The following is a 71,570-nucleotide window of genomic DNA, read 5'->3' on the forward strand; positions in this document are numbered from 1 at the left end:
GGATTGAGGTAGATCTATTCCAAATATCTAATCTAGAAGTAACTTTTTTCTTGTAGAATTTTAAACTCTTATTCTTGAAAAGAAAATGATATCATCTTCTTTTAGGATTTTTTCTTCGAAGATAATCTTTAAAAGAGAGAGAGACACACACACAAATAATTATAAGTATTTTTGTTTATTTCCAAAATATTACAAGTATTGTTGAAACTATCATATAGTGTTGACACTTACAATGTGTTTGGATTGAGAGAAGTGGAGAGAAGAGAAACCCATCAAAAAAAGAGAAGAGAAATTCAATCTCTCCACCATGTTTGGATTTCTAGGAGGGAAATTGGGATAGTTTTGGAATTTGAAAATGTCTTAAAAGGAATCTGGGGGTAGAGTTGGAATTATAAATTTATTTAAAAGGGTTTCTCTCCACTTTTAGAGAGAAAGAAAACTCACATTCTTTCCTTTTTCTTCTTTCCAATTTTTTTTCTTTTCTCTCACCCACTTATAACAATCCAAACAAGAGAAATGGAGAGAAATTCATTTATGTTCTCTTCTCTTAATTTCTCTCAATCTAAGCACAATATTAGAGAATGGTTTGTCAACACACTATGTGATAGTAATCCTGAGGGGTTGGCTCAAAGGAAATTTCAGATCGATAAGGGGTTAATGCTCGTAAGTCATGATTCGTGAGTTTGATACCCAACATGAGCATTGATTCCTCAGGGGCCACCGGCGAGGGCACACCCTCACTTACCTAGTACGTGTGATATGTGGGTGTTGCATGTGCCCTAGGACTAGTCCTTGACCAAGACCATGGTTTATGAATTGAGCAAAGCTAATATAGGTCGATCTATTGTCTATTGGGATACTTGATTATATATATATCTATATATATATATATATATATATATATATATATATGGGTCCCGTTCAGCACCCTAAGCTTTACCACACACTTTAACAAACGTGTTTTGTCTTACATGGGTTAGAAGTTTTGGAATTGGCTGATTTTTGGTGAGGATGATCTCTATGGTGAGGAGATCATCCTCACCAAAAATCAGCTCATTCCAAAACTTCTAACCCCATCAAAAATGGTTTACAAAAAATGGACGGTCCACGATTTTTCAACGTGTAAACATGGGGTTAAACATTTCGGAATTGGCTGATTTTTGGGGAGGATGATCTTCTAATCATAGAGATCATCCTCACCAAAAATCAGCCCATTCCAAAACTTCTAACCCATGTAAGACAAAAAAACGTTTGTTAAAGTGTGTGGTAAAACTTAGGGTGCTGAACATTTCCCTATATATATATATATATATAGCGTTCAATGGCTAACAGTTTGGCAAACATTTTGGCAAACACATTTTTCAAAACATGGGTTAGAGGTCTTGGAATGGGCTGATTTTTGGTGAGGATGATCTCTACAGTGAGGAGATCATCATCACCAAAAATCAGCCCATTCCAAAACTTCTAACCCCATCAAAAATGGTTTACAAAAAATGGACGGTTCACGATTTTTTCAACTTGTAAACTGGGGCTAGAAGTTTTGGAATGAGCTGATTTTTGGTGAGGATGATCTCCTCACCGTAGAGATCATCCTCACAAAAAATCAGCCCATTCCAAGACCTCTAACCCATGTTTTGAAAAAGTGTTTGCCAAAATATTTGCCAAACTGTTGGCCATTGAACGGGACCCATATATATATATATAGGGTCCCGTTCGCCACCCTTAGTTTTACCACACACTTTAACAAACGCGTTTTGTCTTACATGGGTTAGAAGTTTCGGAATGAGCTGATTTTTGGTGAGGATGATCTCTATGGTGAGAAGATCATCCTCACCAAAAATCAGCTCATTCCAAAACTTATAACCCCATCAAAATTGATTTACAAAAAATGGACGGTCCACGATTTTTCAACGTGTAAACATGGGGCTAAACATTTCGGAATGGGCTGATTTTTGGGGAGGATGATCTTCTAATCATAGAGATCATCCTCACCAAAAATCAGCTCATTCCAAAACTTCTAACCCATGTAGGACAAAAAACGTTTGTTAAAGTGTGTGGTAAAACTTAGGGTGCTGAACATTTCCCATATATATATATATATATATAATATATATATATATATATATATATAATTTTGTCATTGCATGCAATATTTTTGATAGTAATAAAAATTTCAATAATTATTTAGAAAAGAATAATGCTAAAGTGACTCAGGTTGGAATCTCATATCCCACTTCTTGACGTGAAAGTGTATGGGAACCATAAATATTATTCATCGAGATAGATACAAGTAAAAAACAACTATACTTACTATCCACTTTCACGTCAAGAAGCGCCTCCAGTTTGAGGTCACTCCAACATGACTCGAAAAGAAAATTTCACTTATTTATTTTTATTTAATATATATTATATTATATTATATTATATTAATTTGATTAATTAGTATTTGACTTAAAAGTTGGTGCGGCAATAGAGATTGCTGGAAAAGAAAAAAAAGGCACAGATCTAAGTGGACAGTTTTACAAGTGAGAGCTGATGCAGCTGGCTCTTGTCCAATGTCCTCGAAATCAGTAGTCCATTTAATGTCGCCACGTGTAATAATCTGAAGACAGCTTCTTCCCATGATGCAGGTGTTGAAGAGAGAAGGCGCAAAGGCCTTTATTGCTTGAAGCTGGATCCTGGCCGAGATCTCGCTGGCTGTCGGTTTTAACTTTAATTTTTCTTTTTAAACTTTATTATTTATTAATTTATTTACTAACCTCAGAAAATACCCCTGTTTTTCTATTAAAATTACGAAAATGCCCCACCGGGACTAATGGAATAATAATTCTCAAAAGTATATAAGGAGATAATAGGAGTCATCACTCAGTCAAACGAAATACTGAAGAACAAGGACTTCTCCTTACCAATTATTGAAGAATTTTCGTTTTCATAATAAAAGCTTAATAAAATAAGGGTACTATAGGCTAGGAGTGCAACTTGATTCGGTTTGATTTGGTTTGAGGTCAAATTGGATCCGAACCAACATAGGTCGATTCCACTAAATAAGAATCAAAATCCATTGGAATCAAACCAACCCAAACTGAACTAAAGTTGGTTTGATTCGATTCGATTCTATAGATTGTCAATATTCTATAAATTGTAAGTATAATATTTTTTAATGAAAAAACAAACAAATAATAAACATAAAATTTCATGCAATAATCACTAATCTTTTCATAAAAAGAATTTATCCATAAAAATCACTAATATATATCCTAATCCCTAAAATAATTCATAAATATATATATATATATTGTATAGGGGTTTGGTTCTATACAAGTTTGATCTAAGAACCAAATCAAATTGAACGGTTCTTCATTTTCATAACCGGAACATAACCGCAACTTATTCTAAATTGAATCAAACCAGTTCAAAACTATCAGTTTGGTTTGATTCTCGATTTTAACCAGACCAAGTTGCACCCTTACTATAGGCTAATGTTGTTTTAGATTTTTTATTAATAAAAACTAGGGTAATTAAGATATAACTTGAATACCGATGACATAGTCCTTGATCAAGATTAATGATTAGTAATTAGTAATTAGTAGGTGAAGATAGGTGTTGACATGATACTCCACAATTAACTATAAATTCTTTCCTCGAGATACACATGAAGAGATATATGGTTCTTTATGCACCACCACATCAAGTCGGTGTTGAACATGGTGTCCAACGAATATAGTTCAACATTTTCCCCTTATACTTTTTTTTTTCTTTTTTAATTGTTAGTATACGTATCAATACTCATAGACTATGGTAAGTTTTAATCTTTAATTTTTTCCCCTAAAATTCTCTAGATTATTTTTCCAAAAATATTTGATTTTCAACTTTGGATTACCATGAAAAGACCACCACTTGTTCTTCACACAAGTTGGTGAAATATTCAATTCATTCTAGACACAAAAGAAGTAAATAATTGAACGTGATTGAGAATGAGAATAATAATAATAGATACAAACACCCTTTCAACAATAGGATGACTCTAAGAAAAATATGAATAAGGGATTGACATTAATCGTTTAGTTGACCACAAATCTTTGAAATAAGACTTTGGGATTGACGAGGATGAACTGATGATTTTCTTTTCTTCATCTTGAAATAATGAGTGGAAAATAAATAAAATTTTAACCTTAGATGACTTTGCCAAATATATCAAGTACAGAGGATGATTGATATTTTAAATAAAATTAAGGGGGGGGGGGGGGGGGGGGTATTTCGGTCATTTTAACTGATACTAATAGAAGACTATGGTCAAAGACTTACCCCAAGGGGTTCTTTAACATTTGTGTCCCACAACAAAAGTAAAAGACACCGAAAGGTAAAGATGAAGGGAGAGGATGCAAGCAAGGCAAAGTAAAACCCAAATAAGAAGAAAATAAAGTAAACGCTTTGACACGTGTTCAAATATTATGGACTATGAGTATCCATAGTAGTCAACTCTCTTCGTGGGTTTTTTTATTTTATTTTTGTTAAAAACGTATCTTCCCCATTTGGTCCTTCTCTCTTGTCTGGAGAGACAGAGAGCTCCATCTCTCCCTTTTTCTCTCCATATATTTCAGTTATGGGGAGAGAAGAGAGAGAGAAAGAGAGAGATTCTAACTTCTAACCATATACTTTGATCTTTCACTTAATCAAATTCTTTATTTATTTCAATTTTTTTTAATACAAAACTGGGTATTGATCAAAATTCTGAAATTTTCACTGTAAGAGAGAGAGAGAGAGAGAGAGAGAGAGAGAGAGAGTTGTGATCGATATTCGTCGGCAAAAGTGGAAAAATGTTTGTAAGTTCTTGTATTTCTTGCTCTCTGAATTATTCAAAGTAGTTATACATATTTGTTTCTCATTGTGTGGTTTTGTGGGTATTAATAATAGGTTCTTAATCTCTCTTTATCTAATTACAATAAGAAAAATTGGTTCTTTTTTTAATTTCTTTTTTACTTCAAGTTGAGATTTTAGTTAGAAGTTATAAGTTAGAACACAACCCTTTTGCATACAGTTTGTTGACTTCTTTTTATCTTGTTTAATTTCCTTGTTCAATGTCAAAGTAGATTTTTTTTTTTTCAAAATTTCAAAAATTTCTCCATTTTATGCTTGATTGGATCAATTCAAGTGACCACATTTTTCCTATTTAATCTGTAGACTTGAAATTCTTAGTGAGAAAAAGTTCCAATTGAATCAACTAATGTTTTTGTTCATCTTTTAGCAGAATGTTTTTTTAGTGATTTGGTAATTTGGGTATCAATTATCTAAATTTTTTGATAAATGGGGAAATTTTAATTTTAAATTTGAAAAAAAAAAAAAAAAAAAAAGATAAAAGGAATTTGGAAATTCAAAAGAAAACCCGAGGAGAATCTCTTTTTGTAGTTATAGATATGCCTTGATCACATGTTTGACCTGCACTTTTGATCCAAAAGGAGAAGTAGCTTCTTCAACTTGATAGTATATTTTTTTTTCACATGGTTCCTGAGATAAAAGTGTTATTGAGATATTTAAGCTCTTGTGGCTGAGAACTTGAAATGGTGATCTATGCCCTGATATTTATGAATCTGTGGCCTTCTTTTATTGCAGATCAAAGCCACTAATTGAAACCGCAGTGGGTGCAATGGCTTATGATAATTCAAGATCTGTAAGGTCCGGATTTCTATTTTTTCCGTAATATTCCATAGATTTCAATGAAATTTACGATTAATCTTGAGTTCAATTGATTTTCATCTATATAATCTTGGTTAATCTGAACTTAAAGTAATTAGTACTAAATGGGTAGTCTTTTTCTTTTTTTTTTTTTTTGGTGGGAGGGGATTAGATTATATTTATAACCAAATATGGCCTTAAGGTCTAGGACAATAATCTGTTTTTGAATCTATGTTTTGCATAAATTTTCAGGTTTGAAGAGGATCTTGAAGTTGAGAAGTTCACAACAAATAAAGGAGATAATGTTATTAAACTCTTGTACAAGATCGATGGTACAAAGATGCCAGAGTCAGGCTCCAAGAAGTCCGGGAACAAGAGACCCAGTCAAGTAGGCAGGTCCTTGAAAGCTAAAGTACTATCAAGAGTGTTTTCTGAGGACTATGAGAGAGTAAAGAAGAAGATATTGGATCCTCGAGGACCTATCTTACGACGATGGAACAAAATTTTCTTAGTTGCATGTTTAATTTCTCTTTTTGTGGATCCTCTTTTTTTTTACTTGCCGGAAGTTCAGGATGAGGCATGTATAGATTTGGGGATACCCCTTGAAGTAGCCCTCACAAGTATACGGTCAATAGCCGATGTGTTTTATGTGATTCAGATTTTCGTTCGGTTCCAAACTGCTTACGTTGCTCCCTCCTCTCGTGTGTTTGGGAGAGGAGAGCTTGTTATAGACCCTTCGAAGATTGCCTCAAGGTACCTTAGAAAGGGATTTTGGATCGACTTCGTAGCTGCACTACCCATTCCACAGGTATAATACTAACATTTCCTTTATGTTCATAGTATCTTTGTTTCAATTCTAATACCTATTTTTAATTGAGTTGTAAACTTGATTTTTTATCCTAGTTACCATAGCTAATTTTGGGTTTCGAGAATGTATCGATTTCCATCCAATTAAAACTTCAAGAGTTTTTATTTTTATTTATTCTTTACATATTGCAGATGTTAATTTGGGCTGTAATCCCAAATCTAACGGGTTTCACAATGACCAATACTAAAAACGTACTTCGGTTCAGCATCATTTTCCAATACCTCCCAAGGCTATTTCTTATCTTTCCACTCTCATCGCAAATTGTCAAGGCCACGGGGGTCGTGACAGAGACAGCATGGGCCGGGGCTGCTTATAACCTCATGCTCTATATGTTGGCAAGCCATGTAAGTACCAATTTCTTCTCTCTTCGATTATCTTTTATATATCTACATGTTGGCTTAGGAAGCCTTATACCCATTCAACAACTTTAATATATACATGTATTTTTCGAGTAATTGGTAGTTTCAGCTTACATTAAATCTGATTTTGAACCGTCTCTGAGCACATATATATGAGCAAAATTGTAAGATATATGTGTATTTCTCGTATCTCATCTTCTCATTTCTCCGAAATACCCATTGGTATTATGTGGATTTGTTGGTAGTTGATGGTTGTGTTGTGAGATGTTTAGTATTCTTATTGGGCTTGGACTTCAAGAGGCAAAACAGTATCAAGAGGGGATTTTTTTTGGGTATATATGTATTTTCGTGGCAGGGTTTTTAATGTTTTTGGTATTATGTGGGTTTTTAACAGTATCAGAGAGTGTAATATTTATCGTCGATAGTGGATTTTTCTCCTTCTCCACCTTGGACGTAGGCAATATGCTGAACCACGTAAATTTGTGTTCTATGTGTGATCGTTTCATCTTTATTTTTTTTTTCTCTTGTTATGCTTCTGCTCAACAAGTTGGATATGAAAAATAGTATTTTGATGAAATACTCAGCTTAGATTTTTTTTCCCCACTTTTTTTATAACCTATTTGCTTCTGTTTTCTATTAAATCTGAAACATAACCAACAACCCATTCACTTTGCTTTGTAATAAGGTATTAGGGGCCTGTTGGTATCTCTTATCGATTGAGCGACAAGAATCATGTTGGAGAAAGGTCTGTAGTTTGGAAAGTGCATCTTGCAATTATGGATTCTTCGATTGCCGTAAGAAGAGTGACTCTGGCCGAGATGTCTGGTTCAAATCAAGCAATGTTACACAACTTTGTGATCCAAATAAGAGCTTCTTTACATTCGGTATATATGCTGATGCATTGACTTCCAAAGTTACATCTTCGATGTTCTTCAACAAGTACTTCTACTGTCTTTGGTGGGGCCTAAAGAACTTGAGGTAAATATTATGTAACCCCAAGTTTATACTCCTTAACGAATACCACACACCTGTTATAAGCTTTTAATTCAATGGTGTACCTCTGCAGTTGTTTAGGACAAAATCTATTGACAAGCACTTATGTCGGGGAAATAAGCTTTGCTATCATCATTGCCATTCTTGGGTTGGTCCTTTTTGCACTTCTCATTGGGAATATGCAAGTAAGTCTATCCGTTTTTACCGTCTTTTGGCTCAAAACCAAGTTTTGAACTGTAACGGGTTCAATTCTGATCTTAAATATTCTAATTACTTTTCTTAATATTTCATTAACAGACGTATCTCCAATCTACAACAGTACGCTTGGAAGAGTGGAGGATCAAGAGAACTGACACCGAACAATGGATGCACCACAGGCAACTACCGCAGGAATTGAAGCAATGTGTAAGAAGATATGATCAATATAAGTGGCTTGCAACCCGAGGAGTGGATGAAGAAACTCTTCTCAAGGCCTACCAATGGACTTACGTAGAGACATCAAACGCCACCTATGTCTTGATCTAGTTCGACGAGTAAGCTCTGTCTCTTGTCTTCTAATTATTATTCTTATTTCATATAGAATGGGACTCGATAAAGGGACGCCACAATTGTTCAGTAAATTACTTGCAGTAATTATATACAAGAACTACAAATGAAAATTGTCGAAATTAAGATTGACTCTTGAGTCAGAATGTGATGCATACATGGGAATTATGCATTCTAAAGAAAGGAAAATTGCCACACAAAAAAAAAAAGTATCAATCTCAAGCATAGTCACAAAAGTCTCCGACTTATTGAAAAAGTCGCTATTAAATCGTGACTTTTTTCCTTCACCAATCTAATCATGATTTAATCGCATCTTTTCAATAAGACACGACTTTTACGAACTTCACGATTAAATCACATACTTTGCAATTAAATCAGAAGAAGTGAAATAAGACATTGGTGCACTGTTGGAGAATATGACCTTGATGATGGTGAACATTTTACGATAAAATGTAAGGTAATAGTAATGTAAATGAGGATGACAAATTTTTTTTTTAACCAATTGATAAATCGTAGCTCAGACTTATGACGCTTTACCAAACGTGTTTTGTCCTACATGGGTTAGAAGTTTTGGAATGGGCTGATTTTTGGTGAGGATGATCTCTACGATTAGAAGATCCTCCTCACCAAAAATCAGCCTATTCCGAAATTTCTAGCCCCATGTTTACAAGTTGAAAAATCGTGGACCGTCCATTTTTTGTAAATCATTTTTTATGGGGTTAGAAGTTTTGGAATGGGCTGATTTTTGGTGAGGATGATCTCCTCACCGTAGAGATCATCCTCACCAAAAATTAGCCTATTCCAAAACTTCTAACCCATGTAGGACAAGACACGTTTGGTAAAGCGTAGGGTGGTGAATGGGACCCATATATATATATATATATATATAATTTTTTTTTTAACCAATTGATAAATCGTATATATATATAGATTAACAAATTAAACCTTAATTATGGTGTGATCATGTGGTTATTTGTTGTGGATACATGGATGAAATCAATATGAGATTTCATGACATAAAACGAGAACACCACCAACCAGGAACAATTACACAGCCTTAACCCTAGCTTGATTTTTCCCCGATTTTTTCGATTTACCGAATTTTCCGGCTTTTCCTCTTGCCCACTTATTCCCGAACCCCGACTTGGTGATTATGGTCTTAAGGTGTTGATACTTTTTAATGGAAACTATTTAATTGTATTCCAATGTAGCATTGCTGATATAGTATTTTCTTATACTCAGGTCCCACTCTTTGATCAGATGGATGAGCGAATGCTAGATGCGATATGTGAGAGGCTGAAACCCGCCCTATGCACCCAGGGCACATGCCTAGTACGCGAGGGTGACCCTGTCAATGAGATGCTCTTTATCATTCGAGGCCACCTTGACTCATACACCACTAATGGTGGTCGTACTGGATTTTTCAATTCATGCCGTATTGGACCTGGTGACTTTTGTGGCGAGGAATTGCTGACATGGGCTCTTGACCCACATCCTGGTTTCATCCTCCCGTCATCTACTCGTACAGTCAAGGCCATCTCCGAAGTCGAATCATTTGCGCTCATAGCAGAGGATTTAAAGTTTGTATCGTCCCAATTTCGTAGACTCCATAGCAAGCAACTTAGGCACAAGTTTAGATTCTACTCACACCAATGGCGCACATGGGCAGCGTGCTTCATACAAGCTGCATGGCGTCGGTTTAAGAGACGAAAGGATGCTGCCGAACTCAAAGCTAGAGAGAGCCCAATGGTGATGTCACCCGAGCCAGCATTGGAATTGGTTGACATGCCCGTGCCACCAGGGTCAGGCATAGCTATTTATGCAGCACGGCTCGCAGCAAGTGCTAGGAGAGGTGGAGGCAAGCCAAGTGGATCGGTTTCTGGAGTCGTAAGCTCATTACAGAAGCCGTCCGAGCCAAATTTTGGGATCGAGGAGTGAGAGAAAATTAGTGTCAATTCAAGGGGCTTCTCCTTTACTTGGTATGCCATTGTGTAGGCGTGGGTGTCGGTGGTGTATGTTTGTATGTCTTGGATGTATACTGCTCTGCTACTTTTTTCAATTTAAAGATTTCCACCTGATTTGTTTATTGTTATACAAGAAAAAAAAAAGGAAATTATTTGTCGAAAAAGGCTATTAGCCAGAGGAGCAAAACAGGAATTAAAGTGATTGGATCATGCAATTCAAATTAATTTTTTTTACGACCATAATGAAAAAATTCTCTGAATTTTTTTTTTAATTTTTAAATCACATTATTCCTCGAGCACAAAGGGTCTGTTTGAAAATGTTGTGTGTAAAGTTGTTGTTGAATCAACTTGTTTAAACTGAAATGAGACTGCCAAGTAAGGAAGTTAGTTTAAACTAATAGAATGTGATTCTAGACAAACTGAACTAAAAGGAATAAGATTTGTTTAACAAACCCCAAATATGTGGAACAAGGGTTGATGAACATGATGATTTCTAATGTTTAGTTATTTGCTCCAAAACTCACTGAGTCAAAATGAAAATCCATGGAGTTATATGTACTATATCTAATGTTTTTTCAAAAAATAGTAAATAAATATAGTTTTAAATACTGGAAATGCTAATGTCCCAAACCTCAAAGGACATTAACATTTTTCACCACATTTTTTCCCCTACTAATACCCGTATACATTTTGTCTTTTAATGTAAAAGATAAGGAGGTCTGTTGGTATTTTACATAATAAATACTTGTTTGCATTGATTATCAAAGTATTTATTACAAATAAGAATTTAAATCTAAATACTAAATACCCTTAGAAATTATTATGTAAAAAGACAGTCATTTATTATGTAAATAAGACTAATATACCCTTATCTTTTTCACTATAAGATAAAATGGGCAAAAGTACCATTAAAAAAAGAATGTGGTGGAGAATGCAAAGTCCCCCTTAGGTCTTGGACTTTAGCATTTCTAATAATAATTGAAGGTAATTTAAACATACCCCTCCTCGTTTTGGTGAATATTTGGAATACTCCCATGTTTTCAAACTGTTGACGTACATCCCACCCTCAATCTACTCTACTAAATTGATGAAAAAAAATACTCAAATGCATTCATCTTCAACCCTTTGATTTTTCTATCCAAAACTAATTATCTTAATATTCTTCCTACTTCAATCATCAAACCGACTAGTATAGTTGACAAAATCTATAAATTATGATACCATAGACTTGAGTTTGATTCCTACCAATATCTGAGTTACTGATTTTATTAAAAATAGATTAACATATGAAGAAAAAATAATTTCAAACCTCAAAAATAAGATAGGATTTTTGGATAAATAGAAAATAATGAAATTTTAGATAGAAAATTCAAAGGTTTTCCACTAAGAAGTAAGGTGAGTCAAGAACAATGGATTGAAGATGAGGTTGAACATATTAAAAATAATTTACCATAAAAGTTGAAGAGTTCGAAGATGATCGTTTTTTCTAATGAGAAGTTAAAGATGAAGGTATTTAAGTCATTTATCATCAATCTATAAGAGAAGACCAATGTCAAAGGGCATGTCATTATGCCAGCTCAACATTAATCTTTTGGATTTCTGGAAAACTCACCGTCAAAGTCAAAATCAAAATCATGTGCGATTCGACTTCAAAGGTACTGTAATAGATTTCCACACCTGTCCAAAGCCCCACCACCACCTAAATTATTTTGACTTTTCTACAACAAACAAGGCTTAATGCACAACATCAAAACCTACCATTCCCTGATGATCAAGTACACATTCCTAGTGATTTTTTTTGAAAATCCCTAGGAATATTCTTTCATCTCAACCATTCTTTTAATAGAGAGCCTCTAACATGTTTGAAAATAAGTAAGCTTTACAATTCACAAAATGTCTAAAAATATTCCAAATAGAGTTGGGGTTCTCGACTCGATCTTTTTCACTCAGCTGATGTGGCAAGGGCACAGAACCATACATTATTTTCTTTGGGATACACAAGGAAAATATCAACATGTTCTGTGCCCTTGCCACATCAGCCAAGTCTAGACCGAGTGAAAAAAATTGAGTTAGAAAATCATTAGCTTTCTGAATATTTTGATCAAAACATTATAACTTTTGTCAAAATCAAATTAAAATATTGATTCTTGAAACATAAATTGTTTTGACGTGTTTAATATTTTTTTCTGTATTACAAGGTTTCTCCACACCAAAAGGACTTGTCCTTACGGATGCAATTCCGACCTAATGCAATAGATAAGTCAAGAAACAATCCAATTTCGAACACACAACCAGAAGGAGCAAATCATTCTCATTTAATTTGAAGTCACAAGATGGGCCAAACATATAAGAGGTTAGTGGGCCCCAATATTTATGGGCTTATTTTTTCTAAGCTTTCACATACTTCACAAGCTATGTTTTTAAACTTACAAAATAGGTCATCATGGTTGGTGAGTCAGCTGTAAGTCACCTCTATAATACCTGTTTAACCACATTTACTCAAATAAATAATTTAGTTTCCACTATTGTCCAAACAAGTTTGATATTTACTTGAGAAAATAAAATATCTTTGTGAAGGTTTAAAAGGGCATTTTGATGAATTTAAGAGAAGATCAAAGACACTTATATTATTCTTATCCACAAATGGAAAAAAAATGATTAAATTCTCAGTCACTCCTTTTCCTTTCTTTGGGTTAGGCCCACAGCCCACTAGTTTAGAAAAAATATATACTGAAATGGAGGAAAAAGTTTATGGAAGCCACTTGCACACTTGAAGAAGACAAGATTGGTGAAAAGGGTATCTATTGAGTTGAATTGGAAAATATTATTTTATTTAACCAAGAGAGAATATCCAACCAACACTGATTATTTGATCACAATTAAATATTTAAATAAGTTTTGTCGGTAACTAACTGAGTTTAGAAAGAAAAAAAAAATTGATTAGTTTGCTAAAGTTTCCAATCGATATACTACTTTTTCTTAGGATTATCAATGAATCGGATGAGACCCAAAATTTGATTCATTCTGATAACTTCAGGTCTGGATCGATGTTTTGGATTCCGATAAGGTCTCGATCCAATATCTTATTAGATTGGATCTGGATCAATCATGTCTCGATCCGATAATATGTTAAAAAGTGCATAAATTATATTATATATTTGTTGAGATGTATGAAATTTATTTAGATTTTGTATATAAAATCGGGTTTGACCCAATCTGGATCTGATTTGATTGTTAATGAATTGGGTTTGAATTTTAATATCAAGTTCTGATAAAAACCCAATCCGATACTTATCGGATTAGTTTCGAATCAAGTCTTTATTGGATCGATACCAAATCAATCCTGATCCAATCCGAACCCGATCCATTGACAGCCGTACTCTTTCTAACTTGATTAGTGTATGATATCGTTGAAGTACTCCTCCGCTTTACCATCAAATTGTTGAACCTTTTATTGTCACAGCTCAAGTTTGGGCAAATTTTCACATTTCTTAACATAGCCCGCCAAATTAATGAGTTAAATAAATAGTAATTTAAACCTCTACGAGTCACTTTAAAACTTGGTTGGGTAAACTGGACTATTTTGATGTGATTTGGTATATAAACTCACCATATCAGATTGGAAAGAGGATTGAGTTATATCTTATACTTTTTTTAATAAAAAAAATATAAATAAATTTATTTTAATTCTTTTACAAAAAAAATAAATTTATTTTATATAGGGTATGCCATTAATGTTCAAGAGTCAAGACTCCAATGCTACAAGCAACCTACAAAACCATTTTTTTCATAATTATTCTTATAAATCATTTCTATTTTACTTGTTAATACAAAAAAAAAATCTTACGATGTAATAATGTTTTGCAAATATTACAAAAATACCATTAAACTATAACAAAATTTATTTTTCTAATCATGATCCAATAATATGTATTTAAATCTGATTTTTATCATTATTTGGTATAATTAAACATTTTGATAGATGGAGGTGAGTTTTTATCATTCATTTTCATCATCTTTTGTTTTCGAATTTTTTTTTACCATTTAGCAAATGAAACATGTTAAAAATCGATTTAAACTTTATCATTTGCATTCGATTTTTTTCTTTTTTTAAAATTCTTAGTATATTCGTAAGTCAGGATTGAACTCATCAACACTATTTTGGTAGGTACATACCGAATCCATTTTTTCACATTGTACCCTCTTATAAAGAACTGTTTGATATGTACCTACCACATCATAACATATTTTTCAATATGTTTATACCAAATATATATATATATATATATATCGTTCTTAGATCAGTAGTTAGAAACTGAACAATTATTTGCACGGGATCCTATATGAAAAATATTTAATATGTATTTACCAAAAATTATTGAAAGATTTGTTAGGTTGTTATTAAGTTTAAAAAAAAATCGTTGGGTGAAATTAGTACATAAGTATTTGCTGCAGACACCCACAATGACGGTGGGTAGAATGAGTAGGTAAGAATAGCGAGCAACAAAGTGGGTGCAAAATGTCAATACTCAATGGTGTGTCCATAGTCCGTCCCATTTATAAAATATATAATTTTGAACAAAGGTTCTCTTTTGGCCAGCTAAACATCGGTCTTAGCCTCTTACGTACGTATGACAGTGATGTGGGAAGTAAAAGTCAAAATCACATGAGTTTGACTTTTTTACTATGGACAAATGTAAGTAGGTTATTGGGCCAGCAAGTGTACCACGTGGAACTTAATGGTTCACAGCTGTATGGTTTCAACTACAGCGATTTCTGAAGAATTGTGAACCACCCGTAAACCACCTGTGGTTGCACTCACGTCTTATCCAATAATTGATTTTGTTTTGAGTCCGACTACCCTTACTATAACAGTGAAGAAAAAATAAATAAAACCCCTTACTACTAAGACTCATCCACCACAAAAAAAAACCTCGAGATGTGTAAGATAAGAATTTGAGATTAATACTAAATCTCGAGGTCTTTTTGACGGTCGATGCGGCTTAATAATAAATCATAGTAAGGAAAGGATTTCTCTTTTATTTTATTTTATTTATTGTGCATTAAACTTCAGTTTGGGGGGGGGGGGGGGGGGATAGACAATATTTTCTCCCCCAAAAATTATTTTTTATAATAATATTAATTTTTTTTTTGGCCACACCAGCCATTAGTTCACTAAGAGTGGAAGAGAATAAATTTAGGATTTTTCAACCTCAATCTCAAAATAAATAAATAAATAATAAAGAGAGATTTATCAAGCAAACTTATCTATCACATTTTTCTTATAAAAACCCCCTTGAATTTGTTCGGTAGCCATCCTTTTCAATACTTTCGATCAAGTTTAAAAATAATTTTTTAAATTTATTTTTTTGGATCTAAATTTTTCTACAAAATCTAGAAGATTGCGATGTTAGATTATCAATTTGAAATCTTATTAAATTTGTCATGCTAACTACATTCATAAAGTAAGGTTTGTTCAAATAATAAACTTGATAGAGTAAGGGAGTTTTTGTAATAAAGTTACAAATAAATCTGTAAAAAAAAATGTCATTTATAGAATGGAGGAGACTTTTACCTCCGCCAAGAAAAAAGTTGTTTCAAATCATATTTTTATATCAAAATAATTTTTTTAATTAGTAGTTTACATTATTTTTTAATTAAATTAAAAAGTTTTAGAAAAGAAAGAAAAATGATTGACAACGAGAAAGATGAAAAAGGTAAATCTTTTTCGCTATCACTCATTTTTTTTTATTAAAATATTTTATTTTAGGTTAGAAAAATGATTTGTTAATGTGTGTCCTAAGGGTATAGGTTAAAATACATTATATACACCATAGAAATAAGTATTTGAGGGTAGTTTTAGTAGGAAATTTTTTTTATTGAGGACATTTTATGTAGTAAAATAAAAATAAAATTGGAGGTACATTTAATGCATGCATGTTAACAGAACCTTGGAAAAAATAAACTGACAAATAATGGATTTATTTTTATTTTTGGCAAAATATTGCCCAATTCGTTGTAAAATACAAATTCAAACAAACAAACAAACAAAAAATACTACTTTCCATGTGTTAGCCCCCACAATCCACTTGTTTAAAAGATCTTGGAAGCCACTTGCATGCTTATAAGAGACAAGACTGGGGACAAGGGTGTCTGCTGAGTCGATTTGGAAGATATTTATTATTAAACCAATAAAGGCTATGGCATCGATAATTTGATCATTATTAAATATTTATTAAGTTTTGTCGGTAGCTACCCTGTCTTAATAGGAAAAAAAAAATGTCAAAGCTTATTAAAGAAAAGTATTATTTTGAGTACAATAATTCTAATAAACTAATGATAATTTTTGACTCAGAAAATTTTTACTTGGTTGACGTGGCTAATGCATAGAATCGTAGATCTTTTGCCCTTGTGTATTCCTAAGAAAAAGATCTATGATTCTATGCACTTGCCATGTAGACTCAATATAGATAGAATGAAAATTTTTGAGTCAGAATATCGTGACTCATACTAATATCTCAACCTGGTTATATGTTTCAATCTCGGGATAATATCCTAAACTAACTGTGTCATCTCAGGATAAGTATTCATAATATTCAAAAAAAAAAAAAAAAGTGAGATAAAATAAATCAAATTATTAATATTCACTAGAAGGTGGTGTGTACAAACACACATTTATATAAAGGGTTTATTTGTAATTTAAAATATTGATTAATATATTTTTGAAGATTACACATTTACCAAGTCCTTTCTTTTGCATTTCTATCAACACGTTTCCAAGAAATGACATCCCATCTAAAAATGTGTGGGTCTCTTGCTAAAATCCCACAAAAATTAGATGGCTTAACAACATTCTTTCCATAAGGTTGTCAATGCCGATTGAAATCAAAATGTACTGTATGTCCAACTTCTAGATTGTATAAATCCAAACACCTAGTTGAGTCACGTCTTCTTTTAGGTACCTAACCGGATCTTTCGTCGACCTCACATGTTGTGAATGATCCAATTGCTTTTGTTACGAATATTAAAACTATTAAAACTAAAAATATAAGAAATAATAGTTGATATTATAAATTAACTAAATATATTTTGACATGTTAAATATAGAAATATAAAATAGTTAAACAAACACGTCCATTAACAAGTTGTTTGAATGGTAAAATATAAAACTTAACATTATAAGACTTACATCAAATTTGTGAATCTTCAAAATCAGATTCAACTGTATCATCAACGAATCAATTGAATGAAAAAATTGTCTAGATAACAATTAAGGAGATGCATTAATGATAATTCCCGGTACACCATTTCTATCCCAATTTACACCACCATCGTTGTCTTGTTCCAAAAGATTTATATGTTGAAAAGAACTAAATGATTGATTTTGTCGAATCTCACATTCGTCAGCTACATAATCCCCATTCATGTCAAATAAGTTTCTAGGTTTAGTTTTGACAACAATGTGCCAATCTTTTTCAACAGGAGCTTTCATGTAAAAAAGTTGTTGTGGTTGTGAAGCTAATACATATGGCTCATTAGTAATTTGTTCTGTTTGAAATAACAAACGTTTGAAATTTGTAAGTGTGAATCAATAGTGATCAACCTTTATTCCCTTGCCTGTTGTCCTTACATCAACCCAATCGCATTTAAAAAAATACAAATTTGAGACTTGAAAAATAAGTCAACTCGATAATATCTATTAGACGCCCATAATATGTGACATCTCCTACAATGAGTCTCTGATCTCTAATATTTGCAAAACTTGTTGTAACTGCAGTTATCATAACACCATTATTCTGATTTTTTTTTGTCACTCTCAATACTTAAGATACGAAACCTATATCTGTTTTGAACATATCCCTTAAACCTCTTCGCAACGGTTTGCGATCCGTAGCTTCGGCTTACAATTTCATCCGACACAACAGTATTTGATTTCCATATCAATTCTACCTAATCCAAGGAAAAAAAATTAAGAAATTGTTATCCAATTTATTTGGTCAAAGCATTATTCTAATGACTATGATATTTTATAGTTCTTGAACCACTTGGTGAACATTCCGTTTTGCATCTTATGTAGTTCATGAGAACCAGAACATGGGTTTTGTATTTGAAGCGATCGCATGTGTTGTATGTGGTACCATTAATAATGCACATGAGATCGTACCACTCGAAAATATAGTATAAAATCATATAAAATTAAATGATCACTCTAATGTGTTACTTATTCAATGTAACATATAACATTATTGTTGTTAAACAACACATAATGATGTGCTTGTTCCCATTCTAGTTCACTCAAATGAAATGGCATTACAACTCCCATCATGTTATCGTCATAATTCTTCACTGATCGATTGAACCTTGTTTCAACTTTGGTTAGATACCTAGTGAACAATATATAGTCTCACAATAAACAACAACTTAGTGTGTTTCATGCATCCATAGTATAATTCAATTTCTACATCACCCAACAAATTGTAGAATCCATTGGCTTCTACATTTACCCCACTATTTAGTCTTGTCGAATTAGTACTTATATCACAATCTGGTGAAAATCTAAAAACATCGTTTAATAAATTTCATATTCTATCACCCACATTTTGCATATCGGTTCGAACATTCTGATTTGCATTATGACCCTTAGAGGATGACGACCCTAACTCTTCACCATGAAATAACCACCTCGTATAATCATTATCAAACCCCTCTCAAATTATATGATCAAAAGCATTTTCTCTATCTTGATATAACACATTGTTGCAATTAGGACAATGACACTTCAACTTCCAATTAATAGTTGCTCCACGTTCAAATGCGTACTCAATAAATCATTTTACTCCCTCAATGTATTTAGCACTGAGCCTATTACATACATTTAAAAATAATAAAAAATAGGAGGCGCGTTAGTGCATCAACGTCATATGATAGATTCATATTAAAATTTTAAAAAAATGTATAGATTATTGTAATACCTTGACTTTCAGATCTAACTCCTATCTATTATACTGTCAAGATCCTCTAAAATCTGAATTAAGACAAAAATCCACTCTTATTTCTAGTAATTTTTCAACTACTCGCAAAATTTGAAGATAGGTCTATGGGGCCTATCTGATCTTAAATTTGAAATCAACTCATGATTACAAATTCCAAAAAAATTTCTAAAGTGAACTATTAGGATCCAATCTTATAGACATCACTTATCCATTTACATTAACACAATGGACCATGATTTAAACTAATGTTTTAAGAGGCGTATAATACTTACACTTCAAGACACGACTCAATTTGAACTAAGACTAATGTTTTGGATAAGGAATTTTATCTTTTGTGTTAATCACTAGTAGTAGTAACGTAAAACACTTGAGTTCAACTTAAGTGTTCAGATTTCATTTTACTTGAACTACGATGAAATAATAGGCATAAATACAAGTTGTATTTTTTGATTTCTTACAAAATTAGAAGCACAAAGAAGCCAATTAAAAGTTTTTGGATAATTTCAATTCCTCTATATGTCATTACCAATATACACTACATGAAAAAAATAAAAAGAAGAGAATATTGAACAAGTTATTAAACATAAATTAATCTTGTTTAAAAAAATAATAATAAAAGCTGACAAGGAACACTTTCACTTAAAATTAATTAGAATGTTAGTATTGAAAAAAAAATAGTATGAGTCAATAATCAAACAAGTTAATCCATTGACCAAATTGGATCTCGAAATCAATCAACAAAGTTGGCACTTATATTTTCATAAATAAAAAGAAATATGATAAAACTAGTGATATCAGATTTTAAAATTTAAAAAAAAAAAAATAAAATTCTCTTACATATAACTTGGTTATCTAACACTACAAATGAATGAATTAAACAAGTTTACTGCAACTATAGTTGCAGTATTTTATTACGTATTTATAAACTTAAGATCCATGGTTCCAGTTTTTTTTTTTTTTTTTTTAATAATAGGAATGATAGTTATATTGCATGTTGCTTGACCATATTTAGACACAAGGGTAATTAGAAAAGACCACCATTACCTAGTTGTATATATAAAAGAAGACAAAAAAAATCTACTAAAAAATTATTTTCATTTGAGTTGAAGCATGGATCATTAAAAAAACTAGTAATGTATTAAACAAAATTAGGCAAATCAACACTATGTAACAGATTATGAGTGTTTATATAAGATGCCATTACTAGCTCACAGAAAAGTAGTTCAAGAAAAATAAAAGTAGTTTAAGAAAAGATTTCTAATTATTAACCAAAAACAACCCTATCACTAAGTTATACAAATAAACAACGAAGAGCAATTGATCTGTAGACATACTCACTTCAAATATATATATATATATATATATATGGGGGGCGTTCAATGGCCAACTTTTTGGCAAAACATTTTTCAAAACATGAGTTAGAGGTTTTGGAATGGGCTGATTTTTGGTGAGGATGATCTCTACGGTGAGGAGATCATCCTCACCATAAATCAGCCCATTCCAAAACTTCTAACCCATATTTACAAGCTAAAAAATCGTGGACCGTCCATTTTTTGTAAACTGTTTTTGATGGGGTTAGAAGTTTTGGAATGGGCTGATTTTTGGTGAGGATGATCTCCTCACTGTAGAGATCATCCTCACCAAAAATCAGCCCATTCCAAAACCTCTAACCTATGTTTTGAAAAATGTTTTGCCAAAAAGTTTGCTAAAAAGTTTGCCCTTGATCGCTACCCTATATATATATATATATATATATATATATATAGGGTCCTTTTCAGCAACAAACATTTTGGCAAAACATTTTTCAAAACATAGGTTAGAGGTTTTGGAATGGGCTGATTTTTGGTGAGGATGATCTCTATGGTGAGGAGATCATCCTCATCAAAAATCAGCCCATTCCAAAACTTCTAGCCCCATGTTTACAAGTTGGGAAATCGTGGACCGTCCATTTTTTGTAAGCCATTTTTGATGGGTAAGAGGTTTTGGAATGGGCTGATTTTTGGTGATGATGATCTCCTCACCGTAGAGATCATCCTCACCAAAAATCAGCCCATTCCAAAACCTCTAACCCATATTTTGAAAAATGTTTTGCCAAAATGTTTGTCAAAATGTTTGTTGCTGAACATTTCCCATATATATATATATGGGTCCGTTCAGCACCCTAAGTTTTACCACACACTTTAACAAACGTGTTTTGTCTTACATGGGTTAGAAGTTTTGGAATGGGCTGATTTTTGGTGAGGATGATCTCTATGGTGAGGAGATCATCCTCACCAAAAATCAGCTCATTCCAAAACTTCTAACCCCATCAAAAATGGTTTATAAAAAATGGACGGTCCACGATTTTTCAACGTGTAAACATGGGGCTAAACATTTCGGAATGGGCTGATTTTTGGGGAGGATGATCTTCTAATCATAGAGATCATCCTCACCAAAAATCAGCCCATTCCAAAACTTCTAACCCATGTAGGACGAAAAACGTTTGTTAAAGTGTGTGGTAAAACTTAGGGTGCTGAACATTTCCCTATATATATATATAGGGAAATGTTCAGCAACAAACATTTCGGCAAAACATTTTTGAAAATATGGGTTACAGGTTTTGGAATGGGCTGATTTTTGGTGAGGATGATCTCTACAGGGAATAGATCATCATCACCAAAAATCAGCCCATTCCAAAACTTCTAACCCATCAAAAATGGTTTACAAAAAATGGACGGTTCACAATTTTTCAACCTGTTAACATGGGGCTAGAAGTTTTGGAATGGGCTGATTTTTGATGAGGATGATCTCCTCACCGTAGAGATCATCCTCACCAAAAATCAGCCCATTCCAAAACCTCTAACCCATGTTTTGAAAATTTTTGCCAAAATGTTTGTCAAAATGTTTGTTGCTGAAAGGGACCCATATATATATATATATAGGGAAATGTTCAGCACCATAAGTTTTACCACACACTTTAACAAACGTTTTTTGTCCTACATGGGTTAGAAGTTTTGGAATGAGTTGATTTTTGGTGAGGATGATCTCTATGATTAGAAGATCATCCTCCCCAAAAATCAGCCCATTCCGAAATGTTTAGCCCCATGTTTACACGTTGAAAAATCGTGGACCGTCCATTTTTTGTAAATCAATTTTGATGGGGTTAGAAGTTTTGGAATGAGCTGATTTTTGGTGAGGATGATCTCCTCACCATAGAGATCATCCTCACCAAAAATCAGCTCATTCCGAAACTTCTAACCCATGTAAGACAAAACGCGTTTGTTAAAGTGTGTGTAAAACTAAGGGTGGCGAACGGGACCCATATATATATATATATATATATATATATATATATATCTAACTTACAAGAGATTCAAAGAAAAAGATTCTTGAAAATTTTTGTCTTTGAATTTAGTCAAGCCTTCAACTATCCACAATAAATAAAACATATTATATATGTTGTTTGCTTATGTAAAATTTCATTAAAATCAACTAATAACAAACAAGTAATCGAGAAAATCCCAAATTATAACAACGAACAACAAATACATAAAAGAGAGAGCTAAATTCAAGTTTCTAACGAGAGAGAGAGAGTAAGAGACTGACCTTCAACCAAAACTTCATCCAAAACTTTAGATTTGGAGACAAACCCTAGCTCAAACTTTGGAGAGAAATTTTGGTGGCTATATTTTTTTAGAGAAACGACCTTTGGCTGCGCGGGAATGAACGAATTTGAAGGGTTAAACCCACAAAAATCTCAACAATTTGTTCTCCCTTTGGCAGCTATAGAAATCGCCCCAACCTTTTCGGAATTTAAATCGCCCCATTGACTATGTATCGTTGTTTTCTCAAATCATTAGTAGAGAAAACCTAAAGATTTGAGAAATTTTTTTTTTTCGAAAATTAGTATTTATGAAATCGCTTGTAATGAAACCCATAAGGTTTTTTGAATCAAAGATATATGGGTACCAAGATTTTGGCATTTTTTTTTTTGGAAAATCGGCGTTTATCAAATCGCCTGTAAAGAAACCCTTAAGGTTTTTTGAAACAAAGATATGGGAACCAAGACTTGGAGGAGAAATTTGTTTTGGAAATCGGCATTTATTAAATCGCCTTAAAAAAACCAGGTTTTGTGAAACGTAATATGAGAACCAAGATTTTATGGATTTGGTTTTTTTTGGAAATTGACATTTAACAAATCATCTGTATAGAAATCCTTTAAGTTTTGTTAAAAAATATATGGGAATCGAGATTTATGGGCATTTTTTTAGAAAAGTCCTATAAAACATTTTTTTTAATTAAAATGCTATTTTTTAAAAAAAATGTCAAAATATTTGGCCTCTAAATCATGTTTTTTTTTGTAGTGTGATTTTTGACCAAAATAACCCTAATTATATGAAGTTCAATTATAAAAATGGGGGCATACATGACCACTCAAAATTTGGTGTTGAACCCCTTCAACTTTGCCTTCTATCGTTATAATTACTAGAAGGGGGCACATGCAAACACACACATCTCTAAAGGGCTTAGTTGTAATTTAAAATATTAGTTAAAATGATAATTTTGAAAATTACATAGTAAAAACGATAGTTTTCTAATTTTAAAAATTAATCAGCGTGATTTTAAGAATGAGGAATTGCAAATTTATTTGTCTTTGACCAAAATGACCTTGCTTATATTTAGTTTAAATGTTAAGTTGGGGGCATTTATGCCAACTCAAATTTTAGTGTGGAACCACTTTCTCTTATTATATTAGTAAAGATGAATAAGTCGCCAAAACTTAAACAAAATGGTTAAATGACAAAAATCTACGTAGTTTAACATAAAAAAACTTGTTAAGAGATCAAGTGATCCAAGGAACTCAATACATTAATTGCTTTATTAATTATTACAATAAAGACAACAAAAATCCTTATCGTAAAGATTTTGGTACCACGTAACTGATCTTTTCTTCCATTCTATTTTGTTGTATATTCACGTTATGTCAAAAATCATGTTCAACTAAAAAATAGTATTTTTCATATTTTCTTTTCTATGAATAATTCAATCGTTGTTCAATTACATTGATGATGATTGCAACTAATAGCAAAGTAGAAATTTTACAAACTAGGCAAGCTTAGGGAAAGCTCGAGTTCAGAGTGACACGTATTAATCCATTTCTCGAATCCAAGTTAATTCAGTCTCAACTATTTTATCCTTTTACCCACCACCATAGTAAAAATTAACATAAATTAAAATTTGTGAATAATTTTATTTAAAAAAAAAGTATAACCAAATTTAAGGTCTCATCAGATTAGCTTCAGCTATAGTCACAAAATTGGAGTACATGTTCAAATCGACAATGAAAAACTTTGGAAAAACATTGAAAACGGGAAAAAATGATAAAAATAAAAGATAAAAAGATATATTAAAAGTTACGAAAAATACATATGTAATGAAAACTCATAAAATCAAGTTATTATTATTAAATCTCATATTTTAAAATTTATAAATCACCAAAATCTATTATGTATCAAATCCCACATTGAAAAATGAACAAGAAAGTGTTTAATTTTTTTCCTTGCGAAAAAAAAAATGATAATAAAACGGCATTTTTTTTTTAATCGCAAATGAAAAAGTCACGTTTTTTAATCGTCAAAGATGTAATACGCACTTTTTTTTTTCTTCAAAAAGTCATCTTTTTTTTTTATTACAATGGCTCCAATCGGTCTCTAAATTTAGAGATAGAGACGTCTAAACTTAGCTTAGTTCCAACCAGGTTCTAAATCTCTAACAACCCTTTTAAATAACTATTCACGACTCTAAATTTAGAGACGTTAAAAAATTTTAGAGCCCATCTTTAAATTATTATTCATTATTTTTAAATACTCATTTTTTTTTTATAACAAAAATGCCATTTTGACTTCCATCTTTTTATTAATCATATTTTAAATATAATTTTTGTCCACTACTTATTATTTTTAATTTTTTTAATTTAATTCTAGATTTAAAGAATAAATAATGATTTATAGGGAGGACTAGTTAGAATTTAAATTAATTCGAAGGAAAACATATTCTCTAAATTCAGATAAAGATGTCAATTTGGAGTCAAATTTTAGAGACGTGAGTTGGAGTTGCTCTCATACTATATAATCCTTCTTACATAAATCTATTTTATTAAATAAAATTATTTTATAACATTTTTTCTCATTTTTAATAAGCAAATCCTAGGACGGAGCCAAAATGAAATTCATGTAAAGGAAATTGGGTAAAAAAAAAAAAAAACAAACAATTTAGGATTTCTTCATCAAACGCTTGACTGGACCAGAAGTCTTTATCAAAGTCATGGATAACTTGACCACCACCACACTCAAGACTTCGAGTCAATGTCCAAGAGCTTCTGAACCGTATAAATTCCGTTTTCTAAACGTAGTCCAGGGCCTCCGGGCCCAATACAATGACGTCATCTTTCAATTATATCCCAGCAAGGCATGACGTCATATATTTTGTTGTCGGTGTAACGTATCTGAGATTCCAAAAAAGTCCTCAATAATTCACCTAGCAAGGTTTAAGACTATTTTGTCCTTTTATGGGTATAACGGTAATTTCGTGTTGTTCGTCCGTTTTCTCTATCCAAATGAAATCTTTTCTATTAAATATTTTAATATAGGAAATTATAAATATCATGATTATCCAGATGGGTTCATAAAAGCAATAACGGCGTCATTTCTCCGTCACGATCGAAGAGGGCAATTGTTATTCTTTTATGGTGATTTGGGCATAGGTCTCCACGTTTGAGTGAATATTAGAGATAAGTCCCTGGCTTTTCAAATTGTTGACATGCTTCTCTTGACCTTGCTCTTATTGACTAATTAAAACGATTAAATATCCTCATCTTCAACCTTAAATCAGAAACCTTTGTATTTCTTTCCACAATCGCTATTTTCAACCACTTGGATAAATCTTGAGTCGTGTTAGGGTGACATTATGAATTTTACAATTTTAACGTTAGATGTTGTTTCCTTATGATACGAGTAAATACATCTAAAATTATATATGCACCTCCACGTCAAAAATGTAAAAATCACGATGAATCCAATATCATTTTATCACTAGTGTAAAATCTTTTACTCACACCTTTGATTTTAAGATTTTATCTAATCTTAAAGTCTTAAAAATAATATAGAATTTTTAGAAAAGTAGAAGATAATAATGAATTTTTTTTTATAGAAAAATAGGCCTTTACAATCATTCTCCCTTTTTTTTTCTATCAGTAAAGATTTTATTCAAGGTAAAGTCGAAAAATGATGAACAAAGAGTAAGAACCTTGTAGACATTGATGTGAGAAGAAAAAAAAAAAAGGATGAGGGCATTTATGTAAATATGAAAATTTTTGTAGAAAAATCAAGATTTAAAGCGAAATGGTATACAATGAATTGAAAATAAGATTGCATGGATCAAAAGTAATTTACAAAGAAGGATGAAGAGCTTGAAATGACTAGTTTTGAAAAAGAGCCCTACTTCAATGACTTGAAGTAGCATTGTGTATGTAAAGAACCGGTCAAGTATTTCAAGTCTTAATGCTACTTCGAGTATTATTTCAAGTCTCTTTAATATTCTTCTTCAAGAAATGATGAGTGTTTAGTTAAAAGTTAAAGATAAGGGTATTTAGGTCATTTTTTATAAATCACTAAGAAAAGACCAAGGTCAAGGGACTAATGTAATCAGTTTGAAAACACATGGATGTATCCTAAAATATTCAACAAAACATGAGCCCTATTTCTAAATCACCCATTTTTCTTCCTATAAATAACTCTCTTGCACCCAATACGGAACGGAAGAAAGAGCAACCTTCCTCTTCGTTTAGTAGTCTCCGTTATTTTTTCCGTCAAATATGGAAGTGTCGTTCGATCAAATATGCTCCTACCTCTTAGAAGGATCATCTGACGGAGCCATACAGCCGTCCGATCTCATCCCCGAATCTCCCTCTTATTCATCTTTGACAGACTGCAACTCTCCTGATTCCTCTCTTGCGTTCAAGCGTAGAAAAACCGACGGTTTAGATTCTTCTATCGAAGTAGAATCTAACGGCCACGATGAAGAGAAATTCGTTCAAAGCGCCTTAACCTTTGATTGGGCTGCTAAAGGGGAATGTCTCGAGATTAGTGCTGATGTGGACAATCCCGTGGCTAATAAGAGCCGTCCTCCACCGTCGGATTTACCGGTTCCAGCCTATTATCATCAGCAGTATCATAACGGCAACCAGGTCACGCCGTTAGATTTTTCTGGAACGACAGTTAAATTTAACGGCTTTTCGAGTCCCTGCTTTTCAGGCAGTTGGGGGAAACTACCGTTAAATGAAAACGATTCAATGGACATGGTGTTGTACGGAGTATTGAAAGAAGCCACGTTGAAAGGGTGGCAGCCGAATACACCGACGGCTCCTTCTGTCTCTTCGTCGGCTTATGCGGCTCAAATGAAGCCTAAGCCGAAGAAGAAGCCAGAACCGGTATGCCTGACACCCACCGTAATAGCAACAACGAAGAAGGGAAAAACTGGACCGCACTATCGAGGTGTAAGGGAACGTCCATGGGGGAAATTCGCGGCTGAGATTCGTGACTCGGCGCGTCATGGAGCAAGAGTGTGGCTTGGAACATTCAATACGGCTGAGGAGGCTGCAATGGCTTACGATCGAGCTGCTTACAAGATGCGTGGCTCCCGGGCTCTGTTAAATTTTTCTCATCATAATATTGACAGCAGTGATGGTGGCTCAGGATCTATAGCCGGTCGTGCTGATTGCAAACGTGGCTCGTAGACTAAGGAGCTGGCTTGGACTTAGAGTGGTTCGGCTAGAAGTGAAGAAGAGTAAACTCCTGGAGGACAAACTAGGAAATGCCCAAATTAACCATCCCAATTACACAAATTACCCCTCTTGGAGTTCGATATTTGCAAGAGACATCTTAAGGTGAGAAGCATGGATAGTTTTCTAATTTGGTGGTCTGGAAGCCACCCAATGATGATTAGACATTTGGTAGATTCTTGCAATAACACGTAGTTGTGTATGGTGGTTCACTTGTGTATAAACATATATGGTTTCGTTATATAAAAAGTTAGGCTCCCAAGATCAAGATCAAGATCAAGATCATGATCATCTAATCACCAATTGATTTAATTCACATGTGATTGATGTAATCATACCGGTACTAATGCATTCCGAGATTTTTATGAGTCATGGTTAACTCGTTTTGACGTTTCATCTCATTCATGAACGAGATAAATTTGTCTTGGATGAGTTTTCCGATATGTTTGAGTTGTCTCGTTCAATAATTAGAAAAATTACCTATGATTTTAAATCTCATCTGATAAGTTGAACTTGTCTATCCATCTTGTTGGTGGACGATACCAAGACGTATTGGATGAGTCGTCTTAGTCTCGGATGTGATTTAAAAGCATGATATGAATGAATACCACATTATCATTTTGTTAATCTTTATTTGGGTTTTCAAAGATCTTGATTACATGTCAATCACAATCATCACTTCGTTGCTCTTGATAAGATGGACCCTACAAGAAGGATGTCATTTTGAATGTAAACTTTGGAAATGTTTCTTTTTCATATTCAAAGATCAATCCTTTGTCTCTATGTTTTCATGTTGAGAATTCTTTGAAGATCAAGAAATGTCAAATGGGTTTCTTCCCGAATGAATCCTCACTTGGATATATATATATATATATATATAAACAATGTTTCATCGAGATTTTGATACATAAATTTAAAAATAAATAAATAAATAAAGCACTTAGAATTTCAAAGTGTTGCCTCATCGGCAGAGATGGCTTAGAACCAATGGTTCATTTCCTATGTATCTCTAATTAACAATGTATATAATACATAAATATCTAAGAAAAGATTCTGATGAGCAGGAACAAAGGGTGTTTTGGGTTGATGAGAATTCACTACACAACTTTACGGGAATCTAGGTCGTTCGACTTCATTAATTCACAAAAAATTAATTATGGATATTTGCAAATGAAAAAGAACAATCAACTACAAATGAATCAACTTACAATCTTGCCTTACGAGCCTAAGAAATTACAGTGATTCCAACCTTTTAACTAATCCACAAACAAAAGAATCACAACTAGCTCTTAAAAGGTAGCAAAAAACATAATCAACTACATAAAACTAATGTTATTTTGTTAGTCTAAGCTATGGAAATTCAATAAGCCAACTCACTTCGACGCATTAGAATTTCTGGCTTCTGATTTTTTGAACCCGAATTTTGAGAAGATATTCCAATTACTCTTCGTCTTCTCCAGTTTTTCAAGTTTTTCTTTCATACTAAAACAATTTTTCTCAAGCTCGGACACCCGTTCTCTCATGTCATCGATGCCCGTGAATTGATTATCTATTCTCTCATTTGTAGGGTCAGCTTGGGTGGACCCATTGCTCATGGGGAGTACAAGGTTTCGATTTTGGCATTGTGGGTTCTCAAGGTTGTCTGAGACAAAGAACCAACCAGCGATGGATGTGCGGAGCCGAAGTTGTTCAAAGAATAGGACTTGAACGACGACTCGAAGTGGAAGCCTCTCATTTTGGGCGGCATGGGTGCAAGCTTCTAAAGAGAGTTTCTGGCAGTTCATGAGCCTGCAAAGCTGCTCTCTTTCCAAGTCTGTGAGCCATGGATGTGCCTGGAAGTCGAGAAATAGGTGGTCAGTTAACCAAACTTAAAGACGAGGTCCATGAATATCAATTTTTTTTTTGTTTTTTTTGAGCAATATAAACCTTGAATGTGGTGTGGAATTGTGATTACCTTTGTGTGGATGTATGGATGATATTAGTATGAGATTTGGTGATTTATTATTGTAGTTTAATATGGAATTTGATGATATAGTAGAAGAACGTCACTCGGTAGGAACTTCAACGGACCTAATCCTAGCCTGATTTTTTTTCTTCCGCTTTTTCTGAATTTTGTGAATTTTCCCCTTGCCAACTTCCCGAAACCTGACTTGGTGACTATGCTTATAATGGTATGGACATGTAACATATCAAGCCCATCAAAGTTTACACATTGGAAACCTTGTTTTTGTTCCCAATATTGACGCACGTCTGTGTTGAAGGTACATGTCATGGTGACAAAATCGGGGTTCAAGAATAATTCAGCAAAAGAAAGCTTCGGAAAAAGTCCGCAAAAGTTGGGAAAACATCGGATAAATTAAAATATAAAAAAATGCATTTCATATATTAAATGATAAAATAACACTTAAAAATACAAAAAATAAGAATAATCTGTGATTTTTTTTTAATGGGAGATTTTTGTAACTATGCATGCCGGCTACAATTCTACATTATCTACTTATGTGTTTTGCCCATGCCATTCATGCATGCATCGGAGTGCTAAGTGGAAGAATCTATGAGATTTAGATGCCTAATTTTTTTTATGAAAACATAAACATAAGGCACCCAACACTACAAAATTTACATAATAACATGATGTGCATATGTAAATGTCGAAACTAGAACCCATGTCTTGTATGCCCATCTGTATGCAATGTGTGGCACAATATGTCTCAATTATGTGAATGTATGCACACATGCTAAGGAAGCACATGTAACAAATATGTTACCTTTAGGTATATGTCGATTGCACGGTAGATGCCATCATCGAGAGGCCTAGCATAGTCGGGAATGACAGCTGCAAGTGACTGAAACTTTGGGAGTTTCAAGTTAACATCGGGAGCAACCTCTGCAAGGTACCCATCCACTAACTTCGCAACCATTGTTATTGGGGTGAGTGGTGGGGACCCATCCATCAACTGCGCCTCATCAATTATGCAAGGAGGAGACCCAACTGCAGCCTGTTCAATTGACATGAAGTGATCAAGAATCCGCTGAATACAATCAATATCATAAAGGGTTTCCACCGTAAATCCCATATTCGGTATGAGAAGATCTTCCAACGCGGCTTGATCCAACTGAGCTCCAACCCTTTTCTCCAAGTTTTCTCTACATGATGGGCTCGCATGTAACACCATTGCCGTGTGGAGCAATCTGAGAAGGAATTGTGTCAAGGTGACTCCCTTCTTATTGGGTAATAAACCCACAATCTCTTCAAGGAGAAGCCGCTGATCTCCCTCGGATGGGGTAGAAATATTAGAGCTAGAGTTAACACAGTTCATGTTCTCCTTGAAGCTTGACTGCCTACTCAGTCCCGGTACATATCTTTTCGCGTAAAACATGAGGGAGCCAGCAATGTTCTCGGGCTTCATTCCTCTTGATTCGACGGCTAGGATCAATCTCTTGTACAAAGGCAAACTAAGAAAAGACACCTCTTCATACCACCAATCCTCGCTAACACATCGCTGCTTAGTTTCTGTACATATTCCATTCCACAAGACGACACCCCCCTGACTCTGTCCTGCCACGGGCCATCCAAATAAGCTTGGATCGGCACATGTTTTCATTGCCAAGGAATTGATGCATCTTGAGACAATGTGAACCTCTTCGGCATGCGAGAGAACCTCCTCGCATGCTTCGAGAGCTTTTATCGAGTCAGCCCAATTGCTAAAAACTTCATTGAGAAAATCCTCAGTTTGCTTGATGAGATTTCCCTCCCCGTGGGCTTCGTTCATTTGAAGGTGCTCCGCAGCACATCTAAGTCTGACTACATTAAGGGCAGTGAGTTCTATTTTAACACCGTAACAGAACTTGGCTACGAGCTCGAAAGACTTCGCTCCGCCGGGTATGTCATGAAGTTGCAAAACACAGTCCGGTTGATCTTCACTTGAGAACTCTTCAATTAGCTTTTCTAATACCCCGCTTCGGGAAAGCAATGGAAACTGTGAGAAACACAAAGGAATACTGTTAGATATCCAAGTATGCTAGCTTGTACATTTGTATACACAAGTGCATAGATACCAAAATTATGTTATAAAAAGAACACACCTTGTGAAGATGGAAGGACATTTCTCCAACTTCAACAACAACATCACTCAGAAGCCCAGTTGCGCAAGTCCTGAAAAAGAATTTGTTAAGGTTCTATTCATACAAAAACAAGAGAGGGATTGCTGTTATAGAAATAAAACAAATTCTATGTGAAGCAAGTTTATGAAGTATTTGTCGTTATTTGGGTTTGGGTTGATATCGATGAATTGGATTATACGAGATGTAATCTAACCCAACCAATTCACAATTTCTATCTAAGTAGATTTTAAGTATAAAGCATATCGATTATATCGGATTAATACCACATTTTGTTTCCACCACCACCGAAATTAATAGTGTCTCCCCCCTTGTTCTTATGCAATTTACTGTTTGGCGATCTTCACTTGTTCTTTGTTTCATAACCTCATGATTGTTCTCAGATACTGATGAAATATTATTCTTTTTCTATGATGGGTTGGGCTATTACATGATTCAGACCCAAGTTCATGCAACGGTGTGGCCTTGATATTAGCTAATGGGGGATAATATCTAATCCAAATTCCAGAAAATAGAATTGAAACTCAGATTAGTTTCTATTACATTCTACAATAGTGTACTTCAAAACCCAATCTAATACTAATAATATTCAAATGGGTACTTAGAAAAACCTTTAATTTATCAAACTTTTAACAATCTTGAAAATAGTCAGAATCAAGAGCAGAAAACAAGTTCAACAAAAGGCATACCAATGTATAACACATACATCAATAATTCAATTCCAGCATTTAAGAATTAAGTAGTTGGGCAAATCAAAGAATTTTGATTTTGTTCATAGAGATCAATCTAGCAAACTCTCTCTATATATGAATTAATCAAATGGGTAAGCCAGAATTGAACCCATTACCTCACATGCGAATGGTTGACATCCATACATACATACATACAGATACACATACATCACCAAATGAGTTAAACTTGTACATTATATAATACCCAAGTTTTGGATTTCCACAAAAAAAAAAAAAAAAAACTTATAAGAAATAAAGAAATGGGTACCAGGTTTGGCCTTCACGTTGAAAGGATTCAGATTTGGAGCCCAGTTTCATGCATGCCATGTATTAATGGTCTGGCTGATTAGTGCAACCTCAGAACTTCTGTAAACATAGAGAAATCTCAGAAGAACTGAAGAAGAAGTGAGATTTTTTTTTTTTTTTCTTCCTCCTTTTGTTCTGTTTTACTTAGAGAAATGTGAGGGTAGGAACAGAAGAGAGAGAAATGGGGTCCGAGTCTAAAGGGTGACAGAGGAGAAAAATCAGTTTCTGTTATTAGGAGAAGAGAAGGGCTGTTTGGGTTTGAGGTTTAAGTTACACGAATCCTCTGTTTTCAAACAGTTGGTCATGCCTCCTTGGCCATGGTCTTCTATGAGAGACTAATAAAAAATGACTCAGAAAATCCCATCTTCCACCAATCGCCAAAAATTTTGATTTTCCACAAAAATGTATCATCTTCAAGCTCGACAATCTTTAGAGTACAAATTCATATTGGGTGGGGTGAGGGAGGGGAAAAATAAAATAATTTTGATTTTACAAGATAACAGAAAAAGATGCCATAATAAATTACTTAAATTGGTATTACTTGATAATTTTGTAGATGATAAAGAAATTTTACTTAAAATAACATAGTAAAAAAAAAAAAAAAATTGGAGTCAAGGATTGATCTAGAAGTGTGCATGATTAAAGGGTAAAAACCATCGGTCCTTATAATCAAGGTTTAAAATGTCGTTTTCAGATTTTTTAAATACCGAAACGATACCAAAACATTTACTAAACATATCGAAACAAATGATACATCTGAAACATTAAAATGGGTCTTTTAGAAGATACCCAGGTCAAGGGACATATCTTCAGTTTAAAAATATAGGGGTTTATCACATGTTACGTATAAATTAGCTTGAAAATAAATGGGCTTCTTGAATATTACCTAAAAGTGAAGGGGGTCTCCAAAAAATCCAAGAGTCTTTGATAGCTGACCGTGGTCAAGAGCAATTTATTCGATAAAAACAGATCTATATGTAAAAAATAAAAACCAGAAAAGATAGAGGAGGAAGAAGAAGAAAATCGAGTAACCAACCTCGAACCATGGTGATGGTGACAAAGTGATCACATTTCTTTCTTCTCTCTCCCACTCTCTCAGATTTGTATTTCTCAACTTCCTTTTTCATGGATCTCTTAGAAATTGAAAGTTTTTAACAGAAAAATAAATGTTTTGTAGATTGTTTTGTTTTCACAAGTGTTTCATATCAGAAACTTGAAAAATTGAAACTTTTCGGCCGAAATGAATCAATACTCTAAACCATACCTACAATAACTATATGACTCTTTTGTCTCATCGGTAATCCTAAAACATTAATTTGATTATAATACTAGCTTTTTAATTCTAAATTAAATATTTCATTTCATAATGAAATAAAACATTTATTAATAGATACCATGGTAATATGTGAACAAGAGCTTTAGTGGGGTGCTTCTTGGATGGGCCAAACATGGGCCAAATGTGCTCGGAAAGGAGTTCCTGAAACTTGGGTTGGCTAAAGTAAGATTACTGAGCCCAACTGAAATCAAGTTGGGGTTGGACTGAATGCTCTTTCTATCATACCAATCTGAGCTTGAAAAACACACACACACACACATAGCCAACATGCCTCAATCTGGAGTCTGGACCTAAATCGACTTTAATTTGAATCCTAAAACAATTACTTGAGCCAATCTGAAGAAAAACCATTCCAAGTTGGATCCAAAGGCCCCAATTAGACTGTTACGCCCAAAATGGACCTACTTAAGTTGCATTTATAATTGAATCCTGATATGACTAGCCAGGTGGCATACTAAAATGACTCCATGACGTGGACAAGTTCGGGAATCATAGATTTGTGTGCCTCGGGATACACAATTCTCTCGGAATACACTTTTTATGGGAAAGTGCAATTATGTATCTCAAGGTGTTCAGATCTACTATACTCAAACTTGTAACGTCATGGAGTCATTTGAGTATGCCACCTGGTGCGTCATATTATCATGACTCTTTATAATTAGCAATTCCAAATACATCAAAAAATAGAATACACGAATAATATGGTTTTAAGTAGAGGGAATAGGCTGAAGCATGGTTTCAAATTTCGTTTGAGACCGAGACGTATCGTCTAAGTCGTCTTAGTATCAGGCATGAACAAAACGGATCGACGCACAAGTCAATTTTTAAAATAAGATTTAATACCTCACGTTCATTTTTGAAAATTTTGGATGAGACGTCTGAAACGTATTGAAAAATTCATCTGAGATGACTTAGTATCAAGCATGGACGAGACGAGACGCGAAATTGAGTTTTAAAACCATGGGTTGAAGTGACATTAAAATGACATTGATTCACACATTGCTGATGTGGATATGCGTACAGAGTCATGGATGTTTTTTCATCGAGATACAAGTGAAAAGCATCTATGGTTCTGTGCACACCTTCACGTAAATAATGTATAAATCAATTTCATTTTTAATGTCACTTCGGCACGATTCTAAGTAAGATTCATCATTTAAGTATTCAATAAATTTTTTTAACAAAAATGAGAATAGCAAAAAATATAAGAATTATGTTGGAGTAACTTCAAAATTGTACTTCATATTGCACATCCTAATGTGAAAGTGCATGGGAACGATAGATTCCTTTTCACTCATATCTCAATGAAGAACACCTATCATTCCTAAACACTTTCAAGTCAAGAAGTGGGATGTAAGATACAATCTTGAAGTCACTTCAGCATTATTCAAAGAGTCGTGATAATATAACTCATCGAGTGGCATACTCAAATGACTCCATGACATGACAAGTTTGGGTATCGTAGATTTGTATGTCTACACGATAGCACTTGCCCATAAAAATAAAATTTATCCTAAGGTAAAGACGTATAAATCTACGATTTTAAATTTGTTCATTTGGAGTCATTTAAGTATGCCACCTGATGAATCATCTTATCAAGACTCTTTCTAAATATAATACTAGAGTTCCACGTTAAAATATCCGTAATCATTACTTCAATAATAATAAAAATCAAATTTAAACATCCATCTAACCCTTCGCCAAGGAAATATTGAAAAATCAAATCAAAATCACGACAATTGATGTTATATAAACAATTTCTCAAAAGTCGCGTACACTTGTCACCTTTTCATCCACCTCAAATGCATTACGCGATCAACCCTGTCTAGGGCTTGAAACCCATAACTTTGGTTGACATATTTGCAATCGGTTATTGTGCGCATTGGATGAGTCATGACTACTAGGTCGTGAGTCGTGACCCTAATTTAGGCATAAATGTGCTATACTTTCTTAATGTACAAGCAAGGCACGCATGTGAATCATCATTAATGTTGGCATTATTTCTTGAATAATGATGAATGCCCACGATTTTGATATGTGATTGGGTATGCAACTAACACAGTAAAGGCACAAAATTGCACATTTTTTTTCATGTATCCCGATGAAAAAGATCCATGATTCTGTGTCATTGCCATGTTAGTCGCGTATCAAAACCACGTGCATTCATCATGACTCTTATTTCTTATTGTCACCAAATCTCCATTAACACAAACAAATATTTTTCAAGTTACAATTGGAACCTCGAATACCCTTTCCAAGATATATCAATAGTCATATTTGGATTGGATTGGTACCAATTTGATAATAAATTTCTTAGATCCAAAACCAATTAAACTTCATCGGATGTTTCATTTTAAGCTTAGACCCAATTGATATGGCATGTATTGTTCGAGATACAACCTAGCTATTCCATTTAATTTTTTTTTTTTAAATGATATTAGTTGCACATGTATGATAATGCATTTTCATAGAAAAATCATTCACTTGGAGAAGTTTTTTTTTCTTCCCAATAGAATAATTTTTTTAACCCAATGTCATTGGTTCCATAGAAATAATTCTCTCATCAAGACATAATTAATTGAGATATTTATGAAAAAGTGATCAACTTTTGACGAATTTATGATTCTGACTCATTGTTCATTTTAATTACCAAAACATGAACGATAATGAATTCGAAGGTTTTTAAAATGACTATTACGTGAGTTTAAAGTGGCTAAATGGAAATAGTCACTTTAAAACGAATTCATTATCGTTTTGGTAATTAAAATGAATAGTTAACCAGAATCGTTAATAGCTCATTTTGAACTCATGAAATGGTAATTCACCCTAATTAATTTTGTAATGTAATTCTCTCACTATTACCCCCACGACCCCACCCCCAAGACTAAAAATCAACTCTCCTTTCAACATTTTCCTTTGTGCAATCAAACACAGACAAACATTTTCTCATAATCATTTTCCAATCAAATTAATTTTTTACAAATGTTTCTTTGCAATCATACACACCCTAACTCCTTAAGACCTCCACATGAAATTTCTGAAATTTCCTTGAAAGAGGCTCTAAAGCACGTGCAATGCCTCCAGAGCATCACTTAGGTATTACTCCACAAAATACAAGACTAGATTCTTCTCATTGAAACTGTGTTAGAAAAACCATGAACGTAAATTAATGTAAGAAGGATGGCTTCACATGGTGTGACTCTTTAGACTTCAATTATTCTCATATAGTTAGGCCATTTAAAACTAATAGCCCACCACCTTTACACTTCCTTTTTCTCTTATGCTGAACAGCTCATATTTTCTAACTTAGTCAAATCTTTAGTGCGTATGGAACTGCCACTTGGCTGAAGTCAAACTTCATTCGAAGTGCTGTCTGACGTGGAAGGGTATCCGTCCAACTAGTCAGGCCAAGCCAACCATGGTAATGAGTTTGACTTTTGATTTGGGTTGACTTTTTTTTACCATATATGGTAGAAAGGGAAAAGAATATTGTTTAAGAACTCTAATTATATGATGGGTTAGACCCTCTTTCCTTTCTATGATGTACTTTTAATCAATGTTCTCATAATTCTCTCAATGATTCTTCACACGTGTGTCACTTTGCATGGATTTCATGGCACGTGCATGGTGTTAATTGCACCCATGGCTATGATGAGTGAGAGATCCATGCAACATAGCAAAGGTTCAGCTATGGGTCATGAAGATAAGCTCCAGTAACAAAAAGGATCTTCCTAATATTCTATTTAATATAACTAATTTGACCATAAAATGATGATTCAATCATCAAGGAAATTGTCTTGGTAGTTTTATTGAAGATATCTCAATCAAGTAAAAAAACAAAAGTGGGAAAAAAGATAAGAGAAACTCTTTCCTTACTGAGCCTCATCCACTGTCTAAAAGACCTCGAGTTGTGTAAAATAAGATCACGATATTTGTTATGAATCTCGAGGTCTTTTTGACGGTGGATGAGACTTGGTAAAGCTAGTCGGACTCAAAAGATATTCAATGTTTTAAAACTCAAATAGACAGATGTCCATCAAGTTTAGTGGGTTCAAAGCTTGCAAGTCGATTAGGATGAGTTAATTTATAAATATATATTATATTAAAATTATAAATATATAAATTTTTATATCTAAAATACTATAATCTGTAATTCTATTGAATTTCCAAGTCAATACGGTAGGTGACCTAACAATTTTCAAAACTCACTTGTTTATATATATATATATATACTTTCTTCGAGTTTGTAAACAAATCGCCTTGAAATTAATTCCATAAAATCAAATTAATTAATTGAATATTTTTGGAGTCTTAGAACTATGGCATGGACAATCACTACCCAAAATTTTGAATATAATTAAGGATTTAGATGGTCCATGAGTATAAGCATTATAATGATTTCAGACATTTGATCAATTGACTTTTTATTTCATACCAACAAACTAAAACGTAAATCCCAAGGGAGTGGCTCAATGGTAATTTTGGATCCAATAAGCGGTGAGAGTGCGTAGGTTCTGTGTTCGCTTCCTCACTTGGTGCGTGTGATGTGCGGCGTTGCACCTGCTCGGGAGAGGGACCCATATGCCTAGGCTCATCCGGTCCCCCTAATCAAACGTAAGTCTGAACATTGTCGTTATTTAAAAAAATTAAAAATTAAAACGTATTGTATCAAAAGCTGGCAATATTGCAGTGCATACATATTGGCAAATGCACGCATATTTTAGGGGTACCAATACGTCTAAGGTAACAATAATTTATTAGAACTTGACCATAAAACAAACTTAAAACAAGGAATATTCAAAATTATCATATTTTTAATAATATAAAAATATATAAGCTCCAATTTAAGGTATTTATATATTATTCCATGAAGCATAGTTAACACTTTTGTCTAATCTTAACCATTTGGGTGCAATGTACACTACTATTATTCAATGTTTCTAAAATGTCCCTCTCAATATTGGGTTTTCTACATAGACTGATCAGAGAAGAAATCTACACATCAAGTGTTTTTACAATATAAAACCTTAGATGGCAGACCAATTAATTGTATATCTGCCATTTTTTTCCACGTAATCCCCTTTCCCTCGTTATGGTAGGAAGTGGATCCTCTGTAGCTCCCTATAACACTCTCTCCACATATGAGAGAGAGAGAGAGCCGTAGTATAAGAAAATAACATCACAGCCCTCTTGTGATTAAGGTGCCGATACGATTAAAAAAAAAATTATTTTCATCAAATTCACGTCTTTGAAAATGAATAGCTATGAACTTCCAATTTTTTTAAAGGTGTGATGTTTATTGTATAGTTGACGTGGCACTTTTTCAACCTTCTAAACATGTTACAAGGAGGTATTGGAATCTTGTGTTACAAAGGATCTGCTTCTATCATGATCGTGGAGTCTCTGTAGCAGTTTGACCATTAATTTTTAAAGTCTTTAATTAATTAAAAAATTATTTATTTTTTAATTTAATTTTGGTCATGAACACTAAGAGTGTTAAGGTGTTTTTTCTTTTTTTTCCAAAAAAAAAAAAAATGCACAAAAAACGCTAAAGAAAATTTGTACCCCTCCAGCGTGGCAAGCTTAAGCCATGCAAGGCAGTTTTAGGGTGCCACCTCAGCTGCGACATCTAAGAAAACACATAGTGGAGAAAACGCGCCTTTTTTGGTGCGCCAAACTATGAAAACGCGCCTTTTTTAAATGGAAGTTACCGTTATCTTTCTTTCCATTCAAACCAGATGAAAATCAAAATTCCAAGAATATCCTTATATACATCGTAGAAATCCAATGTGCTCAAGATTTATCGGACGTGCTTTCCCATTTTACGTAAGACTATTTTAGTAATTTTACCCATTAACTAGACCCCATTACGCTCTTAAAAAAACATTTGAACATTTTCACAAAATATTCTTCTGTTTTCTCCTTTAATTTATCTAAAATTTTCAACTAATTACCTGCTACCATCTTCTTTAAGTGGCAGTTGGGATTCTTTTCTTCAATCGTTAACTCTCAAATGGATTAAATCTCCTCTAATCTCTCATTTAAATTTATAAAAATTCAATTAAAAATGGAAAGGCAGAAGCCTGATTTTCCATTTTTTTTTAAATAAAAAAATATATACTTTCTTCTGCAACTCAAATGGAAACTCCCCTCCCCTGTAAAAGCCTTGACTAAGATAGAAGAAAGATAAATCAATTTTTCTTCTTTTTCTTCCATAAGGAATCAAACTCACTTGAATTCTCCCCTCTGCAAGTCATGGGTTTCACACATTCAAATTTTTGCCTAAGTTCGGCCAAAATCCATTAACAGAGGTTGCTGAGATTCTCAAAAACTCACACATTCAACTTCAAGCTAAGTCAACTGAACCATTTTTTTTTTATTTAAACAAATATATTCCTTCTCTATAACTCCACCCAACCTCTCGAGATCCATTAATGGCGGTGGGTTTGAGATTTTAGCTTGCTATGCTGGAAACGAAAAGAGCTTTTGGTCGCACGGATTTTTTTTCTTTCTTATCAAGGTAGATAGATGAGCTGACTCTGTTGTCTTCGATTTTCTTTTTCTTTGGGTTTTGGATTTCTTCTCCATCCATAAATTTCTGTTCTTGGGATTTGGGTTTGACGGATTTTATTAGTTGATTAAGGGTTTTGGGATTTGGGTTTCGATTAGTTTTGAGTTCTTTGAAAGATAAAAATATGGTTTTGGAATTTCAAACTCGAAGATTTGAGAGTTTTGATTTTTTAAAGTTTCTTGGTTTAAGTGACATTGTTCTTTGTTCACTTATCATACGTTGAAAATCATGGATACTGATTGTCTGTTGTGTTTAAATATTAGCAGGGTTTAGGGTTTTAGCCCAAAATAACCTTCTATTTAGTACCATTAAAGTGAAGAAAAAAAATGGTTTTTGAACCTGGATTTTGTGCAATTTTAGGAAAATGAATTAGACAGTAGTGTTTGATTAAATTTCTAGCAAAAAAATTTCAGAAAGAATATAGGGTTTTAGATAATGGGTATCGGTCAAATTTGGGAATATCAAATTCCCAATTTGATTTTCTATGTATTTTCTGCAAATTTTATGTGAAAAAAAGGATTTTTCTGTATTGGGTTTTCTTCAATTTTGAGGAAAAAAGTAAGAAAACAATTAGGGTTTTAAATCATGGGTATTGGTCAAATTTTGAAATATCAAATTCCCAATTTCAGTTTTTATGCAATTTTCATATGGAAAAATAGGATTTTATGTATTGGGTTTTCTTCAATTTTAAGTGGAAAAAAAAGGAAGAAAACAATTAGGGTTTTAGATAATGGGTAAATGGGTATTGGTCAAATTTGGAAATATCCAATCCCCAATTTGAGTTTCAATGCATTTTCTGCATATTTTATTTGAAAAAAAAAAAAGATTTTATGGATTGGTTTTTCTTCAATTTTGAGGAACAAAGAAAGAAAACAAATGAATTTTCTTAGAGTTTAGAGGGGTGCCAAAAACGCAGGGTTTGCCCTCTTTTTTGCCTTTAAAACCGGCTTTTTAATGGTGTTGGAGTGGGGAAATGTATGTGTATTAAAGGTAACGTTTTAGATATATTTTAATGTAGTGTTAACCCCATGTGACCATTGATGCATTTTTCATGGGGGGCTTCCCCTTAACTGTAGTTATATAAACCTCTGGCACAGCATCCTTTGCTCTTCAAAATTGTAAGCCAACCTTCTTCTCTCATCTGAGTCTCTTCCCCTCTACACCTCTCACCTCATCCGAGGCGTAAATTGTTTTGAAATTTTGATCATCGATTGGCTTTTGTCTTCCTAACTTGATAGATTGTGGGTCTAGTAAGAATCAAGCTTGAATTCTTAATACCCATTTTTGATGTTCGCTTAACATTTCAACTGTGTTTTGGACTATTTCTTACAATATTCTAAACTTTGTATTTGCTTTGTAGATCATCTTTGTCTGTGTTTGAATTTGTGATATGGGTTTAATTCGGACACCCACTATGAAAAGTGGGGATTACTTGGAAGGGATGATCAATGACTATGTGGGTGGAAAAGCCAAGACAAGAGCTCACAAGAGTACTTCATCTCGCCTTGTAACTGCTCTCACTTGCCTCCAATTCTTCTTTGCAATCTATGCCACTTTTCTTCTATATTACATAAGTCCCACTATAGATTTACACACCAAACCCGACTTTACATGGGCTACAAGGATTGCCCAACACTGGAAACAGTTTATTATTCCACCTCATGTGCTTGGACGTTACCAAGAATCATCTTCCCTCCTTGGTGCTGAAGTTCCACCAATCACACCATTGGATGCCTGTGAGCATGAAAAGATTGATTTCCAGCAAAAGAAATCGAACGATGCCCAGATGATCAAGTTGAAAAGGGGGCTATACGATGAGGTATTGGACTTCCAAAGCAAATCCGTTGGGACAGAGACACTCTCCGAATTAATGTCAATGAGCTCGAAATGGAATTTACGAGGCCCAAACATTCCAAAAGTAACCGTGATTCTAAACCATTTCAAGAGGAAAACTCTTTGTTCCCAACTTGATTCTCTCCTTCATCAGACCCTTCCCTTCCACAATGTTTGGGTGCTCTCGTTTGGAAGCCCGAACGAACTATCCTTGAAAAGGATTGTGGATAGCTACAATGATTCAAGGATTAGCTTCATTAGTTCTAGCTATGATTTCAAGTATTATGGAAGGTTTCAGATGGCTTTACAAACAGAAGCCGATCTTATATATATCGTTGATGATGACATGATCCCTGGAAAGAAAATGCTAGAGATATTATCTCATGTAGCGGGGACGGAGAAGTATAAGAACTCTGTGTTGGGCAGTATAGGAAGGATCTTGCCTTTCAGACAGAAGGATTATACGTTCCCGAGCTATAGAAAGTTTCGATCAAAGGAAGCGGGGCTTTATTTGCCCGACCCTGCTTATGATATCACAGTTGACAAGATCGTGCAAGTCGATTTTCTTTCAAGTTCATGGTTTTTATCGGCGGAGCTTGTTAAAACACTCTTCATAGAGACACCCTTCACCTTCATGACTGGAGAAGATCTGCACCTCAGGTATATAATCAATTGGAACAAATTTCGATATATTTTTTCGAGTTTACGTTGGGATTTGATCGAAAAATTAATTTCCCCTTTACCTTGTCTGATCTGATCTTGTAGAATTATCTGCAAGAATTCCAAGTACCCAACTGAGTTTTTTTTTTCTAGATGGTTTAGATTGATCAGAACTTTCTTATTACACTTATCAAAAAAAAAACTTTCTTGATATTTAGTAAGGTTTCTTTGTTAATTTACTCTTGGTTCATTTATATGGCACGACCACCTTTTCAGTTTAATATCATGTTTGGATTTGATTTTCTGCTAATTGTGCATTTTGTTCAATTGAAGTGTCACCATGCACTCTCTTTAGAATAATATTTTAAAAAAATAAAAAATAAAAATCCCATATTAAGATTCCCTGAAGCACTATCTGATCTTTCTTCCTCGGGTTAAATCTAAAATTAGATCCTAAGAACTATCTTGGCAGGGAATTAAACTACCCGCTCGATGGGTGAAATGGGTCCCCCCATAAGACATCTTGTTTGATCCTAAATATCAAACCAATCAGATGATGTAAATCATCTGCTCTCCACTGATTAATTTCTTGAGCTTTTGCTCTGCTTCAAATATTTTCAAAAAATTTTATTTTTTATTTTTTTTTAATTTGTTTCACTAACCACCCTCTGTATGTGAAACCATGCAGCTATCAACTTCAGAAGTACAGAGATGCTGGTTCTTTTGTGCTTCCGGTTGACCCGAAAGACAAAGAAACTTGGGGTGACAGTGAACACAGGCTCGCTTATGTGTCCGAGACCACCGTAATCTTCAAAGACATAGTTCAAGTCCGAGATGATCAATGGTGGCGAGCAATGTCGACAGGTTACGTGACTCAGTGGGCTGCAATGTATCCCCAAAAGATAGATGCACTCTTCTATGCTCACTCTATCGAAGAAGTGAAAGCACTTGCACCCCTTCTCGAAAAATTCAGGTCCACTGTTGGCAAGAAGGCTTATATTGTCGTTTCAGGAGGACGGTTCTGTTCTTGTGAACAAGCTGCTACTGCTCTGAATTGGCCCAATTCGGTTTGCCGAGATAGAAGATTTAAAATTTTCGATTTGGGTATTGGTGCTCTTTCGGAAATATCTGATTCGGAAGTGCCCGTCTTACAATCTGTGTATGCTAGCATGAAAGGGTTGATCAAAATTCATAACCCCAGTGTTCTGATCACAGTGTCTGATATTGATGCGAACGTGAAAAAAGCTCTGAAAATGGTATCAGAGACTAATTCAAACCGTTCAATGCTGATTCTTCTACCGAGGTCCTCTGTGTCCAAGGTTCTTTGGATGGCCGACCTACGGTCAACAGCATTGGCAAGTAAGAACCATAACTAAAATTCTTTGCTATTTTTGTTTATCTGTAGTCATGAAAAGAAAGTAGGGAAAGAAGGCCAAATGTTATCCTTATGTGTTAGGATGTGCATCGGTCTGTGTCTATGCATCTATACATGTCAGTTTGACACTGCAAAATATCATTGAAGTATTGTGTCCTCCATTCTCAGGTGTGTCATACCCTAGTTAAGCCTCGTGACCCTCTTATATTCATAGTTCTCCCCATCTCCAAATGATCGGTCTTCTGGAATAGTTGGTAGGTTTAATGGTATCAGAGCACTGGGTTCGTTTAGGTCTTGGGTTTGATTCTTTCTACTCTTATGGGTGAGGAGGAGTGTTGGATGTGTTTTTCCTCCACTCTCACGTGTGTCATACCCTAGTTAAGCCCCGTGACCCTCTTATATTCATAGTTCTCCAACTCTCCGCTAGAACTGTCTTTTGGAGTAGTTGGTTGGTTAACATGGTATCAGAGCACGACATTTGTATAGGTCTCGGATTTGATTCTTTCCACCCTTACGGGTGATGGGGAGTATTGAGTGTATATTTTCCTCCACTCTCGGGTGTCATACTCTAGTTAAACCCTGTGACCCTCTTGTATTCAGAATTCTCCCCCTCTCTAATAGATCGGTCTTTTGGAGTAGTTGGTTGGTTAACATGTAGGAATCAAACATGCTAATCCAAACATAAGTCTTAGACTTTTCTTTATCTATTTCTCTATGTTCCTCTCATGCTAATTATCTAAGCAATTCATGTATTCCATGTAGATTGGAATCGGATGCGGATCTCTATAAACATCATCACCCAAAACCGTGCGTCTTCTCTCACAAGACTTCTCAAATCTCTTACTGATGCCTACTACCTCGGGGATGAGATCTCTTTAAGCTTCAACATGGACAGCAAAGTCGATGGGGAAACTATAAGGCTCGTAAACTCACTTCAGTGGCCCCATGGTCCCAAAACCCTCAGAAGGAGAATCATCCAAGGAGGGCTAATCCGAGCTGTCAGTGAGAGCTGGTACCCTTCATCCGATGACGAATTTGGTCTCCTACTTGAAGACGACATTGAAGTCTCTCCATACTACTATCTATGGATCAAATATGCGCTATTAGCCTATCATTACGACCCACAAGTATCACTCCCTGAGCTCTCTTCAATCTCTCTTTACACTCCACGATTGATTGAAGTAGTGAAAGAGAGACCCAAGTGGAATGCAACCGAGTACTTCAAGCGTATTCATCCAAACATACCTTATCTCCATCAGTTGCCTTGTAGTTGGGGTGCAGTTTTCTTCCCCAAACAATGGAGAGAATTCTACGTTTATATGAACATGAGGTTTACTGAAGATGCTAAACAAAACCCAGTCCAAATCCCGAAGTCTAGAACCAACGGGTGGCAAGCTTCATGGAAGAAATTTCTCATTGACATGATGTACCTTAGAGGGTACGTTAGTCTTTATCCGAACTTCCCACATCAGACAAGCTTCTCAACCAATCATATGGAGCCCGGGGCGCACATTAGCGCTAAGGACAATGTTGTTACGCATAGCAAGATGGACTTTGAAGTGCCACTATTGAAGGAGGACTTCAGGGGGTTGTTGCCTAGTGGAAAATTGCCTCCGGCCTCAAGGCTACCATCACTGAATCTCTTCAATCAGGCAGTCTCTTTGAGAGGGCTGAAAGCTGCAGGAGCGAAGCTGGGGCAGGATGTGATTGGATGCAATGCGACAGAGGTCGTTATTGTCGATCATGAGACGGGTCTGCCTAGCCATTGTGCAAAGTTCTGATTTTTGAATTGTTTTTATTATCATTCTTTGTTTTTTTTAACATACTGGTTGGTATAGTGGGAATAAAAGCGGTACAGTGTTTCTTGTTTCTTTTGATTCTCCAAGGCAAGGTAGGAGGAGAATAACTGAATAAGGTTTCTTGGTGGAATTGGAAATTGTTTATTGTTGCTCACCAGGCCCTTGAACAAAGGGTGTTTTCTTATTGTAATTTAAATCTCTCTCTCTCTCTCTCTCTCTCTATATATATATATATATAGGGAAATGTTCGGCACCCTAAGTTTTACCACACACTTTAACAAACGTTTTTTGTCCTACATGGGTTAGAAGTTTTGGAATGAGCTGATTTTTGGTGAGGATGATCTCTATGATTAGAAGATCATCCTCCCCAAAAATCAGCCCATTCCGAAATGTTTAGCCCCATGTTTACACGTTGAAAAATCGTGGACCGTCCATTTTTTGTAAATCAATTTTGATGGGGTTAGAAGTTTTGGAATGAGCTGATTTTTGGTGAGGATGATCTCCTCACCATAGAGATCATCCTCACCAAAAATCAGCTCATTCCGAAACTTCTAACCCATGTAAGACAAAATGCGTTTGTTAAAATGTGTGGTAAAACTAAGGGTGGCGAACGGGACCCATATATATATATATATATATATATAGGGTCCCGTTCGCACCCTAAGTTTTACCACACACTTTAACAAACGCGTTTTGTCTTACATGGGTTAGAAGTTTCGGAATGAGCTGATTTTTGGTGAGGATGATCTCTATGGTGAGGAGATCATCCTCACCAAAAATCAGCTCATTCCAAAACTTCTAACCCCATCAAAATTGATTTACAAAAAATGGACGGTCCACAATTTTTCAACGTGTAAACATGGGGCTAAACATTTCGAAATGGGCTGATTTTTGGGGAGGATGATCTTCTAATCATAGAGATCATTCTCACCAAAAATCAGCCCATTCCAAAACTTATAACCCATGTAGGACAAAAAACGTTTGTTAAAGTGTGTGGTAAAACTTAGGGTGCTGAACATTTCCCATATATATATATGGGTCCCGTTCGCCACCCTTAGTTTTACCACACACTTTAACAAACGCGTTTTGTCTTACATGGGTTAGAAGTTTCGGAATGAGCTGATTTTTGGTGAGGATGATCTCTATGGTGAGAAGATCATCCTCACCAAAAGTCAGATCATTCCAAAACTTATAACCCCATCAAAATTGATTTACAAAAAATGGACGGTCCATGATTTTTCAACGTGTAAACATGGGGCTAAACATTTCGGAATGGGCTGATTTTTGGGGAGGATGATCTTCTAATCATAGAGATCATCCTCACCAAAAATCAGCTAATTCCAAAACTTCTAACCCATGTAGGACAAAACACGTTTGTTAAAGTGTGTGGTAAAACTTAGGGTGCTGAACATTTCCCTATATATATATGGGTCCCGTTCGCCACCCTTAGTTTTACCACACACTTTAACAAACGCGTTTTGTCTTATATGGGTTAGAAGTTTCGGAATGAGCTGATTTTTGGTGAGGATGATCTCTATGGTGAGGAGATCATCCTCACCAAAAATCAGCTCATTCCAAAACTTCTAACCCCATCAAAATTGATTTACAAAAAATGGACGGTCCACGATTTTTCAACGTGTAAACATGGGGCTAAACATTTCGGAATGGGCTGATTTTTGGTGAGGATGATCTCCTCACCATAGAGATCATCCTCACCAAAAATCAGCTCATTCCAAAACTTCTAACCCATGTAAGACAAAACACGTTTGTTAAAGTGTGTGGTAAAACTAAGGGTGGCGAACGGGACCCTATATATATATATTATATAGGGTCCCGTTCGCCACCCTTAGTTTTACCACACACTTTAACAAACGTGTTTTGTCTTACATGGGTTAGAAGTTTTGGAATGAGCTGATTTTTGGTGAGGATGATCTCTATGGTGAGGAGATCATCCTCACCAAAAATCAGCCCATTCCGAAATGTTTAGCCCCATGTTTACACGTTGAAAAATCGTGGACCGTCCATTTTTTGTAAATCAATTTTGATGGGGTTAGAAGTTTTGGAATGAGCTGATTTTTGGTGAGGATGATCTCCTCACCATAGAGATCATCCTCACCAAAAATCAGCTCATTCCGAAACTTCTAACCCATGTAAGACAAAACGCATTTGTTAAAGTGTGTGGTAAAACTAAGGGTGCCGAACGGGACCCTATATATATAGGGTCCCGTTCGGCACCCTTAGTTTTACCACACACTTTAACAAACGTTTTTTGTCCTACATGGGTTATAAGTTTTGGAATGGGCTGATTTTTGGTGAGAATGATCTCTATGATTAGAAGATCATCCTCCCCAAAAATCAGCCCATTCCGAAATGTTTAGCCCTATGTTTACACATTGAAAAATTGTGGACCGTCCATTTTTTGTAAACCATTTTTGATGGGGTTAGAAGTTTTGGAATGAACTGATTTTTGGTGAGGATGATCTCCTCACCATAGAGATCATCCTCACCAAAAATCAGCTCATTCCAAAACTTCTAACCCATGTAAGACAAAACGCGTTTGTTAAAGTGTGTGGTAAAACTTAGGGTGCCGAACGGGACCCTATATATATATATGGGTCGCGTTATTACGACCCCCTTTGCGACACACCTTTTTGTCTTATATGGGCAAAAATGTTTGGAATGGGCTGATTTTTTGTGAGGATGATCTCTGTGATGAAGGGATCATCCTGGCAAAAAATCATCCCATTCCAAAACTTCTAACCCCATCAAAATTGATTTACAAAAATTGCACGGTCTATAATTTTTCAATAAAAATCGGACGGTCTAGAAGTTTTAGAATGGGATGATTTTTTGCCAGGATGATCTCCTCACCATAGAGATCATCCTCACAAAAAATCAGCCCATTCCAAACATTTTTGCCCATATAAGACAAAAAGGTGTGTCGCAAAGGGGGTCGTAATAACGTGACCCTATATATATATATATATATAGGGAGCGGTTCGGCAGCCCTAAAGTTTGCCAAGTTTGGTGCCAAACATTTTTTGTAAATCACTTTTGATGGGGTTAGAAGTTTGAAATAGGCTGATTTTTTGTGAGGATGATCTCTACGGTGAAGAGATCATCCTCACAAAAAATCTGCTCATTTTGAAACGTCTAACCCTAGTTTACAAGTTGAAGAATCGTGGACCGTCCAATTTTTGTAAATCACTTTTGATGGGATTAGAAGTTTTGGAATAGGCTGATTTTTGGTGAGGATGATCTCCTCATCATAGAGATCATCCTCACAAAAAATCAGCTCATTCCAAAGCTTCTAACCCATATTTTGAAAAATGTTTGGCACCAAACTTGGCAAACTTTAGGGCTGCTGAACCGTCCCCATATATATATATTATATATATATATATATATATATATATATATATATATATATAGGGTCCCGTTCAGCAACAAACATTTTGGCAAAACATGGGTTAGAGGTTTTGGAATGGGCTGATTTTTGGTGAGGATGATCTCTACGGTGAGGAGATCATCCTCACAAAAATCAGCCCATTCCAAAACTTCTAGCACCAGTTTACAAGTTGAAAAATCGTGGACTGTCCATTTTTTGTAAATCATTTTTGATGGAGTTAGAAGTTTTGGAATGGGCTGATTTTTGGTGATGATGATCTCCTCACCAAAAATCAGCCCATTCCAAAACCTCTAACCCATGTTTTGAAAAATGTTTTGCCAAAATGTTTGTTGCTGAACATTTCCCATATATATATATATATATATATATCTTTATCTTTGCCTTTGATTTCTCTCTCATTTTGCTCACACCAATGGCACATTATACACCCTTTTCAAGACAAATGAACTTGTAAATGTTTGGCCCATGTTGAGTTTAGTCCCACATCATACACTCATTGTCTTGTCTCTCTCCTTAGAAGCTCTTGGGCCTCTCCACTCATTGCCAATTGATTTTCAGTTGACCCCCAAGTTTATCATGGTATCAAAACGGGCCTTTCTTTCCTCCACGTGCTTTGGCCCAGTCTGACCTACACATGCGGAGTGTGTTGAGTTCAGTCCCACATCAGACACTCAGTGCCTTGTCTCTCTCCTTATAAGTTCCTTGGCCTCTCCACTCATTTCCATTTGGTTTTGAGTTGGACACCCAAATTTATCAGCCCACCTATTATAGACTTAAATACCAAAAATCAAAATGATGATTTTGAGCCATTTGACTTGAGTACCCAAAAGAAATAATAGGATTAATGGCTAAAAATTACAGGTCTTCCATTGAGTTGGCCAAACATTATTGACATATTTAAATGTCTTAAATCAGCGTGTTGATACGAATCAGAGTTCAAAGGGGAAGGACAATGAGCCCTCGATCCGTAACAGATGGAGGAGGATTTGGGGTCCAAGATATGGCACCTTTGTGGCAATCTATTTAATTATATTAAAAGGCCCAAAGAATTGGGATTTCCCTATCGGGCCAGATCATTTCAGGATAAAAGAATAGGCCCAAAACAAGTACTAGATCCAGCGACTAAAAATTACTAAAGAAAATACTCATATCCAACGTCCGAAAATCCCTCAACAAGCTATTTATTTATTTGTGTATAAAATCATGAGGGGTGAGCCAAATCATTCTAGATGAACTTAAATATTCAAAAGTAGTACCATTTCATGTTTTTTTATTTTATTTTTCAATAAGTGTAAATTTAAATATTCAACATGTTTAGGTTCGATTGTAGATGGTTTTCAAGTCCGTCGTCGAATCCCAGGACTCAACCTTGGACAAGCGGTGGAAGCTACCAAACTAAAGTACAATAGCAATAGAGAAAATTTTCGGTGGAGCATTGAAATGCATAGTGATCAGAAAGAAAACTAATGGGATTAGATACCTAGTTAGATAGTCATGTAATATGGAACATTTGATTTATGCATTTTCTTTTATCTTGGCATATTTTGTTTGAATCGCGCATTGTTTCTGTTGTGAACATCCAATGGTTATAAAAAAATCAATCGATGTGATTTCGAAGATTAACTTGTTGTTGTCTAACCATTAGAGTAAGGGTTTTATTAACGTTAAGATGCATTAAATGCATTTTCAAACTTCAGTTTCCTACCAAAAATGCCCCCAATTTTTTTCCACTAAACAAACCCCCAAGTGATTATTTCCAAGGTGTTAATGCATCTTAAGTTCACATGTTAACAAAACCCTAGATTTAAATACCCTCCAACCACGCTCAAGTCAAATGGTTGAGAATCACTAAAGAAAATATTCAAGTCCGATCCAAATTGGTGTCTCCTTCGTATAGCAACATGCAGTGTCTACATGGCACTATTTGGTCAAAGATTAAATACAACCGTACAATACAGAAAATGACTTGGTTAAGAGTCCAATGTGTTTTAAACTCCAATCAAGTCGTGCCACATAAATATCTTTAATAGGAATGAGACACTTTACCTGACCCTAAATTCCAAATTCTATTCTTCAAAAGGGTCAACTAGTTGCACACCACTAAGTGTTGGTTGCACACAAATTTAAATTTTTTTTTTTTTTTTATAACCTGTATTATCCTATTAATTGCACTCATTATGGTGACGTAGGGTGGTTTAGGGTTTATTCACATTCTCATGACTTCAACTTCTTGATTCTATAAATTGTAAGGAGTGCAACCTTTTCTTTATTATGTTTGGAGTGCAATTGATAGTGGATGGTGCGCAACTAATCGTTCCTTTCTTCAATATTAATAAAGTGATTGATTTAACTTCAGGCTTCATGATCATGACACGTGTAAAGTCTCCACCAATCAATCAAATGGAGAATAGGTTAACGAAAATCCCCTGATAACTAACGGATGGTAATTTAGACACTTTCGAATAAGAAGAAGGCGACTTTCCCTTCATCTCAAATCATCCTTCACTTAAACTTTAAGAAAAAAAAAAAACTAATTTTGTCTTTCTGAACAATTCCCCAACTCCAACCTCTCAAAACGATCGACGAACTTGTAAGCTTCTTAAACCCTAACTTCTCAGAATAACAATAAATCTGTTATATTATTTTTATTTTTTCGTATTTCTGGTTTGAATTCAAGTGCTTTATATTTGATTATCCGTTTTTTGACTGTCGATTTTTTTTTTTTTTTTTGGTTACTTATGTTGAGTTTGTTTGCTTCACCAATTAGGGTTTTAATGGAGAGTGGACTATTTCATCATTTTTTTTATTTCTTCCATTCTTCACGAATTTTTAATTGTTCATAATGTAACTTAAATTTAGTCTTGTTTATTTTTAATTTTTTAATTTTATTCAACAATTTTTAGCATAATTTAAGCGCTTTTTGTAAGAAATCCATCGAGTTTAGTGAATTGGTATGTCGTCTTAATTAAATTTTGTTTATTATCGGTCTTTGATAGAGGAAAAAAAGGATTATGTATTTATTTATTTATTTATTTTTATTCCACAATTAGGTAGTTTCTAGAGGAATTTGATGTCGATTTAGGAGTGGGGTTTTACATTTGATACTAAATACAAAATCTCGAACTAATGTTGGATTCATAAATTGAAATTGATTTTATTTACCATTTAATGTTTCCTTTATAAATCTCATTGTAGTGCTATGTTCTTCAGTTAGGCTTGCTTGGTACGACAACCGTAAATTCGCAATCTTTTATGCTGCAAAGTTTTGCTTGCACACAAAACTTTCCTCTCTTTTGGTAGTGATTTTTGAGATGTCAAAGTTTTGTGCCATTTCTTAAGGGAAATCATGGGAGCATGCAAAACATTGCAGTCCAAGCACTTAAAAAAAATGTACTGCTTTTTGTGGAGGGACAACCAAGCGTCCCCAAGATCACAAAATTTGTTCTAATCTAATTTACCGCAATTGGTGTTCGTACCAAGTGGGGACATTAGTTTTTTTAAGGTACCACATACTTGCATTTCAAATATCATTGTTAGAGTAATATACTGTTCGAGGGCATAGGAAGATGGGGCGTTTTTGGTGCTCAAGCCATTTCATTATTAAATGATAATAACTTATTGATATATTCATTATTAGTAGATGTACCAGTTTGGCCTCCAATGAATTTTGGAAACAAAGTTTTTGATAACTCTTCAATGCTTGAGCTAAAATTTTAAGTTTATGTCGTGTTAGAACTCACCTTGCTTGTACTCTGTAGAAGATTAGTGAAGCTTTCTTGAGGAAGAAGTGCTCAAGGGTTTGACATACAATTCTAGAGCTCCATTGATGCTAGTGGAGTGAGTTGAGTGACTATACCAAGATGGGGATCATCCACCGTAGGTTCGTATTACTTGCATACTTCTGAGCTATACTTACTGCCAAATATATTTCTCATATTGGTGAGTACCTTCAAGTGTAATTTTTTTAATTAACTTTCTATTTGGTTTGCAGTGGAGTTCTTAAAAGATCGAATGACAGTGCTAGACTTGTTATCACAACTATTATGGGAGTCGTCTTTGGATTTTTTGTGGGTGTTTCATTTCCATCAGTTTCCAAGGTACTTCTGATGCAAGTGGATTTTTTAATCTTAGGAGCGGCTAAATCAAGCTTTATCAAGCCTTGTGACTAATTGAGAAACCTTGCAGCTTAACTTACGTTCTGGTCTTTTATCATCCATTGATTTCTCCATTGTTGACGAAACTAGATCAGTCAGAACTACGAAGCCATTTGGATCTAAACCTGATCTGAATAGTTCAAGGGTACTCATCCTTGACCATTTGCTTAGTTTTTTACTTGTTTTCTAAGTCGTTTTTTTTTTTTTTTTTGCACGAGTTCTATGCCCCTTTAAAAGATAAATAATCTACTATGTCCTTGTAATCACTGGTGAACATCAACTAGAAATAACCTCACTGTTGTGCTTATTTGTCAATATTTGACATCTTGCAATAAATTTCGCTTTTAGTCAATTAATAAAATAAGTACTGTCAAAATGAAGTCTAAGGTCTTTTGTTTTTTCAGGCAAGCATGTTTTCATTCAACCTCAAAATCTTTGAGACAATATTATACATTCTTGTGATTTGATATGGAACAATTCCTTTTTATTACTTTTTTTTTATATAGAGATTCTATTGCCACACCAACTTTTGCTAACGCCACCCCAATTCATATGCAAATCACCAAAGAATTAGCACACATCTTGGGCTGGCATTAACAAAATCTGGTGTGGCAATAGAAGCTCTCTTTTCCTCTTCTTTCATTACTTGTGGTGTTTCTGCAACTGTTGCTTCAGTTGGCAGTTACAGGTAAAAGCATGAAATGTTAAAATAAAATAAAAAAGATTTTACTAGGTGTATGAGTGCCACATAACATGTTGGCAATATCAAGTCCTTTTCTTCTCCATAGATATTGTGCAGAGTACCAAAAAATCCGTGGGCATTTTTAGGTCCTTTTCTTTTCATAAGCATTGTAGTTAGGGCAGATTAAATCGAGACGTGCTTTTAATTCGATCCCAGGCTTTTATTGCTCAACAACTAGGCAGCTTTGTCGACTATACCAAAGTGCGAGAAGTTCAGAATTTAGTTCTGGTATGGATGCCTAGGAGGTGATTGTTAACATGACTATAATAAAATTAACCTCATGGCTGAAAAGTGGTCGTATTAATGTAGAATATACATTTTGATTGATTTTCTGTTGCATTTTATTTTGTTTTGAAATATGAGCCGGCGTTTATCTTCCCGAAGAATTTGTAAATTCATTGAATTATGATATAAGGTTCAGAAGAGAAACAATCAGTATATTTACACTTATTAAATGGAGCTGGTTTACCCTACTTTCAAATAACATGTAATTTTCTGTTAAAAAAATTATATGGGCAATGAATTCCAAAGGTAGGACAAACTTGCTGATCTATTAAAATTTTTACTGAATAATATGTGCCATATGAAGCAAGGCACATGGTTGGTCTGTCCATCATTGAGTAACTAACACTTAAGTAGTGATAAAATACTAGTTGGCTTCTTTTATTCCTTTTCACTTGCTGACCCTAAAGCAGTGGCTTGTTCTTAGTACATTAGTTGTTTATTATTTATAATAGATCAGAAATACTAAATTTGCTGGCATTTCGTTTATTTTCTCCAGATATATGTTCCATCAAATCCTCGTGGTGCAGAGTTATTACCTCCCGGGATTGTTGTTTCTGAATCAGATTTCTATTTGCGCAGATTATGGGGTGATCCCAATGAGGTGTGTTGTTTTTCTTTTGGTAGCAGTGGTAGATATTTTGATTGTTTTGGACATTTAGTTTGTCTAAGTTCTCTTACTTGGCCCCTATGAATTTTGTTTGAAGGGGGCATGGGTGGTGGGTATGGAGCAATTGGACGGGATGTAAATTTGTATTTTAGATTGTGTATTAATTTGAAGTTTTCTTTATTTGTTAAGTTTGCTTAGAAATAGTATACCCATCAAAATAAATTCTGTAAATAGGGTCCTGCAATTCTTTCCTCTCCTCGCCATAGACTAAAGTAACTTCGTGGTACCTGATGACCATTGATCTTAGCTGACATCTTTGTCTCCATGAATTTCCTTATTAGAGTTGCACGCAGTATGCCTTATCTTGCTTTGATTTGTAGTACTTCTGTTTAATTTAGTGAATATGTGTGTGCACGCATACACAGACAGGCAGGAATAAATGGCTATGAGCTAGAGATCAGGGAACTCTAGGTTATAAGGCTTCCATCTTTTGCATATGTGGGTGAAATGTTTAGGTCATGGGATTTGTTTTCACACAATTTTTTTCTGAAACATCTAGGATCTGAAAATTAGGCCAAAGTACTTGGTGACATTCACAGTTGGGTTTGATCAGAGGAACAACATAAATGCTTGCCTTAAAAAGGTAATATGGATGGCTTTGATTATTATCTTTAGTTTTCTTATTTCTTTTACGAAGTACTGAATGTCTTTTTGATTTTTATATTTCCTGGTAGTTTTCCGAGGATTTCACTATTTTACTTTTTCACTACGATGGTCGGGCAAGCGAATGGGATCAATTTGAGTGGTCAAGGCGTGCAATTCATGTTAGTGTAAAGAAACAGACAAAATGGTACTATTTATGAAGATCTGTAAATTTTAGATCTCTTATTTTTTTATCATCTTATGTGGAAAATTTATTGAAATTGTAATTATGTCTAGAACATTTCTGCAATCCGGTGAGGTGTCTACAAGGCTTTCTCTGCTTTATTGCATTCTTTGTAACCTTTGATCTTGCATGCGAGGAGATACTTTTGACTTGCTCCCTCTTAATTATTTTTGTAGGTGGTATGCCAAACGATTTTTGCATCCTGATGTTGTAGCAGCATACGATTACATTTTTATCTGGGATGAAGACCTTGGTGTTGAGCACTTCAATGCAGAGAAGTAGTTTTATGTTTTTCTTTAATTAATCAGGGTTCTTGATCAATTGTAAAAGCAATTGCACTTTGACATGTTTTTTTCCCCCTTTCATATTTTAAACAATGTACCAGGTATATTCAACTGGTAAAGAAACATGGCTTGGATATCTCTCAGCCGGGTCTTGAGCCAAATAAAGGATTGACATGGCAGATGACTAAGAGGAGAGGTGACAAAGAAGTTCACAAGTAGGATTACTTCTTTATTGAATTTTTTTTTTCCGAAAGATTTTTTAATTTTGATATGAATATGGAATGAAAATTGGACATAATTCAGTTTAAGCCTTTTAAATTGTAAATGACTTGATTTTTCACAGGGAAACAGAAGAGAAACCAGGCTGGTGTAGTGACCCACATTTGCCCCCATGTGCAGCGTACTCTCTCTCTCTCTCCTCTTGTTTGTGTGTGTGTTGACAAATGGGAAATTTTCCTATTTGGCTGAAGTGTGGTCATCAATCTGAACCATCCTTCTACCCTAAAATTATACAACCTTTTGATCCATATGATCTATTCAAATATATTATTCATAAGTGGAACTAATTTGGGCTTTGTTCCAAAATTTGTCAAAATAAAACCAAGATGAATAATTGGATGGCTAGGATTCCATCAATCATATTTTGGGCTGTAGATAGACCAAGAGATGGCCTTCTGATTCTGTGTTCTGGATGACGACCAAGTTCATATCATTTTACTCAACCATATCATGTAGAGAGGGTGTACCTTAAGGTAAGGTTAATCATATGCTACTGACCATCCCAACCTCTATGTCTCTCTGTGTGTTGCAAATGTCCATGAGGGGTCATCTTTGGCGCGTTTGGTGTTGTTGCATGGTAACTTAGAGTTCAAAATGTGGTTCTTTGATATGACCATACTCACTCAGCACTAACATATAACTATAGTCTCTCTTTTTCATCTGATTCATATACTCTTTGTTCATTAATTTAGTTTCGTGGAAATTATGGCCCCTGTATTTTCTCGGGAAGCATGGCGTTGCGTGTGGCATATGATTCAGGTATCATTGCATTTTTAAAGACAACATATATAGAAGAGAAACGGCAATAAATTGAAAAAATTTATCGAGATTTGTAGTGTGATTAAATCCCAACCCCTCTTTATGGGGCGGGGAACAACTGTCTTGTTTTATTTTGTATCATATTTCAGGATTCCTTCAGTTGGATATATTTCAGTTGTCATCTTCCAGTAGCCAAAAGTGTTTGATAATGTCTTTGCAGAATGATTTGGTGCATGGATGGGGATTGGACTTTGCTCTAAGAAGATGTGTAGAGGTCAGTGGGTTCTACTTTTTTTTTAAGCATCTTAGGTTCTACAAACACACACATTTGCATGAAACCTTAGGTAATGACTTATAGCCCCAATCTTTTGCTTGCTTCTGATGCAGACAAGACCACTCTGTTAAAGTTTGACTTCAATCGTTTAGGCGTCAAGTGAATTTGATTACTGGTTCCATAATCCTTATAAGCAACTCAAATGAACTTGAAAAATATCATTATCATAAAGCCCAATATTGAAAGTTAGGCATTTTCTTATGGGCCAATAAAGTGTCCATCGGTCCATCTCCTGTCAAAATAAATGTTTCAATCTGTTTTTCAGATCATGCAGCCTAGCATTTCCTTTTTAACACTATTTATTTTTCTTTGGCATCTGTGCAGCCTGCACATGAGAAGATTGGCGTGGTTGATTCGCAATGGATTATTCATCAAGTCATACCTTCTCTTGGGAACCAGGTGTAACATTTTTCTTAGTAAACTTGCAATGTGGTTTGATTGATGCCTTGTGTATTTTGTGAATTTATGTTTATAGGTTCTTTGCATATAAGTTGTAGGCTATTAATTTCTTTGTTCTTGTGTGCTTATATTTTACGACCAAAGAATAGAGTCGCGCTGAAGTGACCGCAAGATTGTACCTCATATCGCACTTTCCTGACATGGAAGTGTGTAGGAACCATAGATACTTTTCTTTCGTATCTCGATGAAAGCATCTATGGTTCCTACACACTTCCCCACCAGGAAAGTGCAATATGAGGTACAATCTTGAGGTCACTTCATTCTAAAGAATATCTTCTATGCTCCAGCAATCCAGAAGAGAAAAAAAAAAAGGGAAAATTTGACGGGTTCCAAAGAGCTTGGCCAAGCTGATGATAACACAAGTAAAGCTGTGTGAGGAACTTTAGCATAGAAGATTGACCTAAAAATCTCCGTGGTGATCAGCATCCAGAGAATCACAAAGATGCTTTATGATCCTCAGCCATGATCATTTCTTTGGAAAGGATTACTAGAAAGTGCAGAAACAAAAGAAAAATATTAGGGCTTGTTAGATATTTTGGTGAGGTCAATGACTTGTCCATCCAAGTTCTCCTTGAAAGAGTGATTTAGATCTTGATCCCTTGTTACCTCACCAACCACTTATCAGCTCGACTAACGATTTCTTTGATCCATCAATAGCAATTCCTTCAAGGAAGGTCATTTGCTCATACATACCTCCCTACTATGACTATAGCAGGGAGGTTTCCCTCTAATTGCCTCAGTTTCCTCATCAGTTATATGTCCTCTTTTTTCTCTTTATTTGTGGTGCATCCTCATGTTTTCCATTATTTTTTTTTGCTTCACCTATTGTTCTTACAACACTTAACTTTTACAATATTTGTAGGGCGAGACAGAGAATGGGAAAGCGCCATGGGAAGGAGTACGTTCCCTATCCACTTTTATTTGGTGTTTTCTTTGCTCCCTTCTAAAAACAACCTTTTTTAGTCATTAGTGTTAAAAAAAAAACTTTTGTACTCTCAAAGTCTTCTCTGTTACTCTCCTTCTTACTTACGTAACAAGGACAAGACACGTGTTGCTGTTCAACGTGGATATAGGGTGTCTATCACAATTCACAACACCTTTGAGAAGCTCGAAACCCCAACACATCCATACATAATCATCATTATGATCATCATCTTCATCAGAGCCTTATCCCAAAATGGGGTTGGCTAAACGAATCTGATTCATCCATTAGAACTTGTATAAACTGAAAGAAATGAAGGATTAGGATTCATTTCTATACACTAAAGACATAAAAGTAGATCTCGAATAAATGAAAGTGGAATAAAACGTTTCTATATACACTAAATACATAAAAGTAGATCTCTAATATTAAACCATGGTTGTGTTTACTTACGAAGGATGGATTACACCGACCCTCTCTCTAAAGATTTTTTTCCAAATAGAAAATTACTAAAATAAAGGATGGCGCTACATTGCATGATAGAATTCGACCTTGTGTCAATACATGTCAATCATCAAAGCTTCTTACCTCAATGACAAAGAAATCAAATAGGTCCTGTATGGAAAATTTTAAATCATACAAATTGTTGTCCAAACATTTTAAATGACATTTTTGTTGAAATTTGTTATGGGTGTGACCATGTAACCATGGGGAGTCTCGTTTTCTATTGGTATCGAAGATTGCAAATTTGGACAATTTTTTTTCCTTTAGAATCATTAGAAGCATTTTTAAACCTTCATATTTCTTTCCTACAAGTGCAGGTGAGAGAGAGATGCAAAAGTGAGTGGACAGAGTTCCGAAATCGCCTTGCTAGTGCAGATAAAGCATACCTTGCACAGATGGGGAAGGAGTAGCTTGGATACTCATGTCATTGTCTCCTTAAAGGGTCCTGAGAGATATCTATTCTTTGAGTGAAGTTTTCTTCCTTAGAAAGCTTATGATATCCACAATTTTAAGAGGGAAGAAATTTTCATTTTGTCCATAAATCAATGCCACGAGCATAGTTATTTTTCGAGTGGCTTTCATTACAGTGTACTGCCTGTTTATGGTTATTGTTATAAAGGATCGAAGTTTCTTGATTCTTCAGTGTGTTTTGTGTAATGGAGTCTTGAGCTGTTTCATTGTACCGTGGCAATCCCTACAATTGGAAAGTAAAACCATTGTTGAGCAATGACAGGAAACACTACTTGGAGAACAAATTTTCTCGAAAAAAAAAAAAAAAGGAAGTTAATTGAAATCGATTGTTCATGACTAAGGCACTGAACTATTATGGGGAATTTCCTTTAGTTGATGGATTTTCTATTGATTTTCAATGAAGGTTTCACTGATGTTTTAGGTAGATCAGTCTTCATTTGAAGCGATGCGGAGTTTGAAGTTTGAATTAAGGTAATTCAAGCACATTTTGTCAACCAATGAAATTTCAATTATTAACAAGAATGGGTGCCGGGGCCTCATACATTGTTGTAACTCCCTATTCTCATCCTGACCATAGTAACAAAATTTTGTTTTTTTTTTTAAAGGTCTTGTTTAAAACATGTTTCGTATCTCTTCCGATTTCAATGTTAATAAAAAAAACACATTTCAATGTTTTAAACACATTTTTTTGATAAAATAAAATATAAAAAAACCCAATTTTGCGGGTCTATGGTTAATTTCTATGGACTTATGGTGGTTTGTATTTTGGTTCATTGTTTAATGGAGGATTTGATGATAATACTAGATGATATAATTTTTTTTTTCCCAATAGTGTATTATTTTGCTCAAAATTTATATTGATGATTAGACTTTTTTTTTATAATCATAAAATGTATAATGATAATTGGGAACATGTTATCATACATAGATATTCAATAATATTTTTTCCACTAAAAATATAATATAAACTTATAACAATTGTCTAATGTATTATATTTTATATTAGGGTCACGTTATTACGACCCCCTTTGCGACCCCCTTTGCGACACACCTTTTTGTCTTATATGGGCAAAAATGTTTGGAATGAGCTGATTTTTTGTGAGGATGATCTCTATGGTGAGGGGATCATCCTGGCAAAAAATCATCCCATTCCAAAACTTCTAACCCTATCAAAATTGATTTACAAAAATTGGATGGTCTATAATTTTTCAACAAAAATCGGACGGTCTAGAAGTTTTGGAATGGGCTGATTTTTTGCCAGGATGATCCCCTCACCATAGAGATCATCCTCACAAAAAATCAGCCCATTCCAAACATTTTTGCCCATATAAGACAAAAAGGTGTGTCGCAAAGGGGGTCGTAATAACGCAACTCTTTATATTATAGATACATTTTTTTCATAATTTTTAATATATATCATTTATTTCTCGATTTTTTTTCATTTCTTTCCTGTTTTTTTTTTCAAAGTTTTCCCTTGTTGTTTTAAACCCGTACTTCAACTTGGTAACTATGATCGTGACTATAACAGAAACTCGACTAGGGATGAGGGTGTGCTAACGGACATCCTTATCCCTAGCAAAACTGAAACCCTAAGCTGTTATGTTGTATTTTAAGGAAACATAGCATGTTCTGTTGCCCCATTGGGCCTACCCATGCGTTAGGCAAGGGTGCACCAGCGGTAGTCCACATGTCGCGAACCCAAGCCACAACCCCCAAAGGTTATTTTAATCAAATTCCAAGCATACTAGACAATTTGACAATACATTTAAGGTTGAGGCCCAAAGAAGAAATAATCATAAAGTTTGTGCAAGCTGGTTTATAGCTGTTTGGTCTATAATTGGTCCACCTTCATAGTGTTTTGGCCTAATTTTTGGGAGATAGAATATTTTAAGTTATGTTATATTTCTTCTTTGATTATTATTACTAGAAAGTGGCATGTGCAAATGCATATGTATCAAACGTATTTTTATAGATTAATTAGTAAAAACGATATTTTTGTAATTTAAAAAAATTAAGGATAGTAATTTTTTTATTAAAATGCTCTGATTATATTAAATTTACATATAAAAGTGAGGGCATTTATGATCACTCAAATTTTGGTGTCGAACCACTTCCACTCCTCCTTCTCTCATTATAATGGTAAAGATTATTATTATTTTGGCAAAGAAGAAGAAGTTAAAAGAGATTGGAGGGTTAGAAGCTTAAAATAAAATATGGGTTAATATAAAATAAAATAAAATCTCATTTGCTTTGCTCATTGTATTTCTCTTCTTTAGGGTTCTTTTTGTCCATGAGTTTTAAAAATTGATTGTCAAATGGCTTTATAAAAGGTGAAACAATTCCCTACTAACATTGTAGATTTGAAGCTCTACTAAGGGTTGTTTTGCGAAAATGGATAACCACATCATCAATCCACACCACAGTCCTCTAGGTTTCATCGTAAAACTTAAATATAAAAAAATCGAAAAACAATTTTTTTTTACTTTGATCCAAGGTTTTGAAATTGAACGGTTATTAAACTTTCACCTAACTCCCAAACTTAAAATTAATATTCAACTGTGAAAATTAACTTTCTTTCTGGATTTTTTTTTTTCAAAGTTCATACAATTTTGTCATCGATCATGTTTTTGGATGCTAGAAGGTGAGCCTAAGGTCCCTTAGTAAGGGTGAAATCCTTGCTTAGCAAGGCTAGTTAGACTCTCATACAAACTAGATATTTAAATATGCTAGCAACCTTGTTCAAAGTTATCATGTAATAGGTTATATTTAATATTAATCCTCAATCTCATTGATTAAATTATCGATAGATAGTAAAAATATTTAATTGTGCTTGTTGATAGTCATTATCTATCTATGAAATCCATAATTGTCGCATATCACACCATTTTAAATCTTTTGAAAGCATCAATCCACTTTATTAGGTCTATTTGCGAGTTTGTGCATGTGTGTGTGTGTGTGTTTGTGTTTTCAAGGGGAGGACATAGAAGAGGCGAGGAATGCTACTATTAAGATGACTACCAATGAGATGAAGTCAACTCGAGAAATGGATAGAAAGATAAACTTCAATCGACCAGTGGCAAAAGAGTTGGGATCCCACCTGGAAGGGGACAAGAGCGCTTGTTGTACCACTGTGTGTGTGCACGCGCGTGTTTGAAGATCTTATTGCTTGATTAAAAAATATTTTCTAAAAGGTCTTAGATCCTATTTTAGGAAGAGAGAGAGAGAGAGAGAGAGAGAGGAATGAGTGTGCATATTTGAGATATTGTATTTCTTCAAAAGAAGGTATGATTAAAATGAAATAAAGATAAAAACTAAGCAAGTGGAGAAGAGAGAGGTAGGGTCCATGATTTTGGTTGGCCTGATATATTTGTCTTTTTTAAGGCAAAACCATGATAGATTTATAAATGCTTGAGTTTGAGTTTTCCTTTTTAAACCTTAGAAGCGATAGTTGTCTCTCTTTTTTTTTTTTTTCCTTTCCTTATACATTATATAGAATACATTGAGTAGGTGATAAGTTATAATAAAGCATTATTGAATGGGTTCTTAATGTGTTGATGTAAATTTAAGAAAAAAAAATTATAAAAAAGAGAAACATTTTCCTTATTAACTTAGTAAGATTTTAAGTCTAACTAAGCGTCGTTTTGCTCAAATGAATTATCACATCAGCAATCCAACATCACAGTCTTCTAAATTTTATTGAAAAATTCAAATAAAAAAAAATAAAAATTCATAAAATAATTTCTTTTAAATTTGATCCAAGTTTTTTTAAAATCGATGGCTACTGAACTTCCACCTCACTCCCAAACTTAAAATTAAAATTCAACGATGAAAAATAACTTCTTTTTTCAAAGGTTATAGAATTTTGTCGTCTGCAACCCTAAAGCTTCGGATCATATTTTTTGATGCCATAAGGTGAGCCCAAGGACCCTTACAGGGAATTCTTTCTCTGAGACTTCAGCTTTCTAAGTTGTGGTCTTGGCCATCTTACGAATGCTTAGATAGTTAATATTGAAAATTACAAACTATAATTATTTGGAATCACCAATCAAGTTGTTTTACATAGGCCCACCAAAAGATTTGTCCAAAGGCCCATAAAAAAAAATCTACAAGACACTAGACAAGTTTTTTGCTATTTAGAGATACATCAAATTCATTTTCCATATGAAGAGCCTTGAAAAGTGCGTTGGGCCCACCACTTAGACAACTTCAATGCTTGGATTGGCGGTTTAAGAAGTGGTGGGGTCTCAGCTCCCTAAACAACTAAAACGATTACACTCGAAAAGGACATTTTCGTCATTTCACTGGATTTAATGTCCTCGGTTAACGTTTACCAAACAGAACACTAAAATGCGCCGTGGGTTGGAAATTGGAGTGTCTGGAGCTTTTATTTATTTATTGTAGGTATTCGGTATTCGGTATTCGATATTCCCATAGTCCACAAAACGAGCGCTCACGGCGCACGTTATCGAAAAATGCGCATGTTTTCTCTTTTTGACATTTTTGCCCTCCCCCCATTGTAGATTCGTTTGGGCAATTGGACTTGTTTTGGAGACTCAGAGAGGGAGACAAATCTTCAGGAATCAAGATCATTTACAGAAGCCAGAAGAAGAGTAAAAATCGAGGGTTAGGGTTTTATTCTTTTGTGTGATATTGGTTTCTGGTGAGAACAGTTAGATAATTTAAAGCCTTCTGGAAGATTCTGTAATGGAGGTTTCTGTGGACCCATGATTGTGAGGTTGTTCGGTGGAATTCCAACGAAATTCGGGAATTTATGAGCACAAGATATCGGAATTCGGGACAGGTTTGGAAAAAAACGAAACCCACCATTGAATTTCGTTTGTTCTCTGTCGTTAATGTTTGTCTCTGCTGAGTTTCTCTTGTAAAAATGTTATTTTTTTTATTGGTGAGATAAAATTGAACCAACAACCTCAAAGTTTCTTCTTTATAATAGGTTAAGAAGCTGAGTTATGGTTCGAAGCCCTGTTCGCCCTGTTCGTTTTGGGGTTTAATTAGGATTTTCTGGTGGGTTTCGTTCTCCTCCGTGTTTCGGGTTGAAATTTTGAAGATTTTTTCTTTCTTTCTTTTGATATTAGGTGGTTTTTATTATTTACATTTTTCTCTATTGGGTATTTGTTGTTTTGACGATAGGTGCTTGTGACTTCTGATATTTCAATGTCAAGGTTCTTGTGTTTTGGGGTTATGGTATTGGTGGTATTTTTGTCTTCTTGTACCTTTTTTTCAGGTGTTTTGTTCATTTTTGTGCTTTTTCTTGGTTTGTTTTGTTTAGTGTTTTTTATTTTTGTTAGGTTCTTATGTTTTAGTATTTGAATGGTTGATGTTCTTGTGTGTCAGTTGTAATTCTTGAAGGAAAGACTTGCTTAATATTTTATTTTTTTTATATGTTTATATTTTTTTTATGGTTTTTTCTTGGTTTTATTTAGGTGTGTTGAGTTTCTTCTATTGTGAAACTCAAAATGTCAATGTTAGTGTTTGAATTGGAAACTGGGTGGGATTCTGTTAAGATTTTTTTTTTTTTTAAGTTGTTGCAGTTTTCACCTTTTAGTGGTTTGTGTTACTAACACAATAGTTTCATTTTCTTGGTTTTAATTGGACTTAGATAGAGGTGAAAAGAGGTGGATGGCTACCGCTCGAAAACTCATCTTTTTAATGATGCTTCTTGCGGTGGGTATGTGCACACATGGATTCATTCCTTTTCTTTCTCCCTTTTTTTTTTCTATCTATATTATTCACTGAGTCTGTTAAGGAACTACAGGTATCAAATGGGTTTATCTACATTTCAGACCCTTAAATTTTAATTTTATTTTTTTCCTTTTCTTTGGTTTAATCCTTAAGTTGTTAATCTGTTTCCACTTCGAATATGATCTTTTTAAGTTAAATATAAAGGCTCAAACCTTACTTATATTTAGAAATCAACTTGGTTTTGCTTGGAGCTTAGACCCATAGCTCAGTTGGTTTGAAAAATGGCAAAACAACTTTGAGGTTGTGGGTTCAAGTCCATCTTAGCAATACAAAAAAAAAAAAAAAATTGGTTATGCTCGCAGACTGGGGAATCTGTTGTCTACTATCTGTACTAAATGCTCACATTTCTACTTGTTAGCTAAAGTCGTATTTTTTTTCTTCTTTCCATATCTTATTCTTTAGATATAACAAACCTCATTTTGTTTTGACATATTACCTTCTAATATTTTCTCAGTGGCTACATCAACAAATGCCAATCCTACTGAGGATGATTTTGCGGACTGCCAAAGTACTGTCAAGAAGTGGGCAGCTTCTTCACTTGAAGCAGAAGTCAAGGAAGACAAACATACTCTGCAGGACTTACTTTTCTTTCTCCATGTCCCCAGGACGGGAGGTCGCACATATTTTCATTGGCAAGTTCCATGACACTTGAACAATATTTCTTTGATTACTATTATTTCCCTGCTTATGGCTGTTTCGTTTGTTCTAGCAGCTTTTTGAGAAAACTGTATGCTAGTGATCTGGAATGCCCCCGTTCTTATGACAAGTTGCGCTTTGATCCAAGGTACTTGTGTCCCCATTTTTTAACTCAGTAGTTTGCATGAGATGTTTTCACTTTGATTTTTAATAGGAAACCGATGAAGCGGGCATAGATCCTAGGCCTACGGAATTACCACTAATAGACTTTACCAACTTACCAATCTGACACTTGCATATGCTTTCACTTCCTAATTTACCATTTTGTGTACAGAAATTTTCACATGGAATATAATCATGTCAACTTGGACCTTATAATGCATGACGCACATTTCCCTCAACCTTTAATCCTTTCCTTTACCCTGTAGGCCAAAATCCTTAACCCAAATCCCAAACCAGATTTCCTAACCTCCTAGTATTCCACCTTCTTCCCTCTTCGTCTGCATCACCTTAATTAACGATCTTGATTGAGATTTTACTGTCTTTCACATGTCTTAATGAAGTATCTTTTAAAATTTTGTGAAATAGTATTCTTATTATATTTACTCCGTGCCTTATTGACAAATAACAAAAATGCTAAAGAAGAAGAAAAATACACACAAGTATGGGGCATAGAATTTTCTATGTGCAAAGATGGTCTAGGAGTAAAGAAGTTCTCATTGAGGTTCTGTTTGGTTTGCAGCATGTATGAAAAAATATTTTCATGTATTATGACATTTAGAATAAGTGTCTTTTTCACTTGGAACATTTTTCAGAAAACTATATGGTGGGAATCGAAAAGAGCTTGAACTTATATTTCCAGTATTATTAAAAAACTTTATTGCATGTCACAAGATTAAAATGTGAAGTTTTCTCTTTTCTCATCAAAAGAACATATTCATTGAGTTCAGTTAAATAACTTTATTTGTGATTTCATATGATGTTAGTTTAATATTAACTTATATGATGATATATATATTTAGTTTAGTATAGCTTACACTTTTTTCTTGGAAAGTTATGAACATTTTATAAAAATGGTAGAATTAGATTAGGAAAAAATTAGCTAATTTGTTGTGGAATACATTTGGAAAACTAAATCGTCGGCCTCAAAAAAATAGTATCAGAGTTTTAGTTCATATATACTAGAAGGTGGCATGTGCAAATGCACATGTATCTGAAGGGCTTATTTGTAATTGAAAGGATTTTTTTGAAGATTACATTGTAAAAAGGATAGTTTCATAATTTTGAAAATCAACCAACATGATTTTAGGGACATGCGATTGCAATTTTCTTGGTTTTGACCAAAATGAGCTTGATTATATTAAGTTTAAATATCAAGGTGGGGGCATTTTTGGCAATCAATTACCATAGATCTTTGATTAATTTGGCTTTTATAAAGAGCTCTAAATAATTTTGCTGGTTTCGTATGCAGAAAACCAAATTGCAGATTGATGGTTACTCATGACGACTATAGCATGATGTCCAGGCTACCAAAGGAGAGAACTTCAGTGGTAACCATACTTAGAAGCCCAGTTGATCGTGTCTTTAGCACTTATGAATTTTCAGTGGAGGTTGCAGCTAGATTTCTAGTGCATCCAAACTTAACTTCAGCAACACAAATGACTGGAAGGATACGCCCAAAGAGTAATGGAGTAAGTACGTTGGATATCTGGCCATGGAAGTATTTGGTTCCCTGGATGAGGGAGGACCTATTTTCCCGGGTATGTTTTCTTTGAAACTAACTTGATTAAGTTGTAGCTTTTTTTGAGTCTCTCTTTGTTTTTTCAATGCTATTCACCATTCTCTCTTTCCTCTCACAAGGATCTTCAAGTGGTTCTTGAACGGCCCATTTCTTACTACCACAATAATCTTTATGGCCAGTCACCTTCTATTTCGTTTCTTGTATTGGCTGAATTTCAACACGATATCACCATCAGTTTCAATTCTAGAGATAAACTGGCATTATATGTTCAAGAATACCATCAATTTCATATTCAGGAATAAAATGCCTTCACATACTACAAATGGCAGTTGAATTGAATGGGGTTTCTTTCTTTCTTAAATGGGGTATCGCTAGTAAAGAGGGTTTGGAGCCATTTTTGGCTCTGTATGATGTTTTAAGGAAGAAATTTGCGAAACTAAACTAAGCTTGATTTAATGTTACTTCTGTCTGTCTGGTGAACTTGGAAAAAGGTACAGTTTGAATATATTTGTACCTGTAACGGGATCTTCACAGATCAAAAGTTTAAAAAAAGTAATGGGTTTGTCCTGTCTAATCCTTTTTTCTGAATGTATAGCAAACTTTACTATACTTCAATTTTAGAAATTTACGTCTAGTGATAGTATTTTTATTTATTTTTTCCTTTTTTAAATGGAAGAGGGACAGCAGAAAACGTGGGGAGTTTAAAGACATCAAAGAAGGCACTGATCCATACAATATGAAAGAGATTGTTATGCCACTCCATGACTTCATCAATGACCCAGTAGCTCATGACATCATTCACAATGGAGCAACTTTTCAGGTATCTTAATCTTTGAATCATCACATGTGAGACCATCTATTATTATCATGAGATTTGCTTTAGATTTTTTACACCTATTTGTAGTGTTTTCACATAGCTCCACTTGTAGTTCACGGTTGAATTTATAATATTTTCAGAAGAATGTCTTGGAAATAAGGTGCCAAAATATGCTGCTTCTTTTTTCTTTTTTCTTTTGGTCAGTAAATGTAAAAAAATCACCTAATAAGACGCCACCTGATGGTTCGAATTCCTGTCAATGTTCTCATTTCTTATTCTGATTTAATAGTTAGTCTAGACAAATTTAATTAAAAGAGAATCCTTGGTCAATAGTGCCAATGAATACAAGAGAAAATTGTAAAGGGTATAGTCATAGCTTATTAATTTGACTGGTTGGATTTTGCAATATGACTTTCAGTCAAGAAAATAATTTGCAAACTGCACATTCCCCAAAAGTGGTGCTGTAGTTTTTCTTTGGCAGACATGAGGTGAGAAATATCTTAACTTCGATTCATTATAATGCATATTAACTAAGTTCTGTCTATATCAACAAATAAATTGATCAACTTGTAAGAGGAGAGAGAATCCAGGGATATGGTTACAGTATCAACATGATATCCCCTGAGTATTGGTACCCTACATAAGTAGCATAGGTTTGAAGGAGTGCACAATTGTTTCTATTTGTCTCAAGAAAGGAGGATGAAGATGTATGGGATTGATGATAGTAGAATTGAATCATTCCAACCAACTCAATGTCAGTAGGATCTTTGGGCACCAATTAATTAGATGATGAAAGAGAACCACATGGAACAGTGGAAGACAACTCAATAGTGGTTTAAATATATTTTCTCTTTTCAAATGCTTATATAAACTATTAGTTAGATTAGAATATATCTGCGAATCTAATTATACTGAATAGGACCTCAACTCATTGTGATCCATCTCTTGAGTATATGATTTGTTTTGGTTTTTTTCTCCTCCCTCCCCACCAACACACACAACAAAGAGTCATGATGAATGCACGCAGTTTTGGTACGCAGCTGTCATGGCAAGGGCACAGAACGATAGATCTTTTTCATCGGGATACACAGGAAAAAGATGTGTGGTTCTTTGCCCTTGCCATGTCAGCCGTGTACCAATATCACGTGCATTCATCATTATTCAAACAAAAATGAAGAAGAAAAGAAAGTGCATCTCCCTCTATTATGCTAATTTTAATTTCTTGAGATGTTAATGATCTAATTGGGGAACACCAAAGGACACTAAAATGCGGAGGACCTTGCGAACAAGCAGCATAATGACCCAATATTCATGGGATTTTTTTAAAATTCAATGCTCAATTTGTATTCTATAAAACTTAACTGAATTGTTACAATAATGGTCAAATCGATTTCATTAACAGGTTGCCGGACTGACAAACAACTCTTGGTTAGCAGAATCACATGAAGTGCGCCGTTGTGTTAGGAAATATCAAGCTCTTGGCGAATATGTACTCGAAGTTGCCAAGGTAATGCGGAGTTCAAAATAACACGATGTTGTGTACCAAGGTTCCTTGCTTTTCTACCTTTAAATCG

General features: G+C 34.4%; 6 protein-coding genes across 17 annotated transcripts in view; 5 read left to right on the forward strand and 1 right to left on the reverse strand.

The window, feature by feature from the left end:
* Positions 1-4,546: 4,546 nt before the first annotated feature.
* Positions 4,547-10,633, forward strand: LOC147399793 (protein CNGC15b-like). The gene is given in 9 exon segments (XM_086445276.1): positions 4,547-4,823; positions 5,611-5,673; positions 5,926-6,481; positions 6,673-6,885; positions 7,586-7,878; positions 7,967-8,078; positions 8,191-8,362; positions 8,365-8,426; positions 9,682-10,633. Coding segments are annotated over 8 exon segments (2,133 nt in total). The 5' UTR covers positions 4,547-4,823; positions 5,611-5,644; the 3' UTR covers positions 10,378-10,633.
* A 16,543-nt stretch (positions 10,634-27,176) lies between these two features.
* Positions 27,177-32,682, forward strand: LOC147399794 (uncharacterized). 2 transcript variants are annotated; one of them, XM_086445291.1, is made up of 3 exons: positions 27,177-28,319; positions 29,782-30,067; positions 30,989-32,682. In XM_086445291.1, exon 1 carries the CDS (start codon positions 27,249-27,251, stop codon positions 28,167-28,169), a length of 921 nt encoding a protein of 306 aa, XP_086301417.1. In that variant the 5' UTR covers positions 27,177-27,248; the 3' UTR covers positions 28,170-28,319; positions 29,782-30,067; positions 30,989-32,682. The 2 variants fall into 2 exon arrangements, with proteins under 2 accessions (XP_086301417.1, XP_086301415.1); XM_086445289.1 differs by having other exon boundaries at positions 29,782-32,682.
* LOC147399795 (BTB/POZ domain-containing protein At5g03250-like) lies at positions 29,588-33,505 on the reverse strand. Its single transcript, XM_086446552.1, has 4 exons — positions 33,336-33,505; positions 32,301-32,370; positions 30,983-32,194; positions 29,588-30,046 (listed from the first exon to the last, which is right to left on the reverse strand). The coding sequence occupies exons 1-4, from the start codon at positions 33,392-33,394 to the stop codon at positions 29,588-29,590; spliced, it is 1,800 nt and encodes a 599-aa protein (XP_086302678.1). The 5' UTR covers positions 33,395-33,505.
* A 7,588-nt stretch (positions 33,506-41,093) lies between these two features.
* On the forward strand, positions 41,094-47,124 carry LOC147399796 (uncharacterized). 3 transcript variants are annotated; one of them, XM_086445294.1, is made up of 4 exons: positions 41,094-41,229; positions 42,641-43,773; positions 44,462-45,132; positions 45,911-47,124. In XM_086445294.1, exons 2-4 carry the CDS (start codon positions 42,671-42,673, stop codon positions 46,927-46,929), a joined length of 2,793 nt encoding a protein of 930 aa, XP_086301420.1. In that variant the 5' UTR covers positions 41,094-41,229; positions 42,641-42,670; the 3' UTR covers positions 46,930-47,124. The 3 variants fall into 3 exon arrangements, with proteins under 3 accessions (XP_086301420.1, XP_086301419.1, XP_086301418.1); XM_086445293.1 differs by lacking the exon at positions 41,094-41,229 and adding an exon at positions 42,368-42,530; XM_086445292.1 differs by lacking the exon at positions 41,094-41,229 and having other exon boundaries at positions 42,369-43,773.
* A 5,665-nt stretch (positions 47,125-52,789) lies between these two features.
* On the forward strand, positions 52,790-61,213 carry LOC147399797 (uncharacterized). 4 transcript variants are annotated; one of them, XM_086445295.1, is made up of 15 exons: positions 52,790-52,946; positions 54,118-54,236; positions 54,348-54,453; positions 54,542-54,655; positions 56,034-56,138; positions 56,704-56,787; positions 56,879-56,994; positions 57,207-57,308; positions 57,416-57,529; positions 57,658-57,714; positions 58,286-58,352; positions 58,573-58,626; positions 59,011-59,085; positions 60,008-60,043; positions 60,889-61,213. In XM_086445295.1, exons 2-15 carry the CDS (start codon positions 54,217-54,219, stop codon positions 60,979-60,981), a joined length of 1,143 nt encoding a protein of 380 aa, XP_086301421.1. In that variant the 5' UTR covers positions 52,790-52,946; positions 54,118-54,216; the 3' UTR covers positions 60,982-61,213. The 4 variants fall into 4 exon arrangements, with proteins under 4 accessions (XP_086301421.1, XP_086301424.1, XP_086301422.1 ...); XM_086445296.1 differs by having other exon boundaries at positions 52,800-52,946; positions 54,115-54,236; XM_086445298.1 differs by lacking the exon at positions 54,542-54,655.
* Positions 61,214-65,456: 4,243 nt separating this feature from the next.
* TPST (tyrosylprotein sulfotransferase) overlaps positions 65,457-71,570 on the forward strand; it is a 9,165-nt gene continuing 3,051 nt past the window's right edge. Inside the window, exons 1-8 of one of the 6 annotated variants that reach the window (XM_086445301.1) lie at positions 65,458-65,843; positions 65,994-66,064; positions 66,660-66,728; positions 67,257-67,434; positions 67,515-67,586; positions 68,910-69,198; positions 69,856-69,999; positions 71,399-71,503. In XM_086445301.1, the coding sequence (XP_086301427.1) occupies positions 66,680-66,728; positions 67,257-67,434; positions 67,515-67,586; positions 68,910-69,198; positions 69,856-69,999; positions 71,399-71,503 (837 nt within the window). In that variant the 5' untranslated portion in view covers positions 65,458-65,843; positions 65,994-66,064; positions 66,660-66,679. Of the gene's footprint in view, positions 65,844-65,993; positions 66,065-66,659; positions 66,729-67,256; positions 67,435-67,514; positions 67,587-68,909; positions 69,199-69,855; positions 70,000-71,398; positions 71,504-71,570 lie in introns of those variants that run through there. The other 5 variants (XM_086445303.1, XM_086445304.1, XM_086445302.1 and 2 more) reach the window with 5 other exon arrangements.

This window comes from Akebia trifoliata, chromosome 6 (genome assembly GCF_017979445.1).
Source record: "Akebia trifoliata isolate Shusen 1 chromosome 6, ASM1797944v1, whole genome shotgun sequence".
NCBI classification, from domain to species: Eukaryota; Viridiplantae; Streptophyta; class Magnoliopsida; order Ranunculales; family Lardizabalaceae; genus Akebia; species Akebia trifoliata.

What these genes read in the sequence shown, in the direction of transcription:
- LOC147399794 (XM_086445289.1), top strand. Translation starts at nt 27,249, where the DNA reads ATGGAAGTGTCGTTCGATCAAATATGCTCCTACCTCTTAGAAGGATCA.
- LOC147399795 (XM_086446552.1), bottom strand. Translation starts at nt 33,394, where the DNA reads ATGGCATGCATGAAACTGGGCTCCAAATCTGAATCCTTTCAACGTGAA. An exon ending in CAACGTGAAGGCCAAACCTG is followed by an intron (nt 32,371 to 33,335) that starts GTACCCATTTCT and finishes ATTCTTTTTCAG; the next exon opens with GACTTGCGCAACTGGGCTTC. An exon ending in TGTCCTTCCATCTTCACAAG is followed by an intron (nt 32,195 to 32,300) that starts GTGTGTTCTTTT and finishes TGTTTCTCACAG; the next exon opens with TTTCCATTGCTTTCCCGAAG.
- LOC147399796 (XM_086445294.1), top strand. Translation starts at nt 42,671, where the DNA reads ATGGGTTTAATTCGGACACCCACTATGAAAAGTGGGGATTACTTGGAA. An exon ending in GGAGAAGATCTGCACCTCAG is followed by an intron (nt 43,774 to 44,461) that starts GTATATAATCAA and finishes GAAACCATGCAG; the next exon opens with CTATCAACTTCAGAAGTACA. An exon ending in ACGGTCAACAGCATTGGCAA is followed by an intron (nt 45,133 to 45,910) that starts GTAAGAACCATA and finishes TATTCCATGTAG; the next exon opens with ATTGGAATCGGATGCGGATC.
- LOC147399797 (XM_086445295.1), top strand. Translation starts at nt 54,217, where the DNA reads ATGGGGATCATCCACCGTAG. An exon ending in CTGATCTGAATAGTTCAAGG is followed by an intron (nt 54,656 to 56,033) that starts GTACTCATCCTT and finishes TATTTTCTCCAG; the next exon opens with ATATATGTTCCATCAAATCC. An exon ending in GCGTGTGGCATATGATTCAG is followed by an intron (nt 58,353 to 58,572) that starts GTATCATTGCAT and finishes ATGTCTTTGCAG; the next exon opens with AATGATTTGGTGCATGGATG.